The following is a 72,089-nucleotide window of genomic DNA, read 5'->3' on the forward strand; positions in this document are numbered from 1 at the left end:
TGATGATCACTTTAGATAAGCTATTACCTGCAGGAGAGTGGGGTGGGAGGAGGTATTGTTTCATGGTCTCTGTGTATATAATGTCTTCTGCAGTTTCCACGGTATGCATCCGATGAAGTGAGCTGTAGCTCACGAAAGCTCATGCTCAAATAAATTGGTTAGTCTCTAAGGTGCCACAAGTACTCCTTTTCTTTTTGCTAATGTACTCAGTGCTTTTTTCGCCTCTCTCTTCATGAACAAGGTCAGCTCCCAGACTACTGCACTGGGTAGCACAGTATGGGAAGGAGGTGACCAGCCCTCTGTGGAGAAAGAAGTGGTTCAGGACTATTTAGAAAAGCTGGATGAGCACAAGTCCATGCGGCTGGATGCACTGCATCTGAGGATGCTAAAGGAGTTGGCAGATGATACTAAACTGGGAGGAGTGGTAGATACGCTGGAGGGGAGGGATAGGATACAGAAAGACCTAGACAAATTGGAGGATTGGGCCAAAAGAAATCTGATGAGGTTCAATAAGGATAAGTGCAGGGTCCTGCACTTGGGACGGAAGAACCCAATGCACAGCTACAGACTAGGGACCGAATGGCTAGGCAGCAGTTCTGCAGAAAAGAACCTAGGGGTGACAGTGGACGAGAAGCTGGATATGAGTCAGCAGTGTGCCCTTGTTGCCAAGAAGGCCAATGGCATTTTGGGATGTATAAGTAGGGGCATAGCGAGCAGATCGAGGGACGTGATCGTTCCCCTCTATTCGACATTGGTGAGGCCTCATCTGGAGTACTGTGTCCAGTTTTGGGCCCCACACTTCAAGAAGGATGTGGATAAATTGGAGAGAGTCCAGCGAAGGGCAACAAAAATGATTAGGGGACTGGAACACATGAGTTATGAGGAGAGGCTGAGGGAGCTGGGATTGTTTAGCCTGCAGAAGAGAAGAATGAGGGGGGATTTGATAGCTGCTTTCAACTACCTGGAAGGGGGTTCCAAAGAGGATGGCTCTAGACTGTTCTCAATGGTAGCAGATGACAGAACGAGGAGTAATGGTCTCAAGTTGCAGTGGGGGAGGTTTAGATTGGATATTAGGAAAAACTTTTTCACTAAGAGGGTGGTGAAACACTGGAATGCGTTACCTAGGGAGGTGGTAGAATCTCCTTCCTTAGAGGTTTTTAAGGTCAGGCTTGACAAAGCCCTGGCTGGGATGATTTAACTGGGAATTGGTCCTGCTTTGAGCAGGGGGTTGGACTAGATGACCTTCTGGGGTCCCTTCCAACCCTGATATTCTATGATTCTATGTGATTGCAGAGCCATTAGCCATTATCTTTGAAAACTCATGGCAATTGGGCGAGGTCCCAGATGACTGGAAAAAGGCTAATGTAGTGCCCATCTTTTAAAAAAGGGAAGAAGGAGGATCCAGGGAACTACAGGCCAGGCAGCCTCACCTCAGTCCCTGGAAAAATCATGGAGTAGGTCCTCAAGGAATCAATTTTGAAGCACTTAAAGGAGAGGAAAGTGATCAGGAACAGCCAGCATGGATTCACCAAGAGCAAGTCCTGACTAACCTAATTGCCTTCTATGATGAGATGACTGTCTCTGTGGATGAGGGGAAAGCAGTGGACTTGTTATTCCTTGACTTTAGCAAAGCTTTTGATATGGTCTCCCACAGTATTCTTGCCAGCAAGTTAAAGAAGTATGTGCTGGATCAATGGACCATAAGGTGGATAGAAAGCTGGCTAGATCGTCAGGCTCAACAGGTAGAGATCAATGACTCCATGTCTAGTTGGCAGCCGGTATCAAGCGGACTGCCCCAAGGGTCAGTCCTGGGGCTGGTTTTGTTCAATATCTTCATTAATGATCTGGAGGATGGTGTGGATTGCACCCCCAGCAAGTTTGCAAATGACACTAAACTGGGAGAAGTGGTAGATACGCTGGAGGGCACGGATAGGATACAGAGGGGCCTAGACAATTTAGAGGATTGGGTCAAAAGATATCTGATGAGGTTCAACAAGGACAAGTGCAGAGTCTTGCACTTAGGAAGGAAGAATCCCATGCACTGCTACAGATTAGGAACCGAGTGGGCAGCAATTCTGCAGAAAAGGACCTGGGGATTACAGTGGACGAGAAGCTGGATATGAGTCAACAGTGTGCCCTTGTTGCCAAGAAGGATAATGGCATTTTGGGCTGTATATGTAGGAGCATTGCCAGCAGATCGAGGGATGTTATCATTTGCCTCTATTCGGCATTGGTGAGGCCTCATCTGGAGTACTGTGTCCAGTTTTTGGCCCCACACTACAAGAAGGATGTGGAAAAACTGGAAAACATCCAGCGGAGGGCAACAAAAATGATTGGGGAAGGAGCACATGACTTATGAGGAGAGGCTGAGGGTACTGGGATTATTTAGTCTGCAGAAGAGAAGAATGAGGGGGGATTTGATAGCTGCTTTCAACTACCTGAAAGGGGGTTTCAAAGAGGATGGCTCTAGACTGTTCTCAATGGTACCAGATGATAGAACAAGGAGTAATGGTCTCAAGTTGCAGTGGGGGAAGTTTAGGTTGGATATTAGGAAAAACTTTGTCACTAGGAGGGTGGTGAAGCACTGGAATGGGTTACCTAGGGAGGTGGTGGAATTTTTTTCCTTAGAGGTTTTTAAGGTCAGGCTTGACAAAGCCCTAGATGGGAATATTTAGTTGGGGATTAGGTCCTGCTTTGAGCAGGGGGTTGGACTAGATGACCTCCTGAGGTCCCTTCCAACCCTGATATTCTATGATTCTATGATCCTCACACTTGTATAATGTGGGGACTCTCATGAACCTGCACTGAGGGCTCCTGGAAGAGTTTAAAAGCAGATGGCTGCCTGAAAGGGTGAGCTCCCTACCCACCTGCCAGCATCCACCTCCATCCATGTTTAGCGGTAAAGAGAGATTTTCAAAAATAATGGGAAAGCTGCACGAGGGGCTGTCCCTTTTGACAGGGCTGGATAAGTAAAGAATTTGTACAAAATAAAAGAAGAAATACAGCTAAAATCAGAAAAAAAAAGATGGCCCCTGACCAGAGCTTCCTGAGAGAGCTGATGGTAAAGAAAAGAATCTCCAGTGCTGCTATTAACCAGGAAATGCAGAATGAACTGAAGGACTTCAGAAAAGACTCATCTCCCTCCTTGGAGAGGTAAATGACTTAGTTACTGTAACCTAAGAGTTTGGTCAGAAAAGAAATGCGAGTAAAAGTTTTGGAGTTCAAAACTACTTATTTAATTGAGGAAACAATCTCTGTGAGAGGCAAAGCTATGATTTTCCTCTGTACAACGAAGTAAAATAAATCTGTCCACTAACACCAAACACGAGTGCCTTGGCTCAGATTACACACACTTCGGCACTGGGGTAAACTTTCAAACTCACAGAAAATATTTTCATAGGAAGACATATGTTCGTATTGTGTGATCACCTTCCAGTAGTGTGAACAACATCTGTCACATGGTGATTGTTCTCTGATCCTCTCTTGCAGAATGTATGTGTATGTACAGTGATGTATCTTGTTTTGGTAGGATTTTAGGGTTTGTTTTGTTGTGTTTTTTTAAGCAAAAAAATCCCCCCACCCCTTCTCACTCTCTCTCAGTGTTGAAGAGAGACCCACACAGACTTCATCTGGAAAAAGGGGCCCTGAAGGAAGATTTAAAGCAAGCACAAAATGAGGGATTCTTATGGCTCCATAAGCAGCACATGGGGTCAGCTCTGAGGATAAAAAAGAATATCTAGGAAAGTTATAAAGTGCATGAAATCACAGAAGCATAGTCCCCTGGTGATTGTGCAAGGAGCTGGAACTATTATTCCATGATCTTGGCAAAAAGAAGCATGCGTAGCACCACTAACTAGGGAATTTCCAAAGTGCTCTGGCTTGCACTTATTCATCAAGGATTGCATCAATGGTAGATGGTTGGTGGAAGTCCCCACAGTGCTAGTTCAGTGTCAAGATGAATATGGAGCATGATGCGGTCCCTGAATAGTCCCTTTCTACCAGCAGCACTTTAAAGATGCTAATTGTTCTCTTTGTCACGTCATATACAGTTTTATCTATGACAGGCATTTGACCCTGGACTGTAACTTCCTGGCCAAGTGTAGGCACATTCCCATGCTCCATTAAAGTAAGACACGCCATGAGGCTTTGCACTGTGCATTAGAGAAGGAGCTGGCGTGAAAAGGGGCATCACCTACCACATGAGGGAGCTCTGAGGGAGCTCAGCTGCAGTTCACCAGAAGCAGCAGTCACTGCAAAAGCACTATACTTTGGAATGGATATGGGAGGTCTCTGGCAATTAGGTTTCATAGCAGAAGATATTAATGTGGAATTTTTTGTTTCAATAGCCACCACAGCTGACTACTAAAATAAAATTTTTAAAAAAATCACAGACATTTCTTGGTCATCCTTTAGAGTGAGATTCCATTTGTAAATGGCTTATAAAGGGTTAATGATTAATAGCTGTTACAGACATGAGTAATATTTGGTTATAAGCATATCAGTAAAAGGTGTTATAGATGTTTCTAAGCAATCTAGAGACCTGTTGGACTCTATAACAATCAATTAATTAGTTATTAAAAGATACATTAATCCTTTAGAAACCATATAGAAGTGGAACTTTAATATAAAGTGTGTCCTATTTATTAACTCCAACCTCTCTCAAGAGAGTATGTTAGAGAATGTCTCCCACATGGCGCCTTGATTTGGAAGGAGTTATATTCCATCTATGGTTTACCATGAAAACAGAAGGCATTCTAAGAATGGGAACAAGATATCTTCCTTCCCAACCTGCCAGCCCTATCAACAGATGTTAATTCAAATGGACCCTCCAGTACTTTAGAAGTTCACCCATAACATGTTGAAATAACATTAAAAAAGAGCCATAAAAAATTGGCACTGCAGTTTTCCAAGTGTTCTTCTTGCTAGCAGAAAAACACCACTGCAAAGCCAACCTGACATGTCCTGCGGGTGCTTTTCCTCCTTGTAACTGACAGTGTGAATTCAGTTATCACACACCAGAAAACCAGGTACCATCCAGTTCCTGTCCTAGTGAACAGAGTTTCCTTTTCCTCTCCGTAGTTAAATCCAAAGTTAGTTAGGGTGACCAGATGTCCTGATTTTATAGGGACAGTCCCGATTTTTGGGTCTTTTTCTGATATAGGTTCCTATTACCCCCTACCCCATCCCAATTTTTCACATTTGCTGTCTGGTCACCCTAAAAGGGACATCATTTTTCCATTTTAGGGGGTAAGTGTCCAAACCTGGCAGCTAAAGCTTTTCCCCACCCTTTCTGACCGACAATTGAAATGAAGCTGAGGGTGCAAATAAGAGCCACCTACTTATCAACCACTTCCTACACACCACAGCTAAACTATATCACACATCATCAGTTTCATTCTCTCGCACAGATCTAGACAGCAAAAGGATGATATGCTGACCAGAGAGAAATGTCCTAGCTGTGCCCTCAAAATGGCTATCCCTTTCTCTGTCATGGTGCAATCGACAGATCATTGATTCACCGAGTGAAAGCTCCTTAACCTTTGACAATCCTCCTCCTCGTCAGTGTTGTGTCGAAAATACGTGAGCAGGTTACATGGAGCTCATTTTTCTTTTGTTGTGGGCCATGCTCAGATCCGGAGAGGCAACTGGACATGGAAATGGTAAGAGATCACTGCTGCTTTCTGGAAAGTAAAACCAGGTTTACTATTGCTTGGTTGCTCTGGCGTAGGTTATTGACACGCTGACTGCTTTAAGGTAAGGCAAGAGGTTAGTAGATTAAAGGAGCTTAGTATTCTAAGGAAGCAAGAGAAATGTGCCCACAAACCATCAACTGGAGACAATCCAGAGTGGGAACATTCATGTTTTGTCTGAGTAACATATGACTCTTCTAACCCATCACTGGAACAGTGGGCAGATCAAAGGAATCCTAAGCACTCTTCTAGTGCAAATAGCTCTTTGAATTTTTTTTTTCCATTTTGCATGAAACTTTAGGAAATATAAAAATAGAAATTGAAATGTCAATAGCCTCCTCAGATAACTTGCAAGTGACTTTGGTGTACTTGCCAGTAGCAGATACATAATCAAGGTTTGCTACAGATGTGATTAATACCAATTATGCTTTTTCACCCCTTTAATAAATGCTTCCTATTCATTCTAGAAGAAATTAGATTAACCATTCACCTCACACTACAGGTTTATATTAGTATTACCTGTTGGGGTATTCATGTACACTAAGAAATTATGTAATACGTAAGTAATTGGTGCCAGTGTTTGAGTCTGAATTAGTATGTTTGAATGCAAAGATGTCTATAAAGTCAGTACCTGTGATATTTCTATTCTAAACATCTCAAGGATTTCCAGCTTCAGAGGTAAGAGATGGGTAAGAAATTCAGAAAGAAATTCTTTCATGGAAACTCAGACGAACTGAAGATTGTATTGCTAATTGCTCACTTCCAGCACTGGATACTGAAATTGTACTAGAAAAGCAATTGTAATTTTGCGAGGAGATTGTATTGTATATAACGGAACAACTTGAACTGGCTGTTGCCCCAGTCTACTCATAAACAAAATGTTTAATCTCCAGGCAATTTTATCTTCAGAGAATAATGCATTGAAACATCTGCATCTTTTTATTAAATGGAGACATTTTAATGGTCAAATGAAATGCCAGCTTCCCTTACATGATTTTAAATGATGCATGTGACAGTCTCACTGTGAAATGTTCAGCAGGAGATACGTAAATGGAATCAGTTCTGGGATGAGTCAAGTCCTGTGTATCATGTTCTTTGTATTACTGTGCCTTGGGAGAGTACCCACTGGGAGAGTACAGTCTGAGATCTGAATTTATCAGACGCCTTTCTTAGAATCACGGAAAAACTGAGGGGTGTGTAACACTTGCATTTCATACTGAAGTCTGCAATTGAATTCTGTGATGAATTTATAAATATAGAAAATTAACTTAAGATATTTCCATATAGTTATCTCTCCTGCATTACACCCCCCTCTTCCCTTCGCTTCCTGTACTTACTTTGAATGCCTGTCCCGATACTTTCATAATTTTTAACTTCATTTTGTTATTCTCTTGATAATAATGCCCTTTGAAACTGAAACGTAACTCTAGCTTTTGACACGGTCTCCCAGAGTATTCTTGTCAGCAATTTCAAGAAGTATGGGCTGGATGAATTCACTATAAGGTGGGTAGAAAGTTGGCTAGATTGTCGGGCTCAACGGGTAGTGATCAATGGCTCCATGTCTAGTTGGCAGCCGGTGTCAAGTGGAGTGCCCCAGAGGTCGGTCCTGGGGCCGGTTTTGTTCAATATCTTCATAAATGATCTGGAGGATGGTGTGGATTGCACTCTCAGCAAATTTGCGGATGATACTAAACTAGGAGGAGTGGTAGATACGCTGGAGGGCAGGGATAGGATACAGAGGGACCTAGACAAATTGGAGGATTGGGCCAAAAGAAATCTGATGAGGTTCAATAAGGATAAGTGCAGGGTCCTGCACTTAGGACGGAAGAACCCAATGCACCGCTACAGACTAGGGACCGAATGGCTAGGCAGCAGTTCTGCGGAAGAGGACCTAGCAGTGACAGTGGACGAGAAGCTGGATATGAGTCAGCAGTGTGCCCTTGTTGCCAAGAAGGCCAATGTCATTTTGGGATGTATAAGTAGGGGCATAGCTAGCAGATCGAGGGACGTGATCGTCCCCCTCTATTCGACATTGGTGAGGCCTCATCTGGAGTACTGTGTCCAGTTATGGGCCCCACACTACAAGAAGGATGTGGATAAATTGGAGAGAGTCCAGCGAAGGGCAACAAAAATGATTAGGGGTGTGGAACACATGACTTATGAGGAGAGGCTGAGGGAACTGGGATTGTTTAGTCTGCAGAAGAGAAGAATGAGGGGGGATTTGATAGCTGCTTTCAACTACCTGAGAGGTGGTTCCAGAGAGGATGGTTCTAGACTATTCTCAGTGGTAGCAGATGACAGAACAAGGAGTAATGGTCTCAAGTTGCAGTGGGGGAGGTTTAGGTTGGATATTAGGAAAAACTTTTTCACTAGGAGAGTGGTGAAACACTGGAATGCGTTACCTAGGGAGGTGGTAGAATCTCCTTCCTTAGAAGTTTTTAAGGTCAGGCTTGACAAAGCCCTGGCTGGGATGATTTAATTGGGGATTGGTCCTGCTTTGAGCAGGGGGTTGGATTAGATGACCTCCTGAGGTCCCTTCCAACCCTGATATTCTATGATTCTATGATTCTTTACCAAAATCTTTTCCCCTCCAGTTTATTTATTGTAGGGTTGTCTCGGAGTACTGTAGGTGTTAGTGTGTTGTTTTCTTTCTGATGGGGAACATGTCAAGGACAGTAAGGACTCTTGCAAATGCATAGAACTAAAAAGAGGGTAGGCCAAATTATGGGCCAGACTTGACAATGTCTCTTTGTAATCACTGCGCCTACCTGGCCCGTGGCACCGCATTTATCCTTCGATTTTCCAGCTCTCTCAGTATTGCAGATCAATGTAATGAAATAAATTCTGTTGCACAGTTCATATAGCACAGGGTTTCTGGGCAAATACACCGTCAAAAATGAAAATTTCTGGAAGGGGAATGAAAATAAAAATACTTAGTTCTCAGCTAGCACTTTTCATCTGTGGCTCTCAAAGAGCTTTCCAAAATGTGGGCAAGCATCATTTCCCTCATTTTATAGATGAAGAGTCTGAGGCAGAGAGAGATCGTTGACTTATTTAAGTTACACCCATGTCTCCTGTCTTCTGGTTCATTGGGCATACTGTCTCTTACCTTCTTATTATTTATTGTTTGTGTTGTGATAGCACTTAAGATGCCCCAGACACACACCAGGACTCCATTGTGCTAGGTTCTGTACAAACACAGGACAAATAAGATAGTTCCTGCCCCAAAGAGCTTGCAATACAACTAATCATCTTAAATTAATAAAGAATCATAGAATCATACAACCATAGGGTTAGGAGGGATCGCAACAGTCATCTAGTCTGACCCCCTGCCAAATGCAGGATTTGTTATGTCTAAGCCATCCAAGACAGATGGATGTACAGCTTCTTTTTGAAAACCTCCAATGAAGAAGATTCCATGACTTCCCTAGGCAGTTTGTTCCATTGTCCTACTGTTCTTACCATTAGGAAGTTTCTCCTGAGATTTAATCTAAATCTGCTTTGCTGGAGTTTGGACCTGTTGCCTCCTGTCCTGACCACTATGGCAAGAGAGAACAATTTTTCTCCATCTTTTTTATGGCAGCCTTTCAAGTATTTGAAGACTGTGATCATGTCCCTCCTTAATCTCCCTTTTTCCAAACTAAACATACCCAGTTCCTCCAGCCTTTGCTTGTATGGCTTGCATTCCATCCCTTTGATCATCTTTGTTGCTCGCCTCTGGACCCTTTCATAGAATCATAGAATAGAATCATAGAATATCAGGGTTGGAAGGGACCTCAGGAGGTCATCTAGTCCAACCCCCTGCTCAAAGCAGGACCGATCCCCAATTAAATCATCCCAGCCAGGGCTTTGTCAAGCCTGACCTTAAAAACTTCTAAGGAAGGAGATTCCACCACCCAGGTAACGCATTCCAGTGTTTCACCACCCTCCTAGTGAAAAAGTTTTTCCTAATATCCAACCTAAATCTCCCCCACTGCAACTTGAGACCATTACTCCTTGTTCTATCATCTGGTACCATTGAGAACAGTCTAGAGCCATCCTCTTTGAAACCACCTTTCAGGTAGTTGAAAGCAGCTATCAAATCCCCCCTCATTCTTCTCTTCTGCAGACTAAATAATCCCAGTTCCCTCAGCCTCTCCTCATAAGTCATGTGTTCCAGTCCCCTAATTCTTTTTGTTGCCCTCCGCTGGACTCTTTCCAGTTTCTCTACATCCTTTCTATATAACGGGGACCAAAACTGGACGCAGTTCTCCAGCTGAGGCCTCACCAGCGCTGAGTAAAGCGATACTGTCACCTCCTGTGACTTGCATGCTATGCCTCTGTTAATGCAACCCAAAATTGCATTTACTTTTTTTGCCACAGCATCACACTGTTGACTCATGTTGAGGCTGTGATCCACCACAACTCCCAGAGCCTTCTCAGCAGTACTGCTGCTGAGTCAGTTATCCCTCATTCTATATTTGTATATTCGGTTTCTCTTCACTAAATGTAGCACCTTACATTTGTCTCTGTTGACTTTCATTTTGTTGTCTATAGCCCAGTGGTCCCATTTGTCAAGATTCCTTTGAATTTTAATATACTGTATCAATGTGTGGCTCATACCCAGTAAGGACTAAAATAAAAAAGTGAGAATTTAATTTAAAATGTAGAGTACCAGTTCTCAGAAATGTATACACAAAGTATGTATCTGTAATTGTATTTGTACACAATTCGCATCACCATGGTATCTGGATGTTACATAAAATGTTAAATGATCAAGCACATACACAAAGTTCTCAGTAGGCTGACCTGAGAGAAAGCTACTTTATAGCAACCCCTTGGACTCCCAGTTGCAGCGGCCCTTATCCAGTAAATGCCCAATATAAAAATATACCTTGCTCTGTACTAAAAGACTGCCAGCCCCCTGATCTGATGGTCTAGGAAAGGTAGAAGTTGCTACAGACAGGGACTCTCTAAAGTATCTCCACTTTGATGAAGAAATTTCCTCTTGCCCCATTAAGGCCTGAGTGTACTCCAGTTTCTTATTATCCAGTGTAATCCTCTTCTACCACTTCCCTTATCATGACACCACCGGTAACTTCGTCAGCTTTCCCATCTCCCAAGCTCACCATTATGGTATCATCTCTGACTCATCTCTTTCCTTCTAACTCCATATCCAGTCTGTCACTAAAGTTCCATTGTTAAAAACACATGCCCATGACTTTGGACACACTCGCCTTGATAACTGTAACCTCCTCTCTAGTGTCCTTGTTTCTCCCCTCCAGTCAGTCCAAAACTCTGCTAAAACCTATTCCACTGCACTGATAGCCCCCGCTCCTTGAATTCCTACACTGGCTTTCTGTCTCTTGCTGCCCTTTGCCTCGATCTCCCAGGCCTGGCTGTGAACTTTAGGACAATTTCCCGTTCCTGTTTGCCAGATTTCCTCTCACCTGGTTCAAATCCTTCCTCACAACCCACTCCGTCCCACCTTATTCTCTTCACCAATGATCTCCTCATCTCCTTATCTGCACTGATGGCTTTCCTTTATCTTCTCATTTTTAAAGCTTCAGCCCTCTAGGTCAGGGAAGATGCTTTACTCTCTATTTTGTAAAATGGCAGGGGCATTACAAGGTATAAATACATAATGGATAATGCCTATTCAATCCTTGATCTCCTTGCTGAGACTGACAGTGAAAAACCGAATGGCTCTGATTATTGTTGTGAGGTGGACATCACTCAGTAAGGCACTGTTCTTAGACTTTTTTCCCTACCATTTCAAACCAAACTAGTGTGACTCATAGGTTTTTTCAGTATTATCCAAGGTTGGAGTATGTATTCCCCAACCACCCCTATATTCTGGCCATATGTTTGTCACCCAGAGCAATTCGTCTCACAGGTGATGTTCTATTACCACCCTACCCCCGCCAAAACCCAACCAAACCCCCAAATTGAGGAGGTTAATGCCAAAGAATAGGGTTTGAATCTATGTGCATGCACATACTTTTCATAGCCAGATCTCCTACTTAGCAGAGTGACCTTTACCTGTGGGCATGAACACAGATGAGGCCAATGTTACAAAGGCCACATCTGAGTAAATATGTGGTCAAGTCTATTCAAAACTGAAAATGCTAATGCCCCAATAAATGTGCTGCTCACACGATCTATTCAATACCAAATGAGTATGCTGCTGCTGCAATGTACTCAACAGTTACCCTGGAGAAGGACAAGCTCTTTGGTTTTACCACAATGATCAGAGGGGTATAAGAAACAAAAAAGGACAGAATAGAAAATAAATTCTCCCGTCTTTTGCTTTGTGCCTTTTCCACACAGCTCTCGGTGCTTGGAACAATTTCCCTCTTGACCGTATATTGAGTACTCTCCTTTTCTTCCTTAACACACCTTTTAAAAAATGTGCCCTTTGGTCAGCGGTCCCTGGCATGGCTGCTTAGCACAGGACAGGAGTTAGGGGCACTATATGTAGTGATACTAAGCAGCACAAACGGAGCCAGATTTTCTGGAGTCACGTATAGCTCTGTAAAGTGCATGTAAAATACTACCAAGCCACATGCCTTCACTCATGTATGCTGGTGGTGGCATTTCGCACCCAAAGGGCCCTCACTTTGTACCACTTAAATGATGACACAAGGTATAAGGCAATGGTGAATCAGGCTTGTCATGTTTAGTTAGTCCATGAGCTAGAGAGCCAGAGTGAACTGCCAGACCTATCTAGGGCCAGGAAACTGAATAAAGACGCACCTGTATAGTCATTACAATTGAGACCTGTCTCTTCTATCCTGCAAGGAGCTGTAGGTTTCTCCTAGCCTTTCAGTGCTGATCTCCTTTCTGGTGCTGTTCGCCATGCCTATGCCTGATTTTCTCATTTTTATTTTATTTGTGTTTGTTAGATTGTAAATTCCTTGAGGAAAGGAGCTTGTCTTCTCATGAGATTTGGTTAAGTACTACATATATTACAACACACATGGTCCAACACCTCAGATACAAACACTCCCAAACTTCAGAGAACTTCAGTACTGGACCCAAACTTCACAGCTCAGATCCATCTCTGTTTACCTGTATAAATAACAAGTGACATTAATAAAACAAAACAACTTCAGGGGGGGAAAGTTACAAAGACAGAACAGACACCCATTTTTTACTTTTAGATCAAAAATAGTTGGGAAAAGTTTTCAAAGCTCAGTAGTTACCATTTCAGTCCAGCAGATGGGTATCAGTTCTCCCTCTTCACAGGTCAATTTCAATTGTTGGATACCATCTAGAGATGATATAGTTTCAGAAACAGCATCAAATGAGCACCTCAGATAGCTTCTTATGGGACTCTCTGGATTTTGATACAGGGGTGAGTTTTTGCTATCTCTTTGGAAAGGTTTTCTTTACTTCTGAACTATCTGAGTGTCTCTGTCTGCTGTATTGTTTTCTCCAACAATTTCTGCGTAAGTCTTCAGAGCTGCCAGCCTGCTACTGTTCCCCACCCGTGTACTCAGGGAAAAAATGTCCTATTCTGTATATTACAGTTTTATATTCTGCATCAAACCATGTCAAAGCTAGTGTCACAAATCCACGGAAGAAAAAAAAAACAAATTCTGAGTTAAGATTACCACAGCATCTGACTCGCTATGTTGTGTCTACCTAGTACTATAAATACCTGTCAGATTTCCCCTCTCACCTATTTTGGTCAAAAATAGTTGACTTTCTGTCTGGATTCCTATATCAAACCAGTCCTCTAACTCAAATATTGGTATGAAGTAGCCATGCAATTGGCAAACATTCTAAAGCCATGATCTTATCAGATTTCAACAACTAAAACATTTTGGGACAACTCAATAGTATACCTAGATGGGAAACTTCTGGGAAGGAACCAAATGCTAAAGGAAGTGATGTTGGTACTGAGACGTCATTCTTTCCTCTTAGACAGCGTCATGCTGGTAGCAGACAATGAGCTCCTGGCATTAACATCTCTTGAATAAGCTATAAAATGGTGGTTATGACCATTAAAAATCCCATAGCACTTATGCTAGAGCAGAGGAGTTAGCTTCAATGTCCTAACCAAATCTGAATATAGCTAAATACATTCGGGATACCTAAATTTCCCTTCTAAATCCAACTTGAGTTAATCTTCACTTCCTGTCCCAGTTTGTTGTTAGTGTCGCTTTACACTGCTCAACTTTTGGTACAGTTCACCCAAGGAAATGAGAAAAGAAATAGATTAGGTAGATGACTATGTAATAGGAGAAATGTATGTGTAATTTGTACAAATCAGTAACATTGGTAAACCACTTTGGGATTCATTTGGATTAAAGGCCCTAAGAAAAGGAGAGATTATTATCATTAAGAGGTAATCACCTCTACTATTCCTTATATGTAAGCATTAGCCAAAAGATAGTGTAGGAAACAAGTAGTTTTTCAAAGAGCTCCTTACTAATTTGAGAGTATGTCAGGTCCAGTGGACCAACTTGCTCAACCCAAAAAGTTAAAAGATCCTTCTAAACAACAGCAAAAGTCCTTCCTTCAGCATTCGTTGTGTATAGGTATGTTCTGAACATATGAACAATGCTGTCAAAAGCAAACAAGGAAACCCCAGCCATAACATAACAGCTTTACAGGGCAGTAGTGGTGTGTCAGGAAACAGTGACTTTTTTCAAAGGGCTGTAACATAACTTTTGTATATTGTGAAACCATAATTTCCAGTATAAATGCCCCAAAATGTACATAGATGCTTGATAACCTTCGAAGTAACATGCTATGTGACTCCATGTGATGCCTTAGACTTGATGCTTGAGCATTATTAGTGAGTTGATTAATTATTAACTAGAAAAGCTTTAGTCAAATACAAGTCAATGGGCTCAATACAGGAGTAATGAGATTAAATTCTATGGCTTGTGGTATACAGAAAGTCATACTAGATGATCTAATGGTTCTTTCTGTCCTTAAAATTGTGAACCAGAAATGACCTGAACAGTCTCACAAACCTAGAATTAAAATACTTGAGGTTTGACAAAGTATAGATAACTTTTCTTCTTTTAACATTTTGGGTATAGTTCCATTTCCCTAGTTCTGACCAGAGTAAGAGCCTTTCCTGAGGCATTTCTTCTCAAGAAAAATTCCAACCATTCTAGATGCTGTCCTAATAGAACTGCTGATGGACTGAATAGAATGTTATATGTAGTATAGTTGTAGTCGTGTTGGATATTAGAGAGACAAGGTAGGTGAGGTAATATTTTTTATTGGCCAACTTCTTTTGGTAAGAAAAACACGCTTTTGAGCCACAGAGAGCTAAAAAGATCTCTGTATGGCTGACAAGCTTCTCTCTGTCACCTACAGAAGTTGGTTCAATAAAAGATATTACCTCACCCGTCTTGCGTTTTGAATAGCAGGTTAGAAAGACTGTAGAAGAACAATGAAAAATGCATTAATAACCATATTGTACTCAGTATGTTTAGTAAATGTTGTCATGTTATTAAATATGTATACTTTCACAAAATACCAAATCAGAACTATTCACATTAAGTCCTAACCAGCTAAGAAATGTCAACATTAAAAACTAAGGCATATGTAGCACACATGGCATAGGAATAAAAGAGAAAACAGAGAAACCCTGAGAATTTTACTTCCTTTACTCAAAATAGGCTCTGGAGGATTACCAAGGGGGACACACAATGGAATTCTGATCCTCACTTGTCTGATTAGAATTATAAATTGCAGTTAGTTTTAATCGGTAATGCACCCACATGCCAAACCAATGGGTGCCCTGTAGGCCCAATATTCAAATCACAGTTCCATTGGAAGATGAGCAATATTGAGTGGACAATCATTATTATTATTATTATTTATTTGTACTACCCTAGCCCCTAGGAGCCCCGATTATGGACCGCATTGCACTAGAGGCTGTGCAAACACAGAACAAAAAAAGACAGTCCTTGCCCCAAGAGCGTGTAATCTAACTATAAGAAAATAAGACAACAGGTAGCTATAAACAGACAGACAGGCAGATGGATACAAAGGAGAGTTTCAAAGGAGGGATTTGAAAGAAGACAATGAAATGGCTTTGCAGATGTTTATGTAGCTCTCCCCCTAAATGTGATGGACAGCATGGGAAAAAGCACAAAGGTGCTTGTTTAAAATGTAACAAGTGAGTGACAAAAACTAGCATCATTGGCAGAGCAGAAGCAGGAATCAACACCTCTATTGCATATTGGTAGCATTCAACTTAAAAAAGGGGAATTACACAAAAGTAAGGAAGCTAGTTAAATGGAAATTAAAAAGAATAGTCACAAGGGGCAAATGTGTGCAGATTGCATGGAGACTTTTTAAAACCACCTTAACAGAGGCTCAAACTAAATGTATATCCCAAATTAAAAATATTAAAATAAGAGGACCAAAAATAAATGCCAATCTGGCTAAGCAGAAAAGTTAAAGAGGTGGTTAGAGGCAAAAAGGCATCCTGTGAAAATTGGAAGTCAAATTCTCGTGAGGAAACTAAGAAGAAGCATAAATTCTGGCAAGTCAAGTATAAAAGTATAAGGCAGGCCAAGAAGGAGTCTGAAGAGCACCTAGCCTCAGACACAAAAACTAAGAGCAAGAATATTTTTAAATACATCAGAAACAGGAAACTGTCAAACAGTCAGTAGAGCCACTGGATGATCAAGATGTTAAAGGAGCAGTGTAGGAAGACCAGAACATTGTGGAGAAACTAAATGAATTCTTTGCATTGGTCTTCATGGCTGAGGATGTAAGGGAGTTCTCCATACCTGAGCCATTCTTTTTAGGTCACAAATCTGAGGAACTGTCCCAGACTAAGGTGTCAATAGAGGAGATTTTTGGAACAAATTGATAAATTAAAATAATAAATTACAGGGACCAGATAATATTCACCCAAGAATTCTGAAGGAACTCAAATATGAAATTGCAGAATTGCTAACTGTGGTATGTAACCTACTGTTTAAATCAGCCTCTGTACTAGATGACTGAAGGGTAGCTAATGTTACACCAATATTTAGAATAGGCTCCATAAGTAATCCTGACATTACAGGCAGGTAAGCCTAACTTTAGTACAGGGTACCAGACAAATTGATTGAAACTACAGTAAAGAACAGCATTATCAGATACATGGATAAACAGAACAGGTTGGGGAAGAGTAACACATCTTTTGTCAAAGAAAATCATGCCTCACCAATATATTAGTATTCTCTGAGGGTGTCAACAAGTATATGGACAAGGGTGATACAGTCGATATAGTGTACTTAGACTTTCAGAAAGCCTTTGACAAGGTTCTTCACCAAAGGCTCTTAAGCAATCTAAGCAGTCAGCAAATAAGAGGGAAAGTCTTCTAATGTTAAAAGATAGGAAACAAAAGGTAGGAATAAATAATTAGTTTTAACAGTGGAGAGAGGTAAATGGTAGGGTCCAGTAGGGATGTTTACTGGGAGCAGTGTTGTTCAATGTATTCATAAATGATCTGACATAGGAGCTGAACAGTGAAGTGGCAAAATTTGCAGACAATGCAAAATTACTCAAGCTAACTAAGTCCGAAGCTGACTGTGGCAATTTACAAAACGATCTCACAAAACTGGGTGATTGGGGAACAAAACGTTAGATGAAGTTCAGTATTGATAAATGCAAAGTAATGCACATTGGAAAACATAATCCCAATTGTACATACAAAATGATGGGGTCCAAACTGGCTTTTTCCACTCAAGAAAGAGGTTTTGGACTCATCATGGATAGTTCTCTGAAACCATCCACTCAATATGCAGTGGCAGTCAAAAAAAGCTAACGGAAAGTTAGGAACCATCAGGAAAGGGATAGATAATAAAACAGAAAATATCATAATGCCAGAAATGCATGGTACGCCCACATCTTGAATACTGTGTGCAGTTCTGGCAGCCCCATCGCAAAGAATATATATTAGAACTGGAAAAGGTACAGAGAGAACAGCAACAAAGATGACAAAGGGGAGGGCATGATAGAGGTCTATAAAATCATGAGTGATACGGAGAAAGTGAATAAAGAAGTTTATATTCGCCCCTTCATATAACACAAGAACTAGGGGTCACCTGATGAAATTAATAGGCAGCAGGTGTCAAACCAACCAACGGAAGTACTTCTTCACACAACGCACAGTCAGCCTGTGGAACTCTTTGCCATCGGATGTTGGGAAGCCAAAGGTATAATTGGGTTTTTTAAAGAATTAGATAAATTCATGGAGGCTAGGTCAAGCAGTGGACAACAGGAGATGGATCACTCAAAACTGCTCTGTTCCGTTTATTCTTTCTGAAGCATGTGGCATTGGTCACTGTCAGAAGACAAGATACTGGGCTAAATGGACCTTTGGTCTGACCTAGTATGGCTTGTCTTATGTTCTTACAGAGATGATAGGTAGCATGGGGATAAATCACGAAAGGCCATGAACATGGGCGGCGAGAGAACCGCTGGCTCAGGGAAGCTAGCCCCCCAGCCCCATCCCTTCTGCCCCCCTGCCAGAGCCCAGATCCCCCCCCCACTTTGCCATCTGGCTCCCGCCCCAGGCTAGCGCCCCCAGCCCCAGAGTGCCCCCAGCCTCGGAGCGCCAGGAGGGTGAGCAGCACGGCCCCAAGCCCAGAGGGCCAGGAGGCCAGGCAGCGCGGACCCAGTCCCCCAAGCCCTGGAGTGCCGGGCAGCATGGCCCCAGCCTCCCGAACCCTGGAGCACCAGGAGAGCAGGCAGCACAGCTCCAGCACCAGCCCCAGCTAGGGCCATGACACAGAGGAAGAGCCGTCCGCAGAGCAGGAAGCAAGAGGGGGATTGGGGGCGGAGTGTGGGCGGGGCCACACCTGGCTGTTTGGGGAGGCTCAGCCTCCCCCAGCCTATGATACCTGTTGCCCATGGCCATGAAAGCGAAGATAAGTAGTTTATGTCTGATGCAATGGAGAAGGGCGACATGGTTAATGGAAGCAAAGAAAGGGGTGACACGGTCAAAGGGATGAAGTAGGAAAATGATCCATGCAGCAGCATTCTGAATGGATATTGGTGGGGCAAGATTGCATGGCAAGGCCACAGAAAAGGATGCTGTGAGATGCTGAGAGTCTGGATGAGAGTTTTAGCTGTGTGGATGGAGAAGAAAGTTTGGTTTTTAGAGATGTTGTACAGGAAGACTTGGAAAGATCTGGACACAGCCTCGCTGTGAGGATCCAGAGAGAGGGCCAAGGTGAAGGTGACACCCACACTATGGGTCTGAGCGGCAGAGTGGGTGGAGGTGTTGTCCACAATCAGTTACAAGTGTCATTTTTTGTGCAGTATGGTGCACAGCAGCTCAGCAGAACCCCAGGCATCTCACCAGCTTGCCAGATAAGCAAGCAGTTGCCCTTTACAATGAGTAGGTAAAATGTTGTGGGTTTTTATTAAGAACTTAAAGAGATGTAGATTGGAATGCTGTTTGGTGAGATTCAGATCTACCAGCTGCTTCAAAGAGGTGTTTGAAGTCTCGAGGGAACCGTGCTTTTAGCTTTAAGGGAAAGTGAGAGTACATGTTCACGAAATGTCTCTCATCTGATAACTCTTTAATTTTAATCACCCTGACAGTCTGTGGTAAAGCATGTGGTTAACTATTTCGGGTACAGCAGCTTCTCTAGAAGCCACAATCTGCTGCTAGCTTATACAAGGCAAATCCTTGAACAATGTAGACATATAGGTGGACTGAAGACATTAAAACAGTTCAGATCATTTGTGCACAATGGATCTCTTTGCCTTCTTCCTCCCTTTCCTCCTGTGTGCTCACTCGCCCCCAGCTTTCACTAACGCAGGAGAGTACAGAGCGGGGAGAAAAAAGAACAAAGTGAGACAACAGTAGGTGACAGTGAAAGTAAAGAAGAGGAACCTGGAAAATTACATCATAGCACTGGGTTTAGAAATCACTGATTTCCATGGCTAGAAGTAATGTCAGCAAGGCCATGATTATCTACTCAGAGAGGACATCTTAGGAGTCAGGGGTAGAAGGCAAGAAGAATTAAAGACGGAGGGCTGTCTGGAGTTTGAGGCCCTTTCTTAGCCCTAATCCTCTGAGGGGGTTACATTATTGTTTCTTGTCACAGGAAATGGGGGAGGTGGTGAGTAGGGAAGTCTCATCATAGCAACTTGCAATGAGTATTACAGATAAATAGCCACTGACCACATTTGTCTTTTCTTTCTTTTCCTACATCAACTGAAGACCCTCCGTCTACAGATCACCCCCTCTTCTTGGCAGGTTCTCTCTAATGGATTAATCACTTGCCCTTCCTAACACAGCACCCCTTACTAAGATAGCCCTCCACGTCCAGAATCCCATCTTTGAGTTTCTCAAGATTCAGGGACCCGGAGCAAATGATTCCAGCACCTCATTTGGGAATTGCATTCATCTAACACTGGGTCTACAGCGAAGCCTGATCCTGTCTCCCTACTTGCATTAATACGACCCATTCTTAATTAATCCTAGGTGACTGAGAGTTATATTTGGATGTCATTTGCTGCTGTCATAACAGTCCTTGTTTTCTGGATTAATTATTTTTAGGTTTGCACCTTTCTCACTATAAGCGGTTGTTGGTTGGCTGCTGTTCAGTGCATGGGGACAGAACTGTGAATCTCTTAGTTTTTTATTGTTTTGCTTAGTGGTGGTTGTAACTATTACCCGGTACAATGACTTTGTGCTGGAATATCCTTGTTTTTTTAACATTACACCATACAATTAGGGATGCAAGTACTGATGCAGAGGTCAAGTTTAACTTTAGAATATATGTTTATTTAATTTCATTAAGAAAATAAAATACTTAAACGCAATATTAGAAATTGTTCCTGATAAATAATTGCCTTTTAACTACCAGTATTTACAAGTGTCAGAATATGAACTTTGAAAAATAATGTCTGAATCTAAGGAAATGGAAAAATGGGCCAGAATATTTCTAAATAATTTTTACAGTGTTTTTGACCCTTATATTTGGGAGCCACCACAAAAGAAACTGGTCATGAATATTCCTCTGTATTGAGGTAATGTTACTTGAATTTCACACTGGGCTTCTGCTAGGCAGGATCGGGAGGTGTAATCTGAGCCCAGCCAGCAGGGGGCAGGGCATGAGATCACACAGATATTGCTCCTGTTAGCCATTCCCAGCCACCATGGAGCCTTCTGTCTCCTGCATTGCTTCTTTCTCAGAGCAAACGAGAGAGAGTCGAACCAACCCCACCTAACTGGGCTCTGAAATTCATTCAACAGCATCATCCTTACTACTGGGGAGTGGGAGTAAACAGTGCTGAGACTCAGTGATTGCCAGGCAGATTCCTTCTCTGATGGATTAAAGACGAGGGGTGAAATCCTGACTCCACTGAAGCCAATGACAAAACTCCCAGGATCAGGATGCTCCCAATAGCCCTTCCTCCTCCTGTAGGAAGCTAATAATCTTACTGATGGAGTGAATGGCAGCAGCCATCGGAGCCTGGGAGGTAAAACTTTGTATGGAGAACTTTTTAAAGTAAAAATAATAAAAGGCCAAAATGTTCAAAAGCTTTGATAGGCATTAACAGCCATTTATGGACCTATTTTGGGGCTCAGGTGTGATTTGAGTTACATGACGGTTCTCTACACCTACCCCACACCTCCCTCCTGCTCCACTGGCCGTTGAAATGATATTTGAATAGTAAACTCTTCTCACTGTGCATCATGGATTACAATCTATGTCGTCACAAGAAACTGTTGTTTCTCATCCCCCCAAACGCTAGAACACCCTTGAAGAAGAAATTAAAAATCCAGAATAGAAAAGTTCTGTCCTATAGTTTAAAGATGTTTTACATTAATTTAGTGCTGGTTTGACAGCCACAGACTCTGAAGGAAAAAAAAATCAGCAAGCAAGTCATCCCACACTGACTCAAGGGTGTGTTGGAAGGGACTACCCCTGTGTCCTGGGAGCCCTTTCTTAGAATTCTGTCCTTGAATCGAAGGGAAGATTAGGGTGATTTTCCTGCCTCAACTGGACCTGATCCTCTGTCTGGATCTTGGTAAACCATTTCTGTCAGAGACGATTGGTGAATTAATTATGGTGTATAAGTACCTTCACAGGGAGAATATACTGGGTATGAAAGGGCTGTTGAATCTAGTGCAGAAAGGCATAGCAAAAGACAATGGCTGGAAGCTAAAGCCAGACCAATTCAAATGAGAAATAAGGCACCAGTTTTTAACAGTGAGGGTGATCAGCCACCAAGGAGCAGAACTCTGCAGCACACAAGAGGTCCACATTCTCTCCATGAAGAAAAGGAGTACTTGTGGCACCTTAGAGACTAACCAATTTATTTGAGCATAAGCTTTCGTGAGCTACAGCTCACTTCATCGGATGCATACTGTGGAAAGTGTAGAAGATCTTTTTATATACACACAAAAGTTGGGCCGGCCCAACTTGATTATCATACACATTGTAAGGAGAGTGATCACTTTAGATAAGCTATTACCAGCAGGACAGTGGGGTGGGAGGAGGTATTTTTTCATGCTTTGTGTGTATATAAAAAGATCTTCTACACTTTCCACAGTATGCATCCGATGAAGTGAGCTGTAGCTCAAGAAAGCTTATGCTCAAATAAATTGGTTAGTCTCTACGGTGCCACAAGTACTCCTTTTCTTTTTGCGAATACAGACTAACACGGCTGTTACTCTGAAACTCTCTCCATGGTACCCCAAATTCTCCCGCACCCTCTACTCAGCCAAACAGTCCCGATTCCACTGCCATGGGCCCCTCTGCATTTATGGAAGAGGGAGCACGACTGGCTTCTCAGAGCACAGTAAACAAAGACCCACTCAAGTACTTGAGAACTCTTCTCAAAAGCAGAGTTTTCAATACGTCTTCCTTATAACACTTGGCAAAAACATCCCAGAGCTTAATTATCTGCTATTAGCAGGTACCCATGGACTATTTTAGTTGTTTTGGAGCTTTGGTACTACACTAAGATAGATTAGACAAGTGGTTCTCAACCTTCGGGGGCTCAGGGCCCATTTGTAAACCTTGATGGCTTGTCATGACCCAGATCATGCCCAAGATGCCCTCCAGACTTGATTGCCCCCAGCAGGGGTTCATCAGGGAGATATCTGGGGTACCGCCACCAGCAACTGGGGAGAGGGACAGTGAGCTGAGAGATGTCTCCAAAACACACAGCTCCTCCCACTGTTGATGGGGAGCAGAGGGTAAGAGGCAGGTGGGGATTTGTGGGCCTGGAGGTGAAGTGGGGATAGTGGGGAGCCTGGGGGATGTAGTGAGGAAGCAGTTGGGGATTCTGGAGGGCCGGGGAAGGAATTGGAGGGCAGAGGGTTGTGGGGTGCAGTGGGGGGATGATATGGGGGTCAGAGGGAGGACCGGTGAACCAAGATGTCAAGGTTCCTTCCCCACTCTGAACGCTAGGGTACAGATGTGGGGACCTGCATGAAAACCTCCTAAGCTTATCTTTACCAGCTTAGGTCAAAAATTCCCCAAGGTACAAAATATTCCACCCTTTGTCCTTGGATTGGCCGCTACTACCACCAAACAAATACTGGTTACTGGGGAAGAGCTGTTTGGAAACATCTTTCCCCCCAAAATACTTCCCAAAACCTTGCACCCCTCTTCCTGGACAAGGTTTGGTAAAAAGCCTCACCAATTTGCCTAGGTGACTACAGACCCAGACCCTTGGATCTTAAGAACAATGAACAATCCTCCCAACACTTGCACCCCCCCTTTCCTGGGAAATGTTGGATAAAAAGCCTCACCAATTTGCATAGGTGACCACAGACCCAAACCCTTGGATCTGAGAACAATGAAAAAAGCATTCAGTTTTCTTACAAGAAGACTTTTAATAGAAATAGGAGTAAATAGAAGTAAAGAAATCCCCTCTGTAAAATGAGGATAGTAGATACCTTACAGAGTAATTAGATTCAAAACATAGAGAATCCCTCTAGGCAAAACCTTAAGTTACAAAAAAGATACACAGACAGAAATAGTTATTCTATTCAGCACAATTCTTTTCTCAGCCATTTAAAGAAATCATAATCTAACGCATACCTAGCTAGATTACTTACTAAAAGTTCTAAGACTCCATTCCTGTTCTATCCCTTACAAAAGCAGCATATAGACAGAGACCCTTTGTTTCTCTCCCTCCTCCCAGCTTTTGAAAGTATCTTGTCTCCTCATTGGTCATTTTGGTCAGGTGCCAGCGAGGTTACCTTTAGCTTCCTAACCCTTTGCAGGTGAGAGGAGTTTTCCTCTGACCAGGAGGGATTTTAAAGGGGTTTACCCTTCCCTTTATATTTATGACACCCCCCCAAAATCTCAGCTAGGGTGAAACACTGGCTGGGATTTCTTCCTGGAGCTCTAGGAAAAACAGAGTTAATAAGACACATGCATCTCTAAATATACTACCAAGTACATAAAGACTAACAATATTTTCCACATCTCAAGGACAATTTTAACCAGTTGATTCTAGGAAAATTTCACGGGAGAGTGCATCAGCCACTTTGTTAGGAGCTCCTGAGATGTGTTGGATGTCGAAATTAAAATCTTGGAGAGCTAAACTCCACCGAAGAAGTTTTTTGTTAGTTTCTTTGATGGTGTGAAGCCACTTCAGTGCAGCATGGTCGGTTTGCAGGTGGAAACGCCGTCCCCAAACATAGGGGCATAGCTTTTCCAGAGCGTAGACAATGGCGTAACATTCTTTTTCACCAACTGACCAGTTGCTTTCCCTCTCAGACAGTTTTTTGCTGAGAAACACTACAGGGTGGAATTCTTGATCAGGTCCTTTCCCGCATTAAAACTGCTCCCACACCACGCTCGGACGCATCTCTGGTTACTAGGAACGGTTTGTCAAAGTCTGGGGCCCTTAGTACAGGGTCAGACATGAGTGTCGCTTTAAGCTTGTTAAAGGCCTTCTGACATTTTTCGGTCCACTGAACAGCATTTGGCTGTTTCTTTTTGGTTAGGTCTGTCAGTGGGGCGGTGATTTGGCTGTATTGCGGTACAAATCGTCTGTAATAACTGGCCAAGCCTAAGAAGGATTGAACCTGTTTCTTTGACTTTGGGACAGGCCACTTTTGGATAGCATCCACTTTGGCCTGTAGGGGGCTGATAGTTCCTTGACCCACCTGGTGTCCAAGGTAAGTCACTCTGTTTAGGCCTATTTGACACTTCTTAGCCTTAACAGTTAGTCCTGCCTCCCTTATGCGCTCAAGGACTTTTTGTAGATGTTCCAGGTGGTCTGCCCAGGAATCCGAAAATATGGCCACATCATCAAGGTAGGCGACTGCATATTCTCCTAATCCCGCTAGGAGACCATCTACAAGTCTTTGGAAGGTGGCGGGTGCATTTCGCAGCCCGAAAGGGAGTACATTAAATTCATACAGCCCGAGATGTGTGATGAAGGCTGACCTTTCCTTGGCAGATTCATCTAGCGGTACCTGCCAGTACCCCTTGGTTAAGTCCAAGGTAGAGATGAACTGGGCCCGTCCCAGTTTCTCTAATAGTTCATCTGTGCGTGGCATTGGATAGTTGTCTGGGCGAGTTACAGCATTTAGCTTACGGTAGTCCACACAAAAACGTATTTCCCCATCTGGTTTGGGAACTAAAACCACTGGAGATGCCCATGCACTTCCAGAGGGGCGGATTACACCCATCTGTAACATATCCTGGATCTTCCATTCTATAGCAGTTTTAGCTTGAGGAGACACCCAGTAAGGTTGGACTCTAATTGGGTGAGCATAACCTGTGTCAATGGAGTGGTATGCCCGTTCAGTCAGTCCTGGGGTGGCTGAGAACGTTGGCGCGTAGCTAGTGCACAGCTCCTTGATCTGCTGTCGTTGCATACACCCAAGGGTCATGGAGAGGTTCACCTCTTCCCACCACCAGCACTTTTCCCTTCATAGTAGACACCTTCAGGCCACTCAGCGTCGTCTCCTCCCTGGGCTGTAAACTGACAAACCTTTAATTCTCTGGAATAAAAGGGCTTTAGAGAATTAATATGGTACACCTTAGGCTTTCGGTTGGAGGTGGGGAATGCTATGAGATAATTAACAGCTCCCAGGCGCTCCTGGACCGTGAATGGCCCTTCCCACGATGCTTCCATTTTATGGGCCTGGAGCGCCTTTAAGACCATGACCTGCTCTCCTACTTTGAAGGAACGCTCTCTGGCATGTTTATCATACCAGGCTTTTTGCTCTTTTTGAGCATCCGGTAAGTTTTCTCTAGCAAGGGCTAAAGAGGTTCGGAGGGTGTTTTGTAGGTTGGTTACACAGTCCAGAATGTTAGTTCCTGGAGAAGGTGTAAATCCCTCCCATTGCTGCTTCACCAACTGTAATGGCCCCTTAACCTCACGGCCATATACAAGTTCAAATGGGGAAAACCCTAAACTGGGATGTGGTACAGCTCTGTAGGCAAAGAGCAACTGCTGCAACACTAGGTCCCAATCATTGGAGTGCTCATTTACGAATTTACGTATCATGGCCCCCAACGTTCCATTAAACTTCTCCACCATGCCATTTGTTTGACGGTGGTAAGGAGTGGCAACCAAGTGATTTACCCCATGAGCTTCCCAAAGGTTTTCCATAGTTCCTGCCAGGAAATTAGTCCCTGCATCTGTGAGGATGTCAGAGGGCCAACCTACCCTGGCAAAAATGTCTGCTAGTGCCTGGCACACACTTTTAGCCCTGGTGTTACTTAGAGCTACTGCTTCCGGTCATCGGGTGGCAAAATCCATGAAAGTCAGTATGTACTGCTTTCCTCTTGGTGTCTTTTTCCGAAAAGGACCCAGAATATCCACAGCTACTCGCTGAAATGGAACTTCAATGATGGGGAGTGGCTGGAGAGGGGCTTTGACCTGGTCTTGGGGTTTCCCCACTCTTTGGCATACCTCACAAGACCAGACATAGGTAGAAACATCCTTGCCCATTCCCTCCCAGTGGAATGACCCCCCCAAACGGTATTTGGTCCTGTTCACCCCAGCATGGCCACTAGGGTGATCATGGGCTAAGCTCAAGAGCTTGGCCCGGTATTTAGTTGGAACTGCCAACTGTCTCTGAGGATGCCAGTCTTTCTGGTGTCCACCAGAAAGAGTTTTCTTGTATAAAAGTCCTCTTTCTACAACAAACCTGGATCGATTAGAAGAGCTGAGAGGCGGTGGGTTGCTCCGTGCCGCCGTCCAAGCTCTCTGGAGGCTTTCATCTGCTTCCTGTTCGGTCTGGAACTGTTCCCTTGATGCTGGAGACATCAGTTCCTCATTGGATTGTGGACCTATGCTTGGTCCCTCTGGGAGTGATGTAGGGGATGGGGCTGTTTCCGTTGACTGTGAACTGCTTTCTGCTGGAGCACTATGTTGGGATTCAGGCTCCGGCTGAGCCTCTTGTGTAGGGTTATCGGCTGCTGCCGGTTCAGGTTCGGTGGGGCCCTCTGGTGTTGAGGTTGCAAGTACTGGATTCAGTGCTGGCAATGGGTCTGGTGTTGGTTGTTCGGCTGGTTCCGGTTCTGGGATTGGTTCCGTCTGGGTCTCTGGGACTGGATCCACTACTGCTGTTGCAGACATTGGCCTGGGGTCAGGGTCCATCACCTCTGACCGGGTCCTGATAGAAGTTTCCGGAACAGAGCTAGGCCTTACGGCTTGTTTAGCCTGGCTACGGGTGACTATTCCCACCCTCTTGGCCTGCTTCACATGATTGGCCAAGTCTTCCCCCAACAGCATGGGGATGGGACAATCATCATAGACCGCAAAAGTCCACGTTCCTGACCAGCCCTGGTACTGGACAGGCAACTTGGCTGTAGGCAAATTGAAAGAGTTGGACTTGAAGGGTTGAATCATCACTTGGATCTCTGGGTTGATTAAATTGGGGTCCACTAAGGAAGCATGGATAGCTGATACTTGTGCTCCGGTGTCCCTCCACGCGGTGACCTTCTTCCCGCCCACACTCACAGTTTCCCTCCGCTCCAAGGGTATCTGGGGGTTATCTGGGCCTGTGGACCTCTGGTATGATCCCGGTGCAATGAACCTTAATCTGTTGGGGTTCTTGGGGCAGTTGGCCTTTACATGCCCCAGCTCGTTACATTTAAAACATCGTCCAGCTGACAGGTCACTGGGGCGAGGTGGGTTGCTGAAGAACGGGGTGGTGGGACGATAAGGGGTCTGGAGGGTTCTTTGGGAGGTATGTGGGGCTTTGGGCGGCCCCCGGTGATAGGGTGTGGTCTGGGGTTGTCCCTTCTGGTCTCCGCTCCCACTGCAACCAGTTTTCTTCTTCTCGGCCACCTCCACCCATCTGGCTCCAATCTCTCCTGCCTCGATTACAGTTTTGGGCTTCCCATCTAGGATGTATCTTTCTATTTCCTCAGGAACACCCTCTAAGAATTGTTCCATTTGCATTAGGAAGGGCAAATTTACTGGAGATTCAACACTTGCTCCTGATATCCAGGCATCCCAATGTTTCACAATGTGGTAGGCATGTCGGGTAAATGACACGTCTGGTTTCCACCTTAGGGCTCTGAACCTCCGACGAGAATGCTCGGGTGTTATCTCCATTCTGACTCTCGCCTTGGATTTAAACAGTTCATACTTGTTCATGTGTTCTTTAGGCATTTCAGCTGCCACCTCAGCTAAGGGTCCACTGAGCTGCGGCCTCAGCTCTACCATGTATTGATGTTGTACCCAAGGCAGGCCCTTTCGAAGTTTTCTAGGAAGGCCTCAGTATCATCGCCTGCCTTGTAGGTGGGGAACTTTCTGGGATGGGGAGTGGTACCTGGAGAAGGATTGCTAGGGTTTGTTGGTATATTCTGCTGAGCCTTTATCTTCTCCATCTCCTCCACATGCTTCCTCTCTTTTTCCTTCTCTTCCAGTTCTTTGGCCATTGCCTCCATTTCTTTGGCCCTTGCCTCCATAGCTCTCCTGTGAGCAGCCGCTTGGTGTTGTTCTGCCTCTTTCGCTGCCTCCCTTTCTTTGTCCTTCTCCTCCTTCTTCAGCTGCATGAGTTCTATCTGTCTTTCATGTTCCCTTTGTTTTTCCTCAGCCTGAAATCTGGCTAATTCCAGCTTTTGTCGAGCCGTGGATTTTGTCATTCTAACCTCTCTGTTTTTAACTAACTTTACACCCGAGGTTTAGAAATAAACAAACAAAACTTGGCTGTAAAATTTTGCTGTGCTGGAATAGAATACCTATTCTCTGATAGTGATTGTCAGCCTACAGAAAAAGACAATTCCCTTGTCTCTGCTCTGGCCCCAAATCAAAGCAAAAAACCTCCAACAACTTGGAAACCTGCTTACCAGCAGCCTAAAGGGGAAAAAATATCCTTTTCAAACTTGTGCTCCTTGTAAAAAATCAAAATCTTAAAAAAAAAAACCCTGCCACTTTTGTCTCCAGGCAAATGGGTAGAACACCCCCCCCCCCCCCCGTTTACTTTTAGGGGGAAAAAAAAACTCTGGGTTGGAAGACTGTGAATTTCCCTGCAGGAGTTAAGTACCCTGCCTCCAGGCAAAGAAAACCTGCAATTCACAAAGATAATCCCCTTTTGTCTCTGCTTGGCTACAAAGCAGAGAAAAAACAAGCTGCTTTCAGTTTCAGCTGCTTTCTGGACTTCCTTTCCAAAGGAAAAAAAATTTCCTTTTTAAAATCTGTATTTCTAGTTCAAAAAAATCTCAGCTGGATTTCAAAATGATTTCAGGTTAATCCCACCACTCTGCCACCATGTCAAGGTTCCTTCCCCACTCTGAACGCTAAGGTACAGATGTGGGGACCTGCATGAAAACCTCCTAAGCTTATCTTTACCAGCTTAGGTCAAAAATTCCCCAAGGTACAAAATATTCCACCCTTTGTCCTTGGATTGGCCGCTACTACCACCAAACAAATACTGGTTACTGGGGAAGAGCTGTTTGGAAACATCTTTCCCCCCAAAATACTTCCCAAAACCTTGTACCCCTCTTCCTGGACAAGGTTTGGTAAAAAGCCTCACCAATTTGCCTAGGTGACTACAGACCCAGACCCTTGGATCTTAAGATCAATGAACAATCCTCCCAACACTTGCACCCCCCCTTTCCTGGGAAATGTTGGATAAAAAGCCTCACCAATTTGCATAGGTGACCACAGACCCAAACCCTTGGATCTGAGAACAATGAAAAGCATTCAGTTTTCTTACAAGAAGACTTTTAATAGAAATAGGAGTAAATAGAAGTAAAGAAATCTCCTCTGTAAAATCAGGATGGTAGATACCTTACAGGGTAATTAGATTCAAAACATAGAGAATCCCTCTAGGCAAAACCTTAAGTTACAAAAAAGATACACAGACAGAAATAGTTATTCTATTCAGCACAATTCTTTTCTCAGCCATTTAAAGAAATCATAATCTAACACATACCTAGCTAGATTACTTACTAAAAGTTCTAAGACTCCATTCCTGTTCTATCCCTTACAAAAGCAGCATATAGACAGACAGAGACCCTTTGTTTCTCTCCCTCCTCCCAGCTTTTGAAAGTATCTTGTCTCCTCATTGGTCATTTTGGTCAGGTGCCAGCGAGGTTACCTTTAGCTTCTTAACCCTTTACAGGTGAGAGGAGTTTTCCTCTGGCCAGGAGGGATTTTAAAGGGGTTTACCCTTCCCTTTATATTTATGACACAAGAGTTCCCCCAAAAACACATAAGTCCCCTGCATGGCCAATGTCGGGAGGAAGGTAAAGGAGTGGGGAAGATTTGGAGTCCTGGGGCAAAGTGGAGGGTCTGGAGGAAGGAGTAGGGGACTGAGAATGCAGTGGAGATTATCTGGAGGCCAGGATAGCTAGTATGACAGCAGGGTATTTGCCTGGTTGTAGGGCAGAAGGTACATCGGGAGTCTGGTACTCGCTAGAGAACATGACACCAACTGCTCCTGTCCCCCCATGGTTGGCTGGAGTTGGCTCCCCGCTCTGGGGTTGCACTGCTCAAGTTTGTCCCAAACCCTAATGTGGAGCTAGCTGAGCCAAATTTTTGTGAGTGGCATTGCAACCTGGCACATGGGATCACAATGCAATTTATTCAATTTGGCATCATGATGGGTGGGGGACTGAGCCAAACCGAAGCAGTGGTGCAACCCCATACCCCAGATCACAATGCCCTGAGCGGGGAGCTGAGGCCAGAGAGCCCTGCAACCCTTTGGCAAATTTGACGGTTTTGGGTTGCGACCCACAGTTGGTAGAACCTGATCAAATGAAGCTATCTAGTGGGTTAGGGCCCCATCCTAAGAGGCAGCTGCACCAGCCACTCAGTGGAAAGTGGAGAGACCATTAAAGGGAGCCCCCGCTGATCTGGAACAGATATTCTGGGTGTCATTTTCCATCCAGTCTGGGTTTTATCATCATTTCCTGTACCCTGAAAATGTAGTTCTCTAAAGGAGAGCACCGTGTTATTGGCACCTTGGACTGGATTTTCCCATGGTCGCTTTCTATCTGGGCTGGGATTTCATTTCCCTTGGTCACGGGGGGTAAGCCCTTTAACACTCCACCTCCACCCTCATTTTTAATTATTTTCCTTGTTTATAATTCCATTACCTTATGCGAAGCTTGTGATTTATATCAGGGTGACTGAGAGCAGGATCAGGCCCCACATCATTAGTTTACTTCTGCAGTGATTCTTTCAGCTTCCAAACCAACTATGAGATGGCAGAACCTAGGAACAATGCACAGGACGGGGGGAGGTAATCAAACATGCGATCCCCCATTTGTAGTAATGGAAATAATCTAGTGCCCTAACCATATGGCCATCGTTCCTCCCTGGCTGTCTAAAATCAAAGTTATTCAAAGCCCTCGAGTCATTTACTATTACCCTAATGGACCTTTTCTCTCTTTGCAGGGAAGTGCCCCGCCCCACACTACATTGAGTTTGCTGAGATTATCATTGACAGGGTCATGCTGGGCAGCAAGGGGAGATACAAGTGTGAAGATGGCTATAAAAGGACAATCGGGGAGAGTAATTTAATTGTCTGTATTAATGATACTGGGCTCATTCACTGGACCACAAAAACTTCTGTATGCACACGTAAGTAATTATCATCCTTCCTGCTAGGTCTAACCACATCTCCTATATGCACAGGCAATTTTCAATTGATTTAGCTTTTGTAGTGGCCACACAACACTGTGCTAATGAATTATGTTTTGTATTGTTACTTCTCCCAGGCAAACCCACCACCCAGATATTGACTCCCACTGACAATACAAAACTTAATATACATAGAAGTGTGTACAATGAAATTTAAAAAAGGGTTCTTTTTATTATTTCTATTTAATAAACATTTCCTGCAGAGCTGGAAACACCACAGGGTTGAGCTAGTGCATAAGAAAAGGAAAGTAAAACAGACTCTAACCAGAAAGTGAAACTGACCAATTTAGAGTCATACTGCAAGCTGAAAGAAAAGGAGGACTTGTGGCACCTTAGAGACTAACAAATTTATTTGAGCATAAGCTTTCGAGAGCTACAGCTCACTTCATCGGATGCATTCAGTGGAAAATACAGTGGGGAGATTTGTTACTCTCTAAGGTGCCACAAGTCCTCCTTTTCTTTTTGCGGATACAGACTAACATGGTTGCTACTCTGAAACCTACAAGTTGAGTGAATAGAAGGAGTGGAACCACACAGCTTACACAGTGAAAGACATATGGTACCTGTCAGAGGACAAAGTTTCTGTCAGGAACAAAACAGAGATGGGCCCAGACCAAAACCGCAGCTCTGAACTTTGGGAAAATTTGGATCTGAATATGAATCCAAACTGCTCTTTATTTATCTGGGTGTTTATACAATGTTAACCATCCTAATTCCAGAGTGGCTCTGGTTCTCAGTCCCAGTTCTAGAATCAACATGCAGCATATCAGGGAAAATTTCCTTATGGTGGGAATCTATTAATTTATTATTTGCTGATGGCTGACAGCAAACTCAGTCCTGAAAGGATCACAGAGAAAGATGTGGTTCCTGCCCCAAGAAGCTACTACGTCTAAAACCATACAAATCAAACGCAAACCTCACTAGCTGCCCAATACAGCTGGACCAGTGGGAGGAGGACTTGCTATTTCCTTATACCTTTCTCACACTGCTGCTGCTCTGGTTTAGTCTCTTCTGGCCACAGTAGAGCCTTCATGCCTCCTGACCTACTTAGCAGAGGTTTGGATGTTAATTTTGCTGGTTCCATGGGACCAGGGTCAGTGAGGCCACAATGGGTTTTCCTTGTCATGACTCCCTCCAACACCCTGCCCCCATCACCGACTCATTCTTCTTCAACAAAGAGCAAACTCCCTCTTACCTGATGCAATCTATTTCAATCTGCTCTGGTGGAGGAAACGTGTATCTGTCTCTGTGTCCCCTGGGGCACACCCATGGTTCCAGTCTTCTTTGCTAGGAGCCCTGTGCTTCAGAAACGTGTTGGATGCTCCATTGTGGTCTGTGGTTGTTGTTGTGTACACTCATAGACATCAGTAAGAATGGACAGTGGAGGCCATCACATGTGCTGACCCACATGCTGCTCTTCTGGAGTATGGGGGCACCTCCATTGATTTAAACTGAGATACACCAGGGCTGAATTTGTCCTGTTTTGTTGTACTTTAGAAGGGAAATGGATTTAGGGATGTCATCTCTGGAAAGGTAAATCACAGGCTTGTATAGCAAAGCCACCTGGGTGCCACATGCTTTTTCTTTATATCTAATCCTGTTATGCACAATTAACCAATACAGGAACACACCAAGTAAGGAAACAATTATGTTTACCTTCAAACTAAGAATGGGGAATATTTAGGTTAAATATAAGGAAAGTTTCCTGGGATTGAAATATGGTGTACTAGGCTGTGGAACAGTCTCTCTATGTAGATAGTGGAAACCCTGCCACTTGCGACTTTTTAAACTAGACCCCACCAGAACATAGGAATTGCCAGATTGGATCAGACCAATGGTCTATCTAGTCCAGTAAACTGAGAGGGGCCAGACCCAGATGCTTCAGAGGAAGGTCTAAGAAGGCATATATGGAATACTCTGAATTATGTGGAAGCAGATTATGCGCTGTAAGGAACAACCCTGTACTGGCAGGGGTTGGCCTACGCAATCAAATGGGGCTTTTCCATTTATGATTCTATAGAATATCAGCTTCTCTTACAGAAAAAAACACTAAGCTTAATCTTCTCCATAGGGGTCTCCATGGCTACTTCACAGCAGTCAGAAAGAAAACCACAGAGCAGTGCACCTGAGAATCCAGTCACCATAGTGCCATCTGACACAGCAGGTACCACTCATTAATTACTGTAACATATTTCTCCTATTGACTTCCATGGGAGAAGAAAAAGTCCAATGTTGAGTATTTTCAAAATCCCACCCTTTAATGTTTTCTATTAGATTTTGTCATCTTTGATTCAGACAGAGCGGTTATAAATCCCACTTGCTAGGAGCAGTTGTTACTGTGTGATCAAATGGCAGTATTTTTCATATTGCCCCAAAAAATTGGGAGAGGCTGGTTTTCTCCAGGTAGGCCCATGTTGTGCCTTTGCAAATCTCGCTGATGTGATAATAGCCACAATGGGATAAAAATAGCACCTAGCTAACTGTCTGCCTCCTTTGGATTTCATAGGTTATTGTGGGATACCCAGCCCTGTGGAACATGCCACACCTACGATGACACATTATGCCGTAGGTCAGGAACTGCATTACAAGTGTCTGAGAGGTTATGATGCTCGACCCCCAACCTCTGATATCAGCACGTGTAAGGAAGAGAGTGGGAAAATCTTCTGGACAAGGCTAAGTCTGCTGTGCACTAATGACAGCAGGAGTGGAGAAGAGATGACACAACCAATTCCAATAACAGGTAGGATGGGGTGCTCTGGCACTGACTAGTCCTTGATGAATGAGGTGTTAGATCCAGCTCAGATTCATTCCCCTTTGTGCAGGTACCAGCCATCTCCAGCTGGCTGTGCCTCAGTGCCTCAGGTGTAGGGAAATATGGGGACTCCTCAGAGCTTCTGACTGGGATGTGGAAACCACCCCTGGGAAAGGGAAGAGGAAATGCCATGCTGCAGTGTAGTGTTGGGTTTCTTTCACCTTATGCACATGGCTACCAGCAAAAGTAAAGATCAGTTTGGGGCTAGGTTGTGCCTGACCCTTGTGCAGACCCAGTTTCTCCAGACACGCGACTGCCAGACAAGGGAAAAAGTCTCCTTATCATAGATGAGGTCTCCAAACCCGCAATCCAGCAGCATTAACTGCTACTACTCAGAGCAAATCCACCATCCCACAACACACTGACACTAGGTCACGCACGTGAAAGCTTCAGAAAATGATGTCTCATCTGAGCCCCTCTTGTAGCACTGGGGGTTTAGGGACTTCAGTGGGCTGTAGGCAGATCTATATACGGTCTTTATACAGTCCCCCTTACCATAGTATCCGAGCACCTCACAGTCTGTCATGTATTTATTCCCACAACACCCCTATGAAGCAGGGCAGTACTATGGCCTCTATTTTACAAATGGGGAACTGAGGCACACAGAGGTTAAGGCCCAGATCTATAATTGATTTCTGTGGAAATTAGGAGTCTAAGTACCGTTATGAATCTAGGCCTAAGTCATTTGCCTCATGTCACATAAGAAGCCTGTAGCAGAACAGGGAATTGAATCTTGGTTTCCTAATGTCTAAGTCGGAGGCCTAATGGCTGGACCATCCTTCCTCTCCAAGCTGACATGGAATAATACTGAGCCTCTTGGTGAGATCGATCTCAGTTCACTGGATGCTGCAGTTTACGTCGCATCCATGTATAACAGGCAGTAGACTGGGCACACTCTCAGGCTGGAAGTGTTGATTGGTTGTTTAAAAAGCAAACATGGCAATTATAACATCTCTGTGTGATGAAAGTGAGCTCTCAGATGCAAGTGCCCACCTCAGCACGACTCTGATTTGCATGAATGACCAACCCTCATTGGAAGCAATACATCAATAATTAAACAACAGGAATTTCTCTCTTTTTAGATACATCAGAACCATCCCATGTCCCACCAGTGATGCTTCATGTCTGCACAGGTACACCAGGTTCAGCTCATCCATGGATGATATTTCTCCCTGCTTTAGGACAGTCACTTTTCCCCTTTAAATTTGTGACTCCCCTTAAGGGACCCGGCACACTAAACAACAGGAATTTCTCTCTTTTTAGCTACATCAGAGCTGTCCCATGTCCCATCGGTGATGTTGCCTGTCACAGGTACACCAGGCTCAGCTCATTCATTGGTGGTATTTCTCCCTCCTTTAGGACAGTCACTTTCCCCCTTTAAATTTTTGACTTCCCTTAAGGGACCCAGCACAATCAGAACTAAGGAACATTTTGCACCACACAATAATCACCTACTATTCTGTGACAGATGTAAACCCCAAAGAAGGACATACATTGTTCAGGGTGGTAAAAGGGGGCATAAGCATTTAAGTCACTTCGGGTGGAAACTTTAGCACCTAAAGGAGTTAGGTGCCCGAGTCCCATTGAAAATCAATTTGCTGAGAACTGACAGTGAACTTGGCTCTATAAGGATCACAGAGAAAGGTGCAGCTCTCACCCATGAAGCCAGTACCCCTAAAACTATACAAATCAAACCGAAACTGTGTCAGCCAAGCAACTAGATTGTAAGGTGTTTGGGACAGGAACTGTCTCTCACTATGTGTATGTATGGGTTCTGGTCTTAACTGGGACCTCTGGGTGCTACTATGGGTACTACCCACGACAAGTAATAAGTGGGAGTGATGGAATGAAATTAAATGAACAGAGTAAATAGCATCACAAATATTTCCCATGATAGAGGCATTTGTATCCCAAGGCTATTTTACAATGGCTTCGCCATAACTGCAGTGGTGAATGCTCTTAATATGGATCTCTCTGGCCCTTCTGTCGGAGCTCTGCAGGAGGGCTGAGTAAACAGCGCTGTCGTGGTGCTGGGATACAGCTAGCTCTCTCTTTCTCTATAGTGCAAGGAGGCGAGTTCCTATCCCTTTCCTGACATCTATTTCTCTAAATTAACTTTGGGGAAACTGCTATTTTCTTTCGAACCATGCTAATCACTCTGCAGTGTTTCAGACAATATCATCTGCTAACAGATTTGATTTTTTGTGTCTCCTCAAAAGTTGCTGTCTCTACTGTCTTCCCAATCATTTTCATCCTTTTGGGGTGGATCATCGTACTGAAACTATGGTAAGTAGCCTGGCATAGAAGGAATGAGATAATTGAATCTAAACAATCCCTAGCATGCATGGAGTTATTAGCCACATCACTCCATACGCAGCATAGGCAGGATTCATTGATGTATTCTTTTTATTACATAAATGATTAACTATATTAAATAAAGGCACAATGAAAAAAATCAGGATTAACATTTCTAAGCTTGAAATGGGCACATAAAACTGCTTACTCTGTGACTCTTGGAAATGAGTCTGTGAGGCAGAGGTGTCAATAGGGGAATAAGTTGTCTAATAATGAGTGGACAACATTGCTAAGAGGTAAATGAGGTCTGATTGGTGCAAATACATTGGATTTAAGATGGATTTCACAACATTGATATAACAGGCATCACAGAAACTTGGTGGAATGATGACAATCAATAGGACACTATTATACCAGGACACAAAATATATAGGAGTGACAGGATAGGTCATGCTGGTGTGGGAGTGGCACTATCAGGTGCTGGATCTAGGGGTGCTGGGGATGTGGCAGCACCCCCTGGCTTGACGTGGTTTCCATCATATACAGGGTTTACAGTTCGATTCAATGGCTCTCAGCACCCCCACTGTACACATTGTTCCAGCATTCCTGGGCTCTATGTATGAAAGAACGTATAGAGTCAAATATAGTAAAAATCTTAAATGAATCAAACTGTACCATAGAATCTCTATGGATAGAAATTCCATGCTTGAATAATAAGAGTATAGCAATAGGAGTATATTACCGACCTGCTGACCAAGATGTTGATGGTAACTGTGAAATGCCCAGGGAGATTAGAAAAACTATAAAAACATAAACTCAATACTGGGTTTCAGCTATCACCATATTGACTGGGTACATGTCACCTCAGGACAAGATACAGCAATAAAGTTTTAGACACCATTAATGACTGCTTCTTAGAGCAGCTATTCCTGGAACCCACAGGGGAGAGGCAATTCTTGATTTAGTCCTAAGTGGATCACAGCTCCAAGTGGTAAATATAGCTGAACCGCTTGGTAATAGCAACCAGAGTATAATTAAATTGGGGCAAATACTAAAGAAGCCCACCACAGCAGGCCTGGCCTTCAGAAATGGGAACTACACAAAAATGATGTAGCTAGTTAAATGGAAATTAAAAGGACAAGTCACAAGAGTGAAATGACTTGCAAGCTGCATGAAAACTTTTTAAAAACACCATAATAGAGGCTGAAATTAAATGCACAGCCCAAATTAAATGCATTCCCCAAATTAAAAAGAACAGTAAGAATACCAAAAAAATGCCACCCTGGCTAAACAACAGAGTAAAAGAAGCGGTTAGAGGCAAAAAGGCCTCCTTTAAGGTTTGAAAGTCAAATACTACTGAGGAAAATAGAAAGGAGCATAAACTCTGGCAAGTCAAGTATAAAAGTATAATTAGACAGGCAAAAAAAGAATTTGAAGAGGAACTAGCAAAAGATACAGAAACTAACAGCAAAAAAAAATTTTTAAGTGCATCAGAAACAGGAAGCCTGCCAAACAACTGGTGGGGCCACTGGACAATCGAGGTGCTAAAGGGGCACTCAAAGAAGGCAATGCCATTGTGGAGAAGCTGAATGAATGTTACATATGTTTTCACTGCAGAGGCTGTGAGGGAGATTCCCACACCTGAGCCATTCTTTTTAGGTGACAAATCTGAGGAACTGTCCCAGATTCAGGTGTCAATAGAGGAGGTTTCAGAACAAATTGATAAATTAAACAGTAATAAGTCATCAGTAAGGCTGCGAGTTTGTCACAGAGGTCACAGAAGTCATGGATTCCGTGACTTCCTGTGACCTCCATGACTTCTGCAGTGGCCGGTGCACCTGGCTCGGGGGCCACCTGAGCAGTTCAGGGAACCCCGGGCCAGTCGTACCGGCCACTGCTGGGGCAGTCTTGGATGACGATGCTTATAAGATGATGGAATCAGTTGTTGTCAGTCGTGTTTCTTATCATCTGTATTTGGCGAGCAGGCTGTGCTCTTTCCTTTCCGAGGCAGGATCTCAGCAGTTCTCGGTGCCTTTTTCATCATTATTGCCTTGTGCCTAACATAGGGCGAGCACCATCAAACCATTCAGAAACAGCAGCCGGGCCTGTTTACTAAGCAGGCTCTTACACGGAAGGAACTTTGCCCCAGGGCTGCGTGGCCACTTCTGATCAATTTCCAGTTTAAAGCTTAAAATATTTGTTTCGATTTTTAAAATCATAATTGCATATTTTAAATGAACGTTGCACCTGAGCTCCAAGGTTTTGTTTGCAAACAGATGGCTTCAATATCCACTCCCTTCTATCCTCTACCAAGGAGCTTTCAGGGAGGTGCTGGATTCTAACCAAGGGCTGTTATTTTACTGTATTGCTACAGGAGACGGAGGAGTTTTACAGAAGAAGTAAAGACTGAAAAGACAAAGTCCATTCTAATAACAGCAGCAAGAGTGGAAATGGAAAGTGAGGTGGAAGCTCACAGACTAAAATCCAATATGTGAAGGAAGTAGCAGATGTTTCACCTTAACACTCAAGCTGGATTGCAGTGGGACAGACTGGTTCCTGCCTAGAGCCAAGCTATCTGAGCTCTCAGTGCTCGGAAAAGATCTATAGCATACGGAATATGGGCTGTATTGTTATTAACAGACAAAGAACTTCTTTCACATTCATTTCAAGTTGCTGCTATGTATGTATCTTGAAGAACATTAGCGGTAAAAACCTAAACAATTAAAAGTATGGAAATCACCAGTTAAGGGCAAGTAAATACATATTCAAATATATTAATAGTTTATATAATCTCTTTTTAAAAAGGAACATGTGTAAAATGTCACATTGGATATTCCAGAAATAGCCTTCAATCTGCCCCTCTATCCCTGCCCAACCTGACACTGCTTACCAGAAATTCTCTTCATCTTCCTCTCTTATATCATGTGTATTTCCAATATGGGCTATAAACTCTCACAAACTATGAGCCAGCACATGTGGTCCACAGGCCTAACCAGACAATATGGCCATTATTAGACAGAGACACCAATAGAGTCATAGAATATCAGGGTTGGAAGGGACCTCAGGAGGTCATCTAGTCCAACCCCCTGCTCAAAGCAGGACCAATCCACAATTTTTGCCCTGATCCCTAAATGGCCCCCTCAAGGATTGAACTCACAACCCCCTCCCTCACCATGTCACTTACTTCTCCTGTACAAGCCACATATCTGACTCTCCCCATCCCACCTCTTAACTGCTACAGTCAAGAGATTGCAGCTTATCTTATTTTCCACGCATTGCCCAGAAATGACACCTTTCTCACACACTCCCTGTTCTACTTTGTGGGAGGAAAACCCCGTACACCCCCAATCACTCTTTTCATGTGAGCTGAAAAGCTCATCATACCCTCTTCCTCCTCTCACTGTGAACCAGAGGCTTCACTTTGCACATACATCCATCTTCATCCATCCCCTCTACCCTTATATTTCAGACTATCCCATTCATCCGAGCAGGCTAGTACATTGTTTAGCATAAAGGAAGGAAGGGTGTTGACTTTGTCTGTGGAGCAGTGCTCCCCAAACTGTGGGGCTCACCGCCCTACATGGGCGCAGAGGAACATTTTGGGGTGGCATGCAGCAAGTCCTGGGCCAGCCCTCACAGTGGGCGGGGAGGGAGTGCCACCTAGCCCCACTCTGACCCAAGCCCAGTTCCAGCTCCGGCCCCAGCTCTACTCCACCCCCTGCTCTGCCCCCAACCCAGCTCCAACCCCACTCCGCCTCCGGCTCCGCGCCCAGTTCCAGCCCCAGCTCCACTCCGCCCCCAGCCCAGCTGCGCCCTCATTCCCTCTCTGCCCCCAGGCCAGCTCTGCCTGTAGCCCCAGCTCCTCCCCCATCCCCAGTTCAGCCCCCAGCTCCACCTTCAGTCCAAGCAGCTCTTCTCAGCCAACTGTGCAGTAATGAATGGGGGAAGCGGACAGATTCCGTTACTGGTAAGGGGGATGCAACAGGAAAAGTTTGGGCACCACTGTGGTACAGTGTATCAAGAAGTACTTGACAGCTCATTCTGCCAGAGTACTTGGGACCCTGGTATGCAGGGGCAGAATTCAGTTTGACTTTGGAATATACAAACTGACATGTACATTTATTCATGAGATCGTATGAACTGCAAGTGCATTTGAATATTTATCTACCTTCCCATAATTGTTCATTTCATACTACTGTAAACTACTAGAATCCTGGGGTGACTCCAAGAATAGAAACTACAGCATCCTGGCTCAGCTTTATACTCTGCACCACTGGTTTGTTAATTCGTTCAATTTTTTTTCTTGCTCAGTATTCTTGATAGTTATACTTCACATGGTTGACACTGAATCCTATTGGGATAGACCTAGCTCATTATATGAATACCTTTGTTGAGGTGGACAGCTAATTATCTAATCTCAGTGCATTATAGAATACTTGTACATACATTTTACCTTTAGATGCTATTATTTTGGGTGGGAAAAGGAGAAGTCATATATTTATGTCATAGGGTGGATTGTTCACACCCTTCAGCTGCTGCAAGGGCTCCAAGTCCTGGCAGATTGGGATACAATACACTGCCTTGTTCCTAAATTATCTGACCCTTTTGCTACTTATTCCTTGCAGCTCCCTAATATTTCCATTATACATTGCAGATGGTTCTGGCATCTATATGCCTGCTGGCAGTTGGTCCTGCTCTGCACGGCTGGTCCAGTGGGCTGTCCTGCTCCGAAAAACTCATTGGAGAAAATTAATCCTTCATCTGTCCTAAGGTGCACACTGTTATGGAGAGTTCTCCAAGAAATAACTGCACTGTTATATGTCCCCAACTGCCTTGAAGCTTGTCCACTCTTCTGCTTTCTGGCTGGCTCATGAGTTCCCTCTCAAGTCCTGTTACTTCTTTGTTTCTTGAAAGTGTACCTCTCAAGGTTGAAAGAGACAAGCTTTCGAGCTACACAGTGAGTTCTGCCTCAGATCTGGGAACAGTAATCAGCGTCACAGCTAAATACAAGGTGGAGCAGACAGTTAAGCATAAGGAGTTAACATATGTTGCAAGAGACCATTCAGAATGAAGTGGGCAATTAACACAACTGCAGTCATAGGACAAAAGAGGGTTAGCAGGGTACAGGTTGTTGTCATGAGAAATAAAACCAGAGTCCATGATTTTTGGTGTCTAGCTGAGGCTAGGTCTACACTGGCAATTGAACGACAAAACTTTTGTCTTTCAGAGGTGTTAACCTCGACCTCCCCGGCTCCCCCTTCCCCCCACCCCCGAAAGACAAAAGTTTTGCAGGCGACAAGGACCAGTGTGAACAGCGCTTTGTTGGCAGGAGCAGTCTCCCGCCAACCACGCAAACGCCGCTCCGTGGGGGTGGAAGTGTTTTGTCGGCACGAGAGCTGACAAACAGCAGCTACACGGTGCAACTTTTAGTGGCACAGCTATAGCGACACAGCCGGGATGCTAAAAGCTGTGTAGTGTAGCCGTAGCCTGAATGTGAAGGCCAGGAAAGGGGGTTCCCGGGTAAGCTCCCAGGTTTGACCTTTGAAGGTGTTATGCAGGTTTCCTGTGAGGATGAGGACTGATTGACTGCCACGACCCAGGGAGTGGCAGGGTAGGAATCATGGGTGGACTGGTTGGCTTATAGAATTTACCACTAAGTAAACATGGTTCACAATTTCTGACCAACTCTTCAATGTGACTATCAATTCCTGGCCACCATACCACTGCGCAACACCTTTGCTTCACACATACCACCCCAAGGGGCCCTTCGTGGGCAGTGGGCCAGCACTTCTCCCTGCATGGCCTTTGGTACTATCACCTGGGAGCCCCGAAGTAGACCATGATCAGCCCATGGTGGCAATTCTTGTCTCACATGAAAATAAGCCCCCAGATAATCTGGAACAGATTTTGGCCAACCCTGACAAACATGTTTCAGAGTAGCAGGCGTGTTAGTCTGTATTCGCAAAAAGAACAGGAGTACTAGTGGCACCTTAGAGACTAACCAATTTATTTGAGCATAAGCTTTCATGAGCTACAGCTCACTTCATCGGATTTATGTCTGAGAACTTCTTGTAACACCACATCCGTGGTCAGCGCCTCTAACAATGATGTGGAAGTGACAAGAGAGAGACCAGTCAAGGCATTATTAGCCTTTTCCTGGCTCATAACCCCCTTTTCTGTGAGTTTGCCAAGTAAAGCTGAGAACAGGTGATCAGCCACTTGATTGAGTATACCCAGATAGTATTGTACTGAGAAATTGTACTGATGTAGGTGATCAGCCCATCTATTTCTGTATTCTGCGAGTCTACCTGGATGGCATTCACAGTGTGGTTAACACCCAGTGGTCGATGTGTAAAGTGAAAGTGAAGCCATACAAATAATGATGCTACCTTTCACATGTCCACATGCATGCTAGGGCCTCCTGCTCCACTGACGACTATTTCTGCTCAGCTGGGAAGAGCACTTGGGAGGTGACTGCCAGTGGGTGTTCCACCCCCTCCCTGCTGGATCTGGGAGCGCACAGCACCAAGAGCCACAGGTGAGGCATCACACGTGACAAAAGTAGGGGCTCATAAGGCAAAGTATGCTAGTGTGGGAGCTGATGTAATACGTTCTTTGAGGTTTGTGGCATGGTTGTATAATTGGGGTGCCCATTGAAGCCACCCATGGCCACCCATGGCAACAGCCAAGACCAGAGGAGACCTTGGGGAGTACGTCTCACCAACTGTTCTCCACAAGGTGGATTTCTGTATTCTGCCCGTCTAATACTTCAAAGCTCAGTGTCCGGAATAGATCCAGTCTGAGGAGGTTGACCCCAGAATGGATCATGTCAAATGGGACCACTCCCACGTCTTATTGATGATATGTCACATAGAGATCTATCTTGTCCAGCAAAGTGATTTTCACATTGCCATATCCAGATAGCGTGGACTGCACTGGCCGCAAGGCAAAGTATGCAAAATATCTCTGGTCTGTGGTGTATTTTATGAGTCAGATCATGCTCCAATGTCCACCAGCAGCAGTGTCTTTACACCCTGTGATGAAGCAGGACTGTTCTTAATGTTTCCTCTGAATAGTGTGGGGGTGCCTCAGTTTCCCCTAGGCAGTTCTTAAGTATCTATGTGGTGGATTAAGGGTGTATGATCATTGCAGAGCCCTAGAGGGCAGGTGTGTGCAGGGGTCTGGACACAGAGAATGGCTGACACCCTGTTTCCTGGCAACTGATGGCCTGGGCCTTCCCCCCTGCAAGGTGAGAGCTAAAGGGTTGGAGAACAAAGGAATCAGGTGACTTCCTGGCCCAGGAAAGGAACAAAGCCCAGAGGAGGAGGGGCTGGAGAGAGTTTCAGTTTGGGGCTGGCTGGGGACATGGAGTGAAGTGCAGACGTGGTTTTCTGGCTCACTGCCTATTCCCCCCCCCCCGCCCCCCGCAAATGGACCCAGCTGAGGGGTCCTGTTCTCTGCACCTACAAGCTCTGGTTTAGATGTTCCTGTCGTCTAATAAACCTTCTGTTTTACTGGCTGGCTGAGGGTCACCTCTGACTGCGAAGTTGCGGGGGCAGGACCCTCTGGCTTCCCCAGAACCCCACCTGGGCGGACTCGCTGTAGGAAGCGCATGGAGGGGCAGAGGATGCTGAATGCTCTGAGGTCAGACCCAGGAAGGGGGAAGTTATATGAGCTGTGTGTCCTGAAGACAGTCTGCTCACAGAAAGGAGACTTCCCCAGAGTCCTGCCTGACTTCGTAGGGAGCAGTTCCAGAGCACCGCCCAGGGACTCCGTGACACACCCGCTAAATGGCAGGGGCAGATTTTAAAACTCTGCCAGGCCCGTGTCACCAAATTGATCTCCTGAGCCATGGAATCATCGGTGTGGATGAGGTAATTGTGATTGTGTCATCATTTTTATGAAAGAATTCTTTTAGGTGGAGTCAGCAGAGTCTACTTCTCCACAGAGGAAATAAAACCTCCTCTGACCACATACCCCTAATTGTCATATACCACCCCACACTAGAACTCATCAAGGAACCTCATCCTGAAATAAATCTTTCCTGAACCCCCCTCTTCTGGCCTTTTAACATCCTCCCACACCAACTTCTCTAAGCTCATCATGAGAAGCAAGTTCCCCACATATCAGGACACCCCAATTCAAAGCAGCACCAGATCCTGCCAGAACAACAGATGCAAAACCGACAAACATATCTCCATTGTTACAATGACCAACGCTCCCCCCTACACGACACATCTTTTGAGATCCCTGGGTCCTACATGTATCTATCCCAACATATGGTGTACCTCATCCTGTGCACTAAATGCTCCAATAACAACTATGTGGCTGAAACCAGACAATCATTACGCTCTTGAATGAACTCACACAGGAAAAAGGTAATAGACAAAAACAACTGTTCACCTGGGGGTGAACACTTTTCACAAAGTGATCACTCTATATCTGACCTCTCAGTCTTCATCCTCAAAAGAAACCTGCACAACTCTTTCGAAAGATGAGCTTGGGAGCTTAAATTCGTAACTTTGCTGGACTCTAAAAATCAGGATCTTAATAAAAACACTGGTTTTATGGCTTATTACAACAATCCCCCCCATTTTTGTTTGATGACTATACAGGTGTTAATGGGCCACTGCACCTTGAATGGTTTCTTAGAATATGTTCTGACTACTTATGCTAAACTATCTGTTCAACTTTGTATTTAGCTGTGACCCCCTGAGTATCTTTCGCAGACCTCAACAAAAGCTTTGTGTAGCTGGAAAGCTAGTCTCACCAACAGAAGTTGGTCCAATAACAAATATTACCTTACCCACCTTGTCTCCCTTATTGTAGAGTGGAAGTATTAAATGCTTTCAGGCAATAGTTGAATTTTTTATTTATCCTTTTCTCTTTGCTAAGGTTCAATTCCTCGCTGATTTAACTAATAATTAGAAGATGTGCTTTAATGATTGCAAATAAAACTCACAATGGATGAATGGTCATAGTGGGTCAGTGGTCCATCTAGCCCAGTATCCTGTCTTCTGACAGTGGCCAGTGCCAGGTACTTCAGAGGGAATGAATAGAACAGGGCTATTTTGAGTGATCCATCCCCTCTTGTCCTGTCCCCAGGATTGTAACCCTGACCATCTTGGCTAATAGCCATTGATTAACCTATCTTCCATGAAATTATCTAATTCTATTTTGAACCCAGTTATACTTTCTCTGAGCAGTCCAGTGAGTCTAGTCTCTTCTGTGTCTGTCTTTGAGAATGTAAGCTCTTCAGGGATGGGATCATCTAGGGCCCTGATCCTGCAATTAGCTCTGCATAGCCAGACCTCTGTGTCCATATGGAGCCCAACGGAAGTCAACAGGGCTGTACACAATGCAGAATTCCACCCACAAGGACCTCATGGCAGGATCAGGACCCAATTTGCTATGTTTGGCTACAAAGGCCACAAGCATTTCCATGCTTAATATTGGTATTTCATACAATATTGCTAATTTTACAGTGACCATTGTCATTTATGGTAATGTAGTGTGAGGTTGTTGGGGTTTTTCCTTCTTCTTAGACAAAATGATTTTTCTCAACACTGAATGAATAACAAAATAAAATAATAATTGTCCCACGTGATTTGAGGACATCTTCTATGTCACTTCCGTAGATCTTGCTTTTGATGCAAGATTCTGAAGACTTAAGATCTTGTTTTCTCTCACTGGAATGAGCACCCAAATCAAGCGTGTGTGGTGTGGGAGGGGATATACAGGCTGTGCTCATAACAATATCAGGCACATTTAAAACCACATTTAAAACTTTTAAATATAAACAGAGATCACATATTTGACAGATTTGTAGCAACAACAGGCCCAACAAATATCTTATAGTGCAGTCGCTCTCAGCCTTTTTACTGGTGACCCCTTTCACACAGCAAGTCTCTGAGTGCAACCCCCCTTATCAATTAAAAACATTTTTTTATATATTTAACACCATTATAAATGCTGGAGGCAAAGCGGGGTTTGGGGTGGAGGTTGACAACTCTCAACCCCCCATGTAATAACCTCACGACCCCTTGAGGAGTTCCGACCCCCAGTTTGAGAACCCCTGTTATAGTGGGAAGACAGCCATTCATAGATTCATATTGCGTAAGGCCAGAAGGGACCATTACATAATCTAATCTGACCTCTTTTATAACTCAAGCCATAGAATTTCACCCAGTAACTCCTGTACTGAGGTCAACAACTTATGTTTGAATAAAATACATCTTCCAGAAAGGCAGCCAGTCTTGATTTGAAGACATCGAGAAACGAAGCATCCACCACTTCCCTTGGTGGTTTGTTCCCATAGTTAATTCACAAATCAATGATAATAATAATTATTTATTATCCATACTGAGGTAGTAAATAGGAGCCACAGCCATGGATCAGGGCTCCATTTTGCTCAGCACAGTACAAACACATGCCCTTCCCCGGCAAAACAAAAAAAAGTCCCTACTTCAAAAATTTTATATTGTGCTAAGTGTAAGACAAAAGACAGATGGACTGTGCCCAAGGAATCAGTGAGAGAAAACCAGTCTGCCTGAGTTAATACATGTTGCAAGAGACTATTCAGAATGAAGTGGGCAATTAACATCTCTGCAGTCATAGGACAAAAGAGAGTTAGTAGGGTATAGGTTCTTGTAATGAGACATAAAACCAGAGTCCATGATTTTTGGTGTCTCGCTGAGTGTGAAGGCCAGAAAAGGGGTTTCCCAGGTAAGCTCCCAAGTTTGACTTTTGAAGGTGTTGTGCAGGTTTCCTGTGAGGATGAGGACTGATTGACTGCCACGACCCAGGGAGTGGCAGGGTAGGAATCATGGGTAGACTGGTTGGCTTATAGAATTTACCACTAAGTAAATATGGTTCACAATTTCTGACCAACTCTTTAATCAGTTCCTGGCCACCATACCACTGTGCAAAACCTCTGCTTCATACATACTACCCCAAGGGGCCCTTTGTGGGCAGTGGGCCAGCACTTCTCCCTGCATGGCCTTTGGTACTATCACCTGGGAGCCCCAAAGTAGACCATGATCAACCCATGGTGACAATTCATGTCTCACATGAAAATAAGCCCCCAAATAATCTGGAACAGTTTTTGGCCAACCCTGATGAACATATCTAAGAACTTCTTGTAACACACATCCTTGGGCAGTGCCTCTAACAATGATTTGGGATTGACAAGAGAAAGAGACCAGTCAATGCATTATTAGCCTTTTCCTGGCTAACCCCCCTTTCTGTGGGTTTGTCAAGTACTGTAAAGCCGAGGACAGGTAATCAGCCACTTGATTGAGTTTACCCAGATAGTATTGTACATTTTAAAGTAGTGCAGCACCCATTCCTATCTTTTCCTGAAAAATCTTTTGCTATAGTTCTCTGTCCCTGAGTATTTTCCCCACTAGTCTGTTCTGCAGAGAAGAAACCCAAAGGGGTATTGCCTAGCTTGACTAAGAAGAAAGAGCTGAGACATTCATACCTGCGCAGAAGGTATTTAAGTCCCTTATACTGCCTTCATACAGGAAGTGGGAAGCCAAACCACTTTTCCCCACCCAACTTGCAGAGTTCCCCTTTAAAGCAATCTAACATACACTTGTCCTAAGCCAAAGTCATATCAGTTGCCTGATCTTCAAGAGCTTTCCCATAAGGATGCTACCACCAAGTCCTCTTTCCATCTCTGACACAGAATCCCAACGTAGCTCCACATCGCATCATTCCTTCAACATGAGTAGTAGTCATTCCCCTCAGCATGAAGGGATATTATTTACATCCCACTCTTGTGCTGTGTAACAATATGACTTTCTACATCACTAGTCATGTGTCAAAACCAAGAGTTTGATGCTCCTCCCATTTAAATCACTCTTACCCTAGTGCAGGGGTTCTCAAACTATGGGTCATGGCCCCTTTTTAATGGGGTCGCCAGGGCTGGTGTTAGACTTGCTGTGGCCTGGGGCTGAAGGTGACGTCCCAGCCGCACCACCTGGGGCCAAAGACCGAGCCCCACTGCCTGAGGCCAAAGTCAGAGAGCTTCAGCCGTGGGTGGCAGGGCTCAGTTTACAGGCCTCCCTACCTGGGGCTGAAGCCCTTGGACTTTGGCTTTGGCCCCCGCACCCCGGGGCTTGGGTGTTGCCTCTCCTCCCCCCTGCCAGAGGTGGCAGGGCTCGGGTGGACTCAAGCTTTGGTCCCTGCTCCTGGGGTCGTGTAGTACTTTTTGTTGTCAGAAGGGAGTCACAGTGCAATGAAGTTTGAGAACCCCTGCCCTAGTGTAATTCCATTACCTTCAGTAAAGTGACTTCTGATTTATATTGGTATAAGAGCTGAATAATAACTTCCCACAGCACTTTTTATCCATTAATCTCAAAGCACTTTCCAAGGGAGAGTAGTATCATTAGCTCCATTTTACAGATGAAGAAACTGAGGCACAGAGAAGGGAAGTGACTTGCCCAACATGACCCTGCAGGCTAGTGGCAGAGTCAGGAATAGAACCCAGACCTCCGGAGTCCCAGTCCAAGGCCCTATCCACTAAGTTACAGTGCATCAGAATTAGGCCTCAGAACTCCAAGATTAATCCAAACAGGTGTTATTTATACACACAATACTTTGCTAATTGAGTGTAACCATTTATTGAACTAAGACAATCTTAGCATATCTCTTTGGAAGGGCTTGGACTCCAGTCCAATATGGATATAGAAAGAGTTGCTTTTCTGCAATTTCTCAAAAATGTGACAAGGCGAATTCACTGTAACACTATCGGTATTTCTTTTCAAATGCCAAAACAATTCTTACAAGACAAAAAATCGTTTGTTCGTTACTTTGCCAGTTCTCAGGTCACCATAGATCTGAGAAAACAAGTTCACTGAACTGTTTTTCCTTTAGGGATCACTGTGGCACTTGAAGGGGAAATTCTCAATAAATACCCAAATCCAAGTTCTGTGGAAACACTCAGGCACCATCATGCCCTATCTCTCAACACAGAGTCAGAATAATCTGGGCATAATTTTTTATTCTTCCCTCTCTTGGACACTCACATCCAGGGCCTAGCTCCAAGATCTGGCCTTTTCTCTCTGTCCAAACTGCTGAAGCCAGGGCCGGCTCCGGGCACAGCTTTCCAGGCAGGTGCCTGGGGCAGCATTCAGAATGGAGCGGCCGTCCGTGTCCCACACCGGCAATTCGGCGGCCGCTCTGCCACTCTTCCCGCCGCGGTGGCTTTTGGGCAGCAGCTCCGCCACTGTTGCAGCAGTGGCAATTCAGCGGCGACTGCTTGGGGGCGGCAAAATTGGTAGAGCCGCCCCTGGCTGAAGCTCTTGTCCAATCCCAAAGAAACTTGCGTCTAGTCTACTGTAATTTCCTCCTGCCTGGTCTCGGCTTCAGTTACCTTACTACCTTCAGGTCCATTCAAGAGGCTGCTGCCGAAATCATCTTCCTAGCTCATCATTTTGATCATGTCACTCCCTTTGTACAGTCCCTCCATTGACTTCCCTTCTCCACCACATCAAACATCTAGTCCTTACCTTCAAGGCCCTTTAATTTATCCCACCTCTTCTCTCAGGGTACATCTGCAGGGCACACTTCTTTTTTGGCAGTGTGTAGAGGCCATACGTGGGTATAAATAGCAGTGTAGATGGTGAGGCCCAGCTTAGGTGAGCAGAGTAAAGACCCAGTTAATGGGTATCCATGTACTTTCCCTACACAGCTCTCTACTCACCCAAGCCAGGCCTCCCCATCTACACTGATATTTTTACCAGTGTCAAGCCCTGCTGCCTCCCAACTGCCGGAGCCTTTCCCCATGGTAGGAAAAGATTCCAGCAGTGGGGAAAGGCTCTGGTAGGGGAAGCAGCAGGTAAAGGGTCCTTTCTTCAGTGGAGAGCTGCTGAAGCTTTTCTTTGCTGCCTTCACCCTCCACGAGCCTTTCACTGGCATATGTAGCTACAACGCGCACTATGGCTACGGCCTGCAGCATGTGGCTACACATACCCTCCATGCTGCTAGCAGTGGTGTGTAGCGTAGACATAGTCTTAATGTGTTGAGTCTTGACCATGGTACTCCATTTAACTCTTTAAGCTCTGTCAAGTGCTGCAAGAACCTCAGATGGAAGGTCCTGCAGAAATTCAAAGAACTATCATCAATGACTTATTTTTTAATTTGTTAAGCAAGAGATTTCATTGTGTGTCAGATGCTTGGCTGAGTAGGTAAGAGAGAAAACATATATTTCAAGCTTCCCTGTTTTGCTAGCATCTTTCCAATACCTCAAGATTACAGTGTGTTCAAAATGAGGGAGGTGGGTTGTTAGTTCCTTTAGGGTCAGATTTTCAAAAGCAACCATGTGACTTGGAAGTATAAATCCTATTGAAAACCACTGGGACTTGCACTCCTACAGCATGTCAAATCCTACCATTAGATCCCAACAGGCTGGTGCCCTGGGTCATATGTTCCATTTCTCCCCTATATGTAATGTAACTAAACATTTATGTTGCTCCAACTTTCAAGCTTGTGGGTCTGAAATCCTGTGCAATGAAATGCAAATAGAACGGGGATTCTTAAATAACGTGCATGTCCAGAGAAAGTCACTTAATGAAAGCCAGACTGTCCTGCAAGAATCTCGGTATTTATGACACAGAACACTTGAACCTCAGTCACTGCCAAGTCGACCTGGGTAGTAAGATTGCTGCTTTCACCCTGACCAACATTGCCACAGAATCAGCAACCCAACAATGGAAAATGGAAAATAATACAAGGAAGAAATAATGAAGAATAATGCTGCAGACTGTTACAGCATATTCCTTGTGGGGGACCTGGCAACAATATCTGGCGACAGAGTGAATAGGCCCAGTCGTATCTGGTTTGCAGCTTGTTGTAGTAACAATACACCTGTGAACTTTGGGGCAGTTTTTGCTGAACAGCACAGCACGGCACTCTGGGTCAGCAATCAGAGAAGCTCATTGTGCTGGACAGTCAGTATGACACCTCTCTGTTTAAATGTCTTTTCTTACCTCACCCACCTTGTCTCTCTAATATGCTGGGCCCAACACGGCTACCTCAACACTGCAAACAACAATGTCTCTGTTTGACAGTGATGGCCCCTGAGTTTAGACTCCTGACCACATACACCTACCTTCCCATATTCCCGGGAAGAGCGGGGGTTGGGAACCTTTCTTCCCAACAGGAACAGGACTTTCCTGTTAGCTGCACTTTTACTACACATGCTTTGTTCAGTCTATCCTGCTTCATTTATTAAATGCTTTTACAAAACTGCTTATAGAACTGTGTCTTTCTAAAGCACTCTGAGCATTTGTCTCAGCTCTTCTGACGTAAGTGGAGAAAGGTTTCAGTAATATCTGCAGAGAACACAATGCAATGTACGCTCAGTACCTGCTATGTGCAATTTCAGCCCAGGTGTGGGTGCAGCAAAGCATCAAATAAAATGAAAAATCAGACTCAGAACATGTCTACCTGCAACTGAAGTTGGGGGAAATCCAAAGAGGCAAATGGCAGGCAGAGGAGCAGAGACCCTTGTAGCAAAGAAAGCACCTAAATTATGAATAATTATGAATTATTACTAATTAAGAATTGCCCAGGTATCAAGACTTTCAGAAGAGAAAAGACAAAGGCCTGAGAGGGTAGAAAGTGGCAGAGTTTCTTTAGGCTTTCACAATGTATGTAATGCAACTTAGCACAGGTTAGCCAGGTTAACCTTTGGGGTAGCTGAGAAGAAAGCTCCCTTTTCCCCTTCTCTGATCTACTTTGAATGAATGAATTAGAACATAGAGACTAAATATAAGATACTCTGTGATGTTGCTTGATATAGTACCCATAAGCACTGGTGCATCTAATCATTTCAAGGGTATGATTAAATATTAACACAGTAAAATCACGATAATAAGGCATCCATATGTGATCTTCGTACCACACAGACACAGGATAGGACAGGTCACTGCACCCAAGAGCTTACAATCACAATGGGCAAACCAGAAAAGCACTGGCTGAAAGGGTTACAATGTACAAGCAAAATGATTCACTCCCTCATTGCTTCTCCGGCCCCTCCTCAGAGTCCCTTGACTGCCCCAACCACTTGCACTGCAGACTGGGAAGGGCTATCTGGTCAGTTGCAGGGTGTGCTGGGCAACGGACAGAACCTTTGTCAGCTTTCCTACAACCTCCCCGGAAAGTTTTGCTGGCTCCCGCTGCATCCCTGCAGAGTCGGGAGGGTTTCTAGTATGGGGTGTGCTGGGTCTTGCCCCACTCCTAAAGTCTCTTTTTCTTCCCCAAGGGGAAGGAGGCCCTTGTCCAGTTTGCAGAAGGTTGGGTAATGCCCTCCTGGAGTCTCCGGTGGCTCAGGTTGCTTCTCCTGAGAGGAAGGACTTTCTGGTTTGGACGGGGTCTGCTGGGGTTGGAGACAGGCTTCTCCTGGGCTCCCAACTAACCCATGTGTCACCATCAGTGAAGGCAATGGAGAAGTACACACTGCAATGAGTAACATTTTCCTGTTCCAGTTACAGGCTTTTCTGCAGTACTCGTGACAGCAGTATCTGAGCACCTCAGAGACATTCACAGATTTATCCCCATGGCAGCCCCTTGAAGTAAGGAAGAATTGCTATCCCTATTTTATAGATGGGAAACTGAGGCACAGAGAGATGAAATGGCTTGCTCTAGCTCACATTGGAAGTCTATGGCAGAACCAGGAATAGAACAGAAACATATAGTTTTAAATACTTTGGAGACATTTTAGATAGGGACCAAATAAATAGGAGATCTGACTTCTATCTGACTCCAACTCCCGTACCCCTCCTCCCCAAGACCAACCCTCTCAATGACAACCTCTTACTTGTCCACACACACAAACAGAGGAGGCAGGCATCTGTGAAGGAGTAAGTGGATTAGGTAAAGATCTATTTGTGGGCTGTATCTGGAAGGTGTTGCCTCTGTTTCACAGCATGAGAGTGAGCACAAAAGACATTGTAATGAGGCTTCCAGTGTGAACAGAGATGGAGCAGGTTGGCTGACATTGTTATTACCTATGGTTTGTATTATGTTAGCACCCAAGGGCCCCAAACAGAACCAGGGTCCCATGGTGATAGCGCTTTACAGACATAACAGTCCCTGTCCCAGAGAGCTGACGACCTCCGTAAAGACAAGACACAATGAGTGAGGGAAACCAACAATGGGGGGGGGGAGGGAATGGGGGAGGGTATCAGGACGGAGGGTATGTCTAAGCTGCAATCCGCAGTGTGATTGCAGCTTGCGTAGGCATACCTTTAATCTAGCTAGTGCAGCTAAAAATAGCAGCGAAGGGGTGGCAGAGTGGGCTAGCAACATCCGTCCGTCCCAGGGCTCTGGGCAAACTTGTCTAGCCTGTACTGCAGTCGGTGCCACCACCTCTACATTGCTATTTTTAGCTGAGCCAGATAAATTCAAGCTAGCCCACCCTCCCTGCCACCACCCCTCCCACTGCAATGTAGACCCACACTGAGACCACGTGGTTAGATACAGGCATAACTTCATGGCGCCCAGTCTTTTAAAACATTTTTTCCTTCAGTATAAATAAATAGCAACAGCCCTCTGCCTACCATTGCCCAGCCCAGCCTGTCACCCACTGGAGGCTTAGAAACACCCCTAGGAATTACCTTCCTTCTCCAACGCAGTTCCCAGTGTACGCTTGGCAGGAGGAGCTCTTTCCCTGCAGGAGTTTTCAGACTCCACGCTGAGCAACACAGGGTACTTCGTACATGGCTCCCCGAAGAGGCATTTGGGTCACCACCGCACTGGACATTAGGGCTGCATCACTTTATCGACTGGGATTAGCCCAGTCACAGGGCACTCTGTGACTGGGGCATCCCGCCGCTGGGCTGCCTGCATCAGTGGAATGTGACGTCTCCTGGCAACTGCTGGGGTTCATGCCCTGAGCTGGGCACAACTGGTTCATTCACTCCTTTGGAGTCGCAGGCATTTCATGCCGTTACCAAAGGGAGTAGGGCATTTCTAGGTATAATCAGAGGAGTGTCTGAACTTTCCCAGGGCTGAGGCTCTGAGGAGTGTGTCAGGCGGTGGAAGGAGAGGTTACTAGCCCAATAGGTGGGGGATTCCAAGTGGCACTGGAAAAAGAGGGAGGGTGTTTCCATTGTAAAGAGAAGAGGGGGGATTGTGAGTGTGACTGTGGTTTCTAGCCTCTCAAAGGTGAGGGGGCAGGTTTCTGAGCACTCTAGAAGGTGGATGGAAGAACAGAGTGTGTGACGGGAAAGGCCCATGAGTAACCAGAGAGGTGGCTGGTGAAACCATTCATCTCCTATTGCTGATGCCCTTGGATGTCCCCATTTCTCTGAAACAGTATCACTGGGTTTCATCTGTTCTTTAGTCCAGGTTTCAGTGCTTGGCCTTTGATAACTTTTTAAATTTGTGGTGGTGAGCAACAAGGAACAGGCCTTGGCCTGGGAGATGCTACAGTTCAGTACCCTAGTGTGCATTCCTCCAGGGGTAGTTACCGTTCAGTGGGGTTTTCTAAGTAGTTTGTATAGCTTTTAAAAAGCAGTTCAGTAGTTCAGCCCTGTGAGCATCAGACTCCTTCCACCTGAGTGAGCAGCAGGACTAATTAAAGAAACTATTATCATTATTATTCTTTGTATTACAACAGCACAGAGACAACCGAGGATCAGGGCCTGCTGGTGCTAGGCATTGGACAACCATCAAGTAAAAATACAGTCTCACCCTAGAGAGTTTACAATCTGGGTTTATCATGAGATCAGGCAGGTGGGTGAAAGAGAAAAGGTGTGGGACATAAAAGCTAACAGTAAGACAAGCCTGGTTTTCCATAGTCTGCTGTATTCTGCATTTATTTACCTAGCTATCAGTTGGCAGTGTTCTGTATGCATCATGACATGGCATCCTATTTGGAAATTATTTGACTGGCATCCTATTTGGAAATTAACGGTTACTATCTCCTTATTGCAGTGATGTTGCAATTGCTCCTCATGTAACTCACTGCACAGGGCATCCGCCAGTGTCCTCCATTTATTTTGGTCTTGTGTGGTTCTGTTCAGGCTTCTGAATGCCACCACCCATTATAAACAACATTTATTCGAACTGTATTTTGGAAAGAAACATTTCAAATTTCATTGATTTCAACCCCCACCCCATTTACTGATGTATCTGTTTTCTCTTCAGTGCCTTTTTTTCCTCCCTAGAGAAGCAACCTTCCTATTCCCTTTAACCACTTTGGCCACCACTCAGGCCCAGATACTCAAAGGTATTTAGATCCTAACTCCCACTGAAATCAATGGGAGATAGACACCATAGGTGGTGGGGATAATAGGCCAGGGGACGGTAAGCCTCCCTTGGCGCAGCTGCCAATCACCTGCTGTCAGCTGCCTGAGCTGTGGTGGCCCCGCCTGTGCTCCGCCTCTTCCTGTCCCTGCTCCGCCCCTTCCCTGAGGTCCCCACCGCCCGCCGCAGACTGGCTGAGTCCCTCCTCTCTTCCACTCCCCTCCCCCAGGTGGCTCCCTCCACCCGCTGCTCACCGCGTCCCTGGGATGGTGGGGGCCTCGCGGGGGAGGGATGCAGAAGAGGAGGGACACAGTGAGTGGCGGGCAGTGAGGGCTTCGTGGTGGGGAGGAGAGGAGGAACGCTGCGGGTGGTGGGGACCTTGCAGGGGTGGGGGGTGGAGGAGAGGGATGTGGCGAGCACAAATGGTGGGGGCTTCAGGGGAAGCGGGGTGTGGAGGAGAGGAGGGATGCGGCAAGCAGCGGCAGGGGGGCAGAGCAGGGGCGGGGCCTGGGGCAGAGGAGGGATGCAGTGTGGGTGGGCCATGGGCAGAAGAGACAGGACAGGGAGCGAGCATCCCCCAAGGGAAGCTTCATCCACTGCCCATGACAGACCCCTAAATATGTTTGAGAATCTGGGCCTCGCACCTTTCTCCTCCGCATTCATCCATCTGGGAGCCTTAACTGAACCTGGGTGTTTTCTGTGTTGAGTGATCTCTCCCATTTCCATCTCCACTTAGGTTTTTTTTTAACCTGTCATGTCATCACCTGGGCTGCTTCTAACTCCATTCTTCTTTTACATGGAGTGATTATGGACTTGCAACGAACCTGCTTCCTCTTTACCAGACACCACTCCCCGGCCCTGCATGAGCTAGAGGGAAAGAACAGAGCTGCAGGTCATTCTGGAAGGGGCAGGGACTCAGTTCAGCATCTAGCCATCTGCAATGCCCAATGGCCAGAGAAAAGAACTACCATCTGGGTGTGGAGAACAGAGGGAAAAAGCCAAAGGACTGTGTGAGCTGCAGGCCAGAGACAGCAATCTGGGAACTAGCTGCGGAGGGAGAGCCAGGCAGTGGGCAGCCTGAGAAAGTAATGATCCTGGAAAGCTGAGAGCTAAGCCTAGAAGCAGGTTGTGGCTGATGCAGATGCAGCAGCGGAGGATAGAGAGGACTATAAACAGTCTATAAGCAGAAGGCATGAGCTGTTACAGCACCACCAGCCCTGCCTCACCTACACCTGCCACCGTTGGAGATGGGTGAATAATGGATTTTTCGATTTGCTGCCAATTCCGAAACAAAGAGTCAAAGTGACAATGACTTTTTTTCTTCAAAATTTTTGGAGAATTGAAAAAGTTTCAAGTCAGGTCAAAACAAAATGGCTTATTTTGACCTGACTAACAAAATTTTTTATCTTGATTTTGGGTATCTTGACAAAAGCAAGGGCGGACCTCAAAATGCAGGGTGGGGGAAGCTGCAGGTCCTTTTGCCCAGGGTACTCGCTCGGAATGGGAGAGATGCAGGTTCAGTTCTGACTGATGTGAAGAAGGGCATTGCACTTGGGTCTCCCACAGTACAGAAGAGCACATGAGGCTATGCTGGTATAGGCTTCTCTCTGTTGAAGCTATTACACTTTTGATAAATAATTGAGTAGTCATTGAAGCAAAGTCTTGAACTCCCACATCCTAGGTAAGTGCTCTGATTACTAGACTATAGAATCAGTCTCACTCAGGTTCCCTGGCCCAATGATTATTCACTGTCAGTCGCAGACTTCACAGTAACAGCCGTGTTAGTCTGTATTTGCAAAAAGAAAAGGAGTACTTGTGGCACCTTAGAGACTAACCAATTTATTTGAGCATAAGTAGTCGCAGACTATTCACTGAAAAAATACAGCCAGCTCTAGCCTGAGCGTGTCCAAGCCAATGCTAGGAAAAGGGGTGGACCCTGGTTTGGTGAGGGGGAGGAGTGGGTGGGCTGGGGAGTATTACATTTCCCCCAGGCTGTATTACATTTCCCCCATAGCACTGCCTTCAGGGGTGGCAAGAATGCAGACCGGGAGACAGACCCTTCCTTCATGCTTTGCCCCAGGGGCATGCGCAAAGCCCACTTGCCTGAGAGCACCATAAAGAGGAATCTCTGTGAGATCTCTCATAGACATTTCCAACTGAAGAGCCTGCCACCCATGACTTGTAACATGGGACAGGAACAAAATGGCCCCAGCCTTTCCAGACCGCTTCCTCTCATAACAGGAGAAGATTGTAGAGAAGTGTTTAGACTCGTTTGGGAAGAGAGGTCTGTAAAAGCATTTAATAAACAAACAAGATGGGTTAAATGCGGTTTGTAGAATGGTCATGAGACTGCAGCTATTGGTGAAGGCTCCCAACCCCTTTCTCCAGGGGGATATGGAGAGGTGTGCGAGTGGGGTCAGGAGTTTATTGTCGGGGACAGTCACTGTCAAACAGAAGGATCTCCTCCTTTCTGTACAGTTCAACCAGCTTCTCCTCTAACTCACCCAGAGTGAGCAGCTCGACTGCATTCTGATCATTTAGAGCAATGACTGCCCAGGACTTCCTGTGATTGTTATCAATCTCACAGCAGGCAGCAGACCACATGTGGCTGGGCTTATTGACTCTGCCTCCAGCTATGTAATTGTTGCCAGGGACCACTCCCACAACGACATATGTGGTAGCACACCCTTCAGTCCTACTCATCATTACTTCTTGTTCGTAGTTGTTCCATTTCCCACTATTGAGGTTCATAAACTGTGGCACAATGTTGGTCAGGGTGAAGGTAGCAGCCTTATAGTCAGGGTCAGGTTGGTGCCCATTGGGGTTCAAGTGGCCCCTGTTGAAATTAGTCAGATTCTTGTAATCTCGAAGGACAGCCTGGCTCTCATTAAGCAGTCCCTGGTCAACACCAATATCATTTAAGAGGATCCATTCAGTTGCCATTTCCTTTTGGTAATTTGAACCCATCAGCTTGAAAGTCAAAAAACAAATAAAGGGGTCAGTCATGTGTGCAGCAGAAACAGAGCCAGTGTCTCAGGGCAGGTGCCTTTGGAGGTCTAAAGGAATTGGTAGCACTAGACAAGAGATCTCCCTAGGGCTCTGTGTTCTTGCTTCTCGGTACCCTGTGGCCAGTGTGTGAACTGGAAGGAAGTTCACTAGCAGCCTCATTCACAGTTATGACTAGTGTGAAAGAGGAGCCCCACTTGGAGTAACTTCCTTTCTTCCTGAGGGTTGGATGGTGCCCACAGTAATGTGGCTCAGAGCTAGCCTGACCTGGAGGAGCACAGAAGTCTGCGTTCAGTTTGGGGCAACTCATTCATAGAAAAATGCAAAAAAATGGGAGGGAATTCTGAGATGAGCAATAGATGATCCCACCTCAGTGCTCTACAGGGAGTTGACAACTCCCAAGGTCTCTGCAAAAATGCCCCTAGGGAAGCCACAAATTTGCCAGTTGACTCAACCCTGTCCTTGTGAGCCAGAAACACCCAGGTTAGTATATAATTCCATTTCAGCGTGGAGATTGCATTAGTACAATAACTAAGTACATTTTTGACCACTGTTTTCTTGAGTTCCAATAAAAGTAAATCATAAAAATGCTTTGCATGACCACAGCACCTGTTCCCTGAAGAGTCCAAAGCACTTGACAAAGGTCAATTAACTCTCACAATAACCTTATGAAGTAGATAAGCATTAATATCTCCATTCTAAACCGGGTGATGGCAGGGCCCGGACAAGGTGTAACCTGCCCTAGGTTGCACAGCAAGTCAGTAGAAGTGAGGAATAGGACTCAGGAATTCTAGCTCCCAGTGTCCTTCTGTGACTGCACATCTTTGTCACAATGATGTGACCCTGCACTACAGCATGGGGCAGGGAATGCCCAGCTGTGGTGAGGTGTGTGTGTCTGTACATATATTGGGATTTATTCAATATTTCAATTTTTTATGTCCAAGATTGTACCCTATTGTAATGGAGAGGCAGTCAGGAGAGCATCTTACCTGGGGTTCTACCATCCAGCTATTAGGTCGCTTACCATAACCAGGTTGGTACACATACGCAGAGTATATTGGAATGCGGTGGTCCCTGTCGTACAAAGTAGCAAAGCGATACTGATTCTTGTAAAGTTGGCAAATCTGGGCTGGATTGGCAGGTTTGATGGCATCATTTGGGGGGGTTTCCCGGAAGAAAAACTGAGGGCATGTGTTTTCAAAAGATGTCACCACCTCACTGTTCCCCAGCATAGAAAGCTGGAACAGCAGCATCAGCAGCAGCATGGGAACGAGTTAAAGCTAAAGGCTCTTCTGTACCTGGAGAACAAATATAAATAGAATTTAAGCTTGGTGTAAACATGGTCTCCAAGAAGAGGAGTGAGAGGCTTTAGCCAGGAAACAGCTGTCCTATATGGCCACCACCTTGCCTCAAAAAGTGGAAACTAACAGGGAAGTTAGTGCTGCTCCTTGAGCCGTCAAAGAAGGGGGTTAAAGCACAGAGTTCAGGAGGAAGTCAATGGCACCATCATTTCTGACTGATTCACACTCCTACAACAGGGGCAGGAAGAGGTTGATTGCCTACATAGACGTAACCATATTTCTCCATCTGGCTGGTTAGAAAACCACACTTCTCCCCTATCTCTGTGGCTGCAAATCCCTGTTCCCAAAGAAAAAATACAGGAGATTTCTGCCATTTGAAATATGCAGAGTTTCAGGATCATTTCCCCCAAGGTTATTCTATGTGAGGGGAGGATTTGGCTCAATCATTCACAAAATGATTGGAACAAAGTAGACCTCCCAGCCACCAACCCTACATCTACCTGTCCTTAGCTGTTAGTAGGAGGATATTCTGTTGCTTGGAGAAAACAACCTATACAATCGCCACAACACTGCCAGAAAATCTGGATATTTTATCCTATTTCAGCCATATCTCATGATGTAAGATGAACTGGTCCAAAACTGTTGTTCTTCCAAATTCACTGAGATCTGCAAAACCTCAACCATTGGGGCTGAGCAAGTGCTATTAAAACAAGTAGCCTACTCCCCTGTTTCAGATACCATGATAACCGAAAGCTTTCTGCATCAAGTAATTAGAACAATCATGTTATAATATAATCAAACTATATTTGGATGGCTGCTAATCTATATGAGCTGCTCCCTGCTATCAGCAGCCAGGGAGCTTAGGACATGATCCAAAGCTCACCGTTTTTCCATTGTCTTCAACATCTTCATGGGCTGATTGCACTTGGGTGGAAGGAAGAGTCCCAGAAACAGGTCTCTGTATTAAGTCTCCCTCCCCAGTGTTTGCATTTTTTATCTCAAGAGACGATTGGCTTTAACTGAAACATCTTCCGGTCGGGAACTCATGATTACAAAAGATATAAATAACATAATTTTTCAAAAAGAAACCAACCTACCGAGTGAAAGGTCTGCACACCAACTTGTCATTCAGCTTGATTCTGTTTGCACCACTAAAGTTGTAGGGGATTTTTCAAAAGCTTTTGTTGGAGACTGAGCCTATGAGCCTGAGCCTGTTTATATATGTGTAAGCAGAGTCTGAATGAGCTCTCCCCTGACATCTAGTGGTGAGCTATGGAAAAAGACTTCAGAAGCTGATCTGGTTTACATGGACACACCCACTCTGCCTAGGTGCTCAGCATGATGGGATTGCTTGCCCAAATGATCACTTGTGGCTGGTGTTGGATCCCCAGTCTCCTTGTTACTGGGGCAGGAGTAATAAAAGGTTGTTATCCTTGTTGTGTGAACAGAGGGCAGCAGAACTGTACCTGGTATACCCCTATGGAGGGACTCACCCTCAACTGAATGACACTCGCTAGGCATGGGTTCCAAAGCCTGCTAAGTTGAGAAAGGATGAGGATAGGTACTTGTATGTAGTGGGATGGGCCTTGTTTAAGGGTTTGAGTTTAGATCTCAAGTCCGAATTTGGGGTTCTGATCTGGAACACTGGCCTGGGCCTATCTGTAACCCACAGAAAAATATCTCCATAGATAATCTTGTCAGAGTTATAAGAAATACCATAAAGTTGATCTGGTATCATCTCTGCCCATATAGGGCTAGATTCTTCCCAGATGAAAGCAGGTGACATATCAATAGGGCAATAAATTATTACCCCCAATTAGCAAAGTGTGGTTTGTACAAATGGGGACCAATAAATCCCAGGACTTTGATTTTAGCATGGCTGTGTGAAGGCTCAGGTTGTTACAACTTGTCTCCATTATACAAAATGTCCTACCATAGCTGTGGCAGCTGCAACAAACTTTGTCAAAGCAACGTGTAAACTGACAGCTGTGTCCAGGTCCTGACCTTCCAGAGGTGCTCACAGGATATGAATTAGAGTTCTTGCAGTTCTTCAGTGACATGATGCTTAGGGTTAGGACAAGCCTATTTTAGGGTCCCAGTAAATGGAAAGACACATCCTTACGGAATAACAATCCCAATAATTATCCTATCATTGCATCTTGCTCTCATCCACCCCTGTTTGAAAACTTCCAAAGGCATAGGTACTGTTTATGTGAGTCAGTCTGCATAAAGCTGTGATGGTTTCAAAGGTCATGTGCCTCAGATCAGTGGGGGAATGAGAGACGCTGGCTTATCAGGGCACTGTTCTGGCACAGTTCTGCTCAGAGTCCTATCCAGCACCCCAAGAGTATCAAGGGGATTAGTCTCATTGTCCTAACAGTTGTCCCCAGCTGAGTGGTGTGCCAGCCTGAACCATCAGAGAAAGCATGTCCCACTCTTTTGCAAATCTGAGAAGAGAGGGACACAAGAGAGCCAAATTTGGGGCTCTGTGTGGGTCACGAACATATTCCCAGAGGTGTGGTGTAGCTGGAATGGTCTGAAGCACCACTCTGGCACCTGAAATCCAGAATGGAGCAGTGCCCCAGCACTTCACCTGGCACACAGGTTTGAGACGTCAATTTGGCCCAGCCACCCCCTCTATCATGACTTAGGGTGGCCATTGAGACATCCCCAGAATAATGGATGTTCCAGTACTTCCAAGAATAGCATGGGCCCAATCATGCCTGCAGGACCCTGCCTCCGCCAGCATGACCCCACATGCATGGTATGTGTGAGGTCACGCCACACGGAGGGTGCCATTCAAGCACCCCACCCCACCCCTGCCAGTATGAACTTGCATGCACAGTGTGTGCAAGATCATGTAGCACAGAGGATGCACTTTGAAGCACACGCTGCCCTGTCCCCATGAGTGTGACCTTGCACACACAGTGCGTGCAAGGTCACACTGGTGAGGGCGGAGCAGCACGCTTTTCAAAATGGCATCTTCAGTGTGTGACACCAGACAAAACCATGTCGGGTTTTATATGAGTACTGGTCAGGGAACAAACGACATAAAAACAGCACTGCCCAGCTTAACACTGGACAGATAGCCTGCCTATTCATGAGAAGGGGGTGGCTGAGCCAAATGTGAGCAAGTAGCATTGTGATCTGCTGCACACCATTGCAACACCACTCAAATGTGGCCTTTGCCATGGGAGTGCGGCACGGCCAATGAGAGCGAGCAGAGCTGGATGGCTGAGATCGGGAGGAGCAGCCCTAGCCCAGGACAGGAACAGAGCACTGAGATGAGGGGACACCAGTGAGAGGCTGTTGGTGAGCTGTGGGGCTTATTGTGGGGGGGCTGCAGGGTGAGCCATTGGGGGTGAGTGAGGGTGGTGCTGGGGGGAATAAGGATTTGGGGGTTGTTGGGTGGGGGCCAGAATGCTGGGGGTCAGTGCGGGGCATTGCGGGCTGCAGTGACAGAAGTATACCAGGGCTGTTGGGATATCTGTGGGGGCTGTGGGGATAAGTGGCGGCTGGTGGAAAAACCATTGTCACCCTGGTCTGATCAGCCACTTAAACTGTGTGTATGGAGTGGCCCAAATGTAGCTGGAGCATAACCGTGAAGCTTGCCCTTCTTTGAAGTTTGCAGAGAACATTAATGTTTTAAGAACTTTATTTTCACGTTCTGCCAGTGGGCTTTTTGCCTAACTATCTATGCATTTTGGCTGTGCCTTGCTGCTTAGTTTAAAGTTTGGCATGTAAAAGCTGAGTTATGCATGATTTCTGTTGATACAATGTGTATTTATTACTAGTGTGAGAAGTCTCATAATTGCTGTTGCACAGATTTTCAATAAGATAAAATATGCTGATAAAATGTTAGCTAGATTTTGAGCATGGGTGCTTTATCTTATGGTGACTTCACACACAAGATAGTCTCCAAAATCTATCTCCTGCCAGACAAAATTATCAACTTGAGATCACTACTGCAGGGCTTCTACACTATGAAATGTAGCACTACGTCACTGCATACACCTATGATACTGGACTAAAGTTGGGGTTCTGCTCTCAGCAACTGGTATCTACATACGGACTCACAGACAGCAAAACGTGATGGGCCCTGGCCCTCCATTGTTGGCACCAAGTGGCCCCTCTCAGGAGCTGCTAGCAGATACCATGCCAAACACAACTTGCAGCAATTCATGAGTGACACTGGCAAAACGCCAGTCGGAGATTGCAGAACTCCCCTGTTGCATTGAAGGACGGTATAGGGAGGATAAACATTTCTTTTTTTTTTTTTGCAATATCTTTGGGAACTGCCCAGGTGAGCTGGCAGCTGATATAACAATTTTTAACTTGAATATTTATCTTGTGTCTCGTCATGACATTTATGCAGCAATAGTTCAGTAAATGATCTTATCACAGTTCGGTGGCATTGCACTAAAGCAATCTGTCACAATCTCTGCTGATGGAGGACTTGTAACCTTACTAAAATCTTGTTAGTCCGTTACTCCCATTTAGTAAATAACTTTGTTTCAGATTATACAAAATAGCACAGTAATGTAAAAATACACAAGACGAGGGGAGATAAACCCTGCAGAACTAATTTTAAAACAAAGGAAAAATGTAGCTAACTTGGGTACTTACAATCCACATTTAGACACTTAATCACACCCCCATCACTCTAGAAGCTTTCTTTCTTTTGGTTATTAACCTCTCTCAGTATCAGAGGGGTTGGACTACATGATTTCCTGGGGGGAGGGATAGCTCAGTAGTTTGAGCATTGGCCTGCTAAACCCAGGGTTGTGAGCTCAATCCTTGAAGGGGCCTTTTAGGGATCTGGGGCAAAAATTGGGAATTGATCCTGCTTCGAGCAGGGGGTTGGACTAGATGACTTCCTGAGGTCCCTTCCAACCCTGATATTCTATGATTTCTACCTGAAAGACATAGTATTTGATTAGCTGCAATTGCGATTATGGAGTTAATAATTTGAGGGTTTAACTGATAGACCTTGCAGTCACTAAGGTGCTTCCCTCCAGCCCAGCAACATATCCCAGGACATTGGCCAAGTGGTTGGCCTTGGTTACAGGTTACAGCTCACTTGTGTCGTCAGGGCCTGCAGGTTTAAATGCACCTAGATGACTGGCTCCTAAGAGCACCATCTTACAATGGGGTGGTTCATTCCCTCTGGGAGATGTGGTCTCTCTTCAAGTTCCTTAGTCAGAGAGTGAGCAAGAAAATAATTCACCCTTGGATCCCACTTAAATTTTAACTTTCTTAGAGGTCATCCTAGATTCCACAGGGTTTCAGCCCATCTCCTTTAGTACAGGTTCGCTGATCTTTTCCAGCCTCTGGTATATCTGAGGATCTAGCCCATATTTTCCATTTCTTTGTCCTCTTTACTCTGGTGTTTCTTTTCCAGATCTGTCCTTTTTTCCTCTCTGTCCTTTGTTTTGCCTTTCATTTGTTTCCTTCATAATATAAAACTATAGTTACTGCAAAATATGTCTGTAATATGAGCTGTGAATTTCCCTTTATAGAGGTGGGTGGTTCTCTATAATTACAAGTTTGTTTTCTGTCTATTGTATTTACGTTTACAGCTTAATCAGATGCTGTAAAGAATACAAACAATGTGATTATATATATATATATAGGAGAGACACCAAAGGCCACAGAAAATTCTGTTGAATAATTGCTTGGTTCTGTTGTCGCTAATTAAGTAAGGTAGATTCTGCAAATAGCTCTGTCACAACTTGAGAGTGGCTGTATATCTGAGGCTGCTTGGCAGAAGGAGAAGAAATGGAATATGTTTGTGTTTTTCTGGACAGGATTGTTCATGCTGGAGCCTGCAGCAGGACAGGGATCCCGCAGGTCCTGCTGGACCCACTGTCATAATAGCAGGAGCAGGTAAAATGTACTTTGTTGCAGGTGAGATTGAGTGGGCAAAAAACCAGACTGCAGTAATTTGCAGGAAAACACAAAATCTCTTGTTTGTCATCAATAGAATTTCAGCAATGTAAAGCAAGTTTTTCTTTTTTTTTTTAATAAAGATTTTAATGCTTAATTTAAGTGAGGGATAGAAAGAGATTTGATGTCTATTAACAGGAGTTGAAGTATTTTTTTTATATGGCTTAAGTAAGATTTGGTTTTTTTAGTTGTAAAAATTTATGTATTAACTCCATTTATATATATATATAAACCAACCATTTTCATTTTTGTTTTGTTTTGGTGTTTTTAGCATGGGGGAATCTGTCTCTCTTGTGGGATTTGTGGGATCTAAGTTTTTTCAGGTAGGAGTGGGATAAAAATGCAAGAAACTATATGGGAGCAGGTAGGAGTGGATATTGCATGGTGAGATGGGAACAGGATTAAAAAAATAGTCCTGCACAGGGCTCTAGTTCATGCCCACCCAGCTAATTATGGTGCCAGAATTGCTTTTGTGTACTCTACCGGACTTCTCCCAGACTCATTCACTACAATTGATCTGCCCCATAAAGATGAACATTTCTGTTAGTTTCCTTTCAGACTTCCAAAGAATTCCCCAGGTTACATGGCTGCTGGAACAGAAATGAGAATGCAACATCTGTGTGTGTGCTCACACACTTATCTATCCTTATTTACACACACCCTACATCCATAATTACATAATGCTTTGTAAATAATGAAAATAAGGAAAGTCACAGATTAGACCAACAAAGTTGACATTACATGGCAAGTTACAGCAAGCCCTGGGAGTTTCAGTGTCCTGTAGTAGTGTCCACACCACATGTTACTGCACAGAAAGCTGGTGCACTGTAGATTCACAACTTGGCTTGCTGTTTATTAACTTGCCGTGTAAAGAAGCCCTTAGATTAGCTCAGCACTCTACACCAGTGATGTACTGTTGGAGGAGAATATGTCAAGACAACTGGTGAATTGTATGGATGTGTTGATGATATTAGACCACAGTATACACTTCCTGTCTCTGACTAAATACAGGTCTTCAGACAGATCCTGTCTGGCCCCTATCCAATGGCTGGTTTCTTCTTAGCATATGCACAACATACCTCAGGTGGCACGTGACCAGGATTCATCACCAAATTTGGTCCACTGGCTGGATCATTAGCTTCCCCGGCTTGGGCGAGGTACTGATGGGGAGTGCAATATGAATGGTGATCCATGCCATTTCTTAACTGGTGGGGACGAAAAACACTTAATGATGGACAAGCCTTTGGCCTGGGGGACATCACAGCTCAGTACCCTTGGTGATATTTAGGGTTGTTAGCCATTCCATGGAGATTTCCAAAACAGTTTTTCAAATCAGTTGAGTACCTAAGCTCTTTCCAGCTCAGTGGATAGCAGGACTAACGTAAAGCAAAGAGCGGTTACTGACCAGTAATTTTGTTCTTTAAATATGTCGCCTCTAAATATTTACACTTGTGGAATTGGTGCCTTCTGACAATGGACTGAGGGTGACTCAATGCTATGGGGTGCCATACCCCACAAAAGAACATCAGAATGGCCATACTGGGTCAGATCAAAGTCCATTTAGCTCAGTATCCTGTCTTCCGACAGTGACCAGTGCCAGGTGCCCCAGAGGGAATGAACAGAACAGGGAATCATCAAGTGATCCATCCCCTGTCACCCATTCCCAGCTTCTGGCAAACAGAGGCTAGGGACACCATCCCTGCCCATCCTGGCTAATTGCCACTGATGGACCTATCCTCCATGAACTTATCTACTTCTTTTTAGAACCCTGTTATAGTCTTGGCCTTCGCAACATCCTCTGGCAGAGTTCCACAGGTTGACTGTGAATTATGTGAAGAAATACATCCTTTCTTTTAAACCTGCTGCCTATTAATTTCATGTGGTGGCCCCTAGTTCTTGTGTTATGAGAAGGAGTAAATAACACTTCCTTATTTACTTTCTTCACACCAGTCATGATTTTATAGACATCTATCATATCCCCTCTTAGTCATCTCTTTTCCAAGCTGAAAAGTCCCAGTCTTATTAATCTCTCCTCATACAAAAGCTGTTCCATACCCCTAATCATTTTTGCTGCCCTTTTCTGAACCTTTTCCAATTCCAATATATTTTTTTGAGATGGGCCAACCACCTCTGCATGCAGTATTCAAGATGTGGGCGTACCATGGATTTATACAGAGGCAGTATGATATTTTCTGTCTTATTATTTACCCGTTTCTTAATGATTCCCAACATTCTGTTAGTTTTTTTGGCTGCCGCTGCACATTGAGTGGATGTTTTCAGAGAACTATCCACAATGACTCCAAGATCTCTTTCTTGAGTGGTAACAGCTAATTTAGACACCTCCTTTTATGTGTATAGTATAAGTGAGACAGTAGGGAGACCCTCAAGGAAGAGGAAAGAAAAGCTCCTTGCTGGTAACTATAGATCTTTGAAAGTTGCCTCTGTGCATTCACACTTGGGGGATATGATACCTCTTCGCATAGAGTAAACTACACCTCATTGCCAGGAGATGCCAGACCCACGGGCGGGAATATGAAGGAGACACTTAAAGAAGAAAATTATCCTTTTTTATATTAATGATTGTAATCATTTTGCATCTTCTTTTCTTAAAATGCACCATCTTAGACACATTTTTGGGCACACATAATAAATAAAATAAAATAATAATAATAATAATAAATGAATAATAATACATGAATATACAATATTTAATCATTTTGTTTTCCAGAAATACACATTTTAAAACAATACTGATTTCAACCCCTTTCTCAATCAGTCATGGCCAATTTTCCCTAGCACTCCTTTTCTCTTTATCAGCATTAGGAGCTGTGTTCATATGTGGTCACTTTCCTTATTTACACTACTGTATGTTTTTTTAAAGCCATCCCCTCCCCCATGTCTGATCTTTGAGTAGTCCATTTTGTAGCATTATTGACTGTTCCTTATTCCTAGTTTTACTCTTTTCAGAGGAATTATCTAGGTTGTTCATGACCCAGCATCTGCTGAAGTCACTAGCAGAACTCCCATTGACAGCAATGGATCAACAGACACCTCTGTTCGGGTGTGCACTGACTAGAATTCTGAAACTGCTTATATATGTCCATAAAAAACGGAGAGTAGTAAGTAGGTAAATTATTATATTTCTCTACAAGGGGGTTGAAGTCTAGTTTTTCATGGGCAAAGCTGGTGCCAGAATTATTGTGTGTTATTCCACAGTCCTTTCACAAGGTCATTCACTGAGATATTTCTGTCTAATGGCCACATCAACTCATTTATAGGATAAACAGTTCAATTAATTTCCATGCCACTGTCAAGGGAATTGCCCAGGTGAACTCGCATTCAAATATTTATTCTGTCTGACCTTGAGGGAATTTAGACTAGATATTGACCGGAACCAAAACCCCAAGTCCAAATTCCAGAGCCATACTTCATATCTGTGTAATGGGCCAAAACAGAACATCAGAGGCAAACATTCCTGAACCTAGGGGTTCAAATTCCAGATGCGAATTTGAACTTTCCCAGATACTAGTGAGTTTGGACCTGATGATTGGGTTGGACTCATTTTAGAGAGAGGTTCAAACTACAAACTCTGATCCAAACCTGTGTCAGGATTCAGGGTTCCAACCTGGAGTTTTGGCTCATGTCTGACTCTAATCAATGGAGAAATATCTTAGTACAAAATCTTAATGCAGTTCTTAGGAGTAACACAAAATTGGTTTACTCAGGTAGACCTTGAATCCTCCCAGAGAAATTAGGTGCCATTTCAATAGGGGAAGAAAAGTTTGATCCTGCAGAGTGCTGAGCATTCTGTCTCCCACCCAGAAAACCATAAGCACATGAAGCCTCTGAAGCCAAGCATAAAGTCTCCTGCGAGCTGCACTGAAGCATCTGGCCCGAGTGTTGCTGTTAGTTCTCATGTGCCACCTGTGAAGAGAGCTTTCCAAGGGCTCATGCTGCTTACCTGCTGTACATACCAAAGTACTGTGCTCTTCGCTGTCAGGGTCCTCTCCAGAGACAACACATCATTTCCAGAACTTCTCTACTTGCCACTCAAAAACCTGTTAAATGCTCACTCCCGGCCAGCTTGTCACTTACCTTCTAGTAAGGGATATTGCATAGCTGCGCCACTCAGGAAGAGTCGAGAGAAGGGATTCCAAGTCAGAAATACACAGTTCTCTCCCTGCTTCTCTCCTTGCTCCAGGAGAGAAGTAAGATCCTTCTGGCCTATCCAAGTAGCAGATTATTTCCTTTTCTGCACCAGCTCAGCTCTGTTGGAGAGTGCACTGAAGGGCATAGCCAAGGCTCCCCCACCCATCTCTCCTCCTCTTTGTCCATTTGTGCCCTACAAAGCCCTCTCCCTCTTGTACATGGACAGTAAAGTGGATGTAGCTCACACAAAGGAATAAGGGGAAATCTTACACCCCATGTACTTCCTGATCTCAGGTACATAAAAGCAAGTGATCTCCATTTCTAGTCTAACAAAATGATCAGCAACATCGACTTGCCTTGCTCATCAACAGCACCAAAGTGTTCCATCATTAGCCACCATCTAAGCTTTTCTGTAATGTACTGGAGTCCGTTAGCTCCTTCATTGTCTATCTCAGGACATACAGCATACTGGAGGGGACTGAAAAAAATGGGATAGCCTACTATACAGAGTCTTGTGGATGCACAGCATACAAGAGCAGGCTGGTGCTCCTTGGAAAAATATAGACCGCACTGGACCTGGAAGTGCACACACCAACGAGATCCACATACAAACTCTGCAGGATGCCCCAGAGAATGAGGCAAATTTGGAAGGGGAAGGAAGCCCAGACTCATGCAAGATGGAGAAAATCCAGAATCAGAAGATTCCTGTCTCCTGGAGATTATGTCATGGCATGGCCAGGGAGTCCAGTCCCACCAGCATCAGCTGATATGATGAGATGGGGTGAGAAGCCTTCTTGGCTTGGCTGGCCTGGTCCAACATTACTCAAGGAATTGAACACTAAGAGAAAACTCTGAAAGTGTCTGGTGCTGTTCACAGAGCATGGGGAGTACTGAGAGATTAAGGTGCCTGCTAATTCCAGCTCCAGTAAAAAAAACACTTTTTCTGGGTTTATTCACCCCAATGCAACAAAAAAACCAGTGGCTAATTAAGAGATAAAACTGTTAGTTTGGGTGCTTCTGAGGATGAGAGAGCGAAAACAGCAGCTGCCCTTTGATTTCAGTTTTCAGAGTAGCAGCCTTGTTAGTCTGTATTCGCAAATAGAAAAGGAGTACTTGTGGCACCTTAGAGACTAAATTGGTTAGTCTCTAAGGTGCCACAAGTACTCCTTTTCTTTTTGATTTCAGTGTCATTGTCAGCTCTGGCCCACCACAGCCGAGCCATCGTGATTTCTTTCTCTTCGCCTCAGCCTCACACCTCTGGGCTCTGACTGAATGTTAACAACCTTATCTGCTTTCCACAGATAAAAAAGGGTTAGTAGAAGACGTGAGTAGACAAAAGCAGAGGTTACTGAAGGGATGCTAGCCCATCAACGATGCACGCAGCATGGGTAATCATTATTATTATTTATAATTTGTATTGCTGTCATGCCCTGAAGCCTCAGTCAATATTGAGGCCTCATTGTGTTGGGTACCATACTCCGTATCTGTGCAGAGCAGAGATGACAGCTCCAGACAATAGCTCTCAGCAGTCTATGGAAACAGGCAGCAGTGAGAACCAACAGGAATGGCTGTATCAAAACCCTAGTC

At 44.6% G+C, this 72,089-nt stretch overlaps 2 protein-coding genes across 2 annotated transcripts; one reads left to right on the forward strand and one right to left on the reverse strand.

Annotated features, from left to right (window-relative positions):
• Window positions 1–5,408: 5,408 nt before the first annotated feature.
• Window positions 5,409–39,338, forward strand: IL2RA (interleukin 2 receptor subunit alpha). The gene is made up of 8 exons (XM_073331977.1): window positions 5,409–5,660; window positions 31,491–31,676; window positions 33,808–33,900; window positions 34,243–34,476; window positions 35,631–35,681; window positions 35,812–35,859; window positions 36,768–36,834; window positions 39,218–39,338. The coding sequence occupies exons 1-8, from the start codon at window positions 5,594–5,596 to the stop codon at window positions 39,336–39,338; spliced, it is 867 nt and encodes a 288-aa protein (XP_073188078.1). The 5' UTR covers window positions 5,409–5,593.
• A 19,186-nt stretch (window positions 39,339–58,524) lies between these two features.
• Window positions 58,525–60,371, reverse strand: LOC140910862 (endonuclease domain-containing 1 protein). The gene is made up of 2 exons (XM_073342951.1): window positions 60,096–60,371; window positions 58,525–59,070 (listed from the first exon to the last, which is right to left on the reverse strand). The coding sequence occupies exons 1-2, from the start codon at window positions 60,369–60,371 to the stop codon at window positions 58,525–58,527; spliced, it is 822 nt and encodes a 273-aa protein (XP_073199052.1).
• Between the last annotated feature and the right edge of the window lie 11,718 nt (window positions 60,372–72,089).

The sequence above is a fragment of the Lepidochelys kempii genome, chromosome 1, assembly GCF_965140285.1.
Source record: "Lepidochelys kempii isolate rLepKem1 chromosome 1, rLepKem1.hap1, whole genome shotgun sequence".
NCBI lineage: Eukaryota > Metazoa > Chordata > Testudines > Cheloniidae > Lepidochelys > Lepidochelys kempii.

Coding starts and splice junctions, on each gene's coding strand:
- IL2RA (XM_073331977.1), top strand. CDS start 5,594: ATGGAGCTCATTTTTCTTTTGTTGTGGGCCATGCTCAGATCCGGAGAG. Junction 34,477..35,630: donor ACAACCAATTCCAATAACAG/GTAGGATGGGGT, acceptor CTCTCTTTTTAG/ATACATCAGAACCATCCCAT. Junction 35,682..35,811: donor GATGCTTCATGTCTGCACAG/GTACACCAGGTT, acceptor CTCTCTTTTTAG/CTACATCAGAGCTGTCCCAT.
- LOC140910862 (XM_073342951.1), bottom strand. CDS start 60,371: ATGCTGCTGCTGATGCTGCTGTTCCAGCTTTCTATGCTGGGGAACAGT. Junction 59,071..60,095: donor GCTGGATGGTAGAACCCCAG/GTAAGATGCTCT, acceptor TTGACTTTCAAG/CTGATGGGTTCAAATTACCA.